The following is a 72,089-nucleotide window of genomic DNA, read 5'->3' on the forward strand; positions in this document are numbered from 1 at the left end:
CGAATATATTTTCTCCATATCAGCTGCGTAGCAGAGGTCCTAGGTGCTGGGCTGGCCCTAACAGTTCTGGAAGTAGCGTCTTTTAGGGTTTCTTTTCCCTAATAGTAACTCTAGGAAGAGATCGCCCTCGAACCATTGTGGGAACACCCTTAGGACTTTTCCCAGACTAGCTGGCCTTCATCATTTTCTCTTTCCCTTTGGTGAGGGAGGGGACGCAGGATGTTTGCGGCACTCCTCTACGATCACCTCCTCTCTTTGAGAAATCTTTTGAGGGCTGGGTTCAGGGGGTGCATTGATAGGAGCCTCATCCTCTCATATTGCCAACTAATCAGTTTCCCTTCTCACTTCCTGGATAATCTCATCTAATATTTTCAGTTCAGAGTCCAGGGGAATCTTGGCCACAGGGTTGGGAAGTTCGGCAGGTGGAGTGAACGGACCGGCCTCAGTACCCTTGGATTTTTCACGCTCTATCCTGGCTGCGGTTTGCGCCATCATGTAATGCTGGAGGCAAGCTTCTCTATTTAGGGACATATTGGGAACCGCAAAGGACAAAAACTCTTCAGTACAAAAAGACAAAGATACTGATTCTCTAATAAAGTTCGGGAAAGGAAGGAGGACTAGGGGGCTCACCAGTCATAACTTCCCAGAGCAATAAGGAAGCTTCAAAGTCCATCTCTTGGCCATGAACTAGGCCCCCCCTTCCCTTGGCAAAAAGGTTATAACAATGCTTCTCCCTTTTATTCAACGAAGGTTTGACATTCAGCTTTTTGATTTCACTTTTAGAAATGAAAGGCTAGGCTGAAAGACCACACTCTGGAGGAATTCTCAGGCAATATACCTGTCTTTCCATCTTTTATAACTGTTGGGAAGGGTCTCATCCTCTTGAAGCATAAGCCTGAGAGTGGAGATACCACGCTTTCTAAAGCTGTACCAGCCCACTCTCCCTAAAGCTCTAAGGGAGGAAACCCATCTAAAAACATTCAGGTTGTATTCTACACCAAGGCACTGACAACATCCCATGAAACCTATGAGATATCTCCATCCATTCGGGGCTAGCATCCCAGGGTTAAGACCATAATAATCAACAAACTCACTAGCAACTCTAACTTCCTCAAGTCTCTTCCTTTCTTTGATCTTGCTTCCAGGCGAAGCATTTTCCACTAAGGCATGGACTTGCATTAAGGCGGTCAAGGTCTTCTTGCTAAATCTTCTTTTCTCTCCTTGAAACTTGAAAACTGAATTCTCTTCTACATGAAACTGGATCTTCTTCGAGGAGCATAAGATCACGGCATTGTAGAAGGTCAACCAGTAGATTCCCAAGATTACATCAAAATCTCTCATGTCAAAAAATACAAGATTTGCCTTCAGATTCCTTCCACAAATTAAAACAGAACAATCTTCTAACACTTTATCTAGTTTAACAGCAGACCCAACAGGGGTACTAATAGACAAATAACTATATAAACATCGAGGTGTCAATTTAGTCTTCAAAGCAAAAGTGGATGATATGAATGAGTGAGATGCACCCGTATCAAATAATACAAATGCGGGAAAAGAAGCAACTAACAGAGTACCTGTGACAACATCGTGGCAAGGATCCTGCTCGGCACCAGATATGCTAAATACTCTGCCAGAGGGAGGGGCAGAGGTAGGAGCAGGAGTACTCTTCACGACAGGAGCATGAGGTTGGATTGCTTTCTTTGGGCAGAAATGAGCATAATGGCCTGCTTGCTTGCAGAGGAAGCAAGTGGAATCTTTCGGTCCAATAGGAGCTGCAGTAGGGGGAGGTCTCTAATATGCTAGCCTAGGATTCATCATCCCAGGTCTAGGAGGATATGTAGCTCCCGGAGGTCTGACTCCGCTGGACTGACCATGATGGCTCACAGGAAGAGAATTAGGATTCTGGCCAAAATTCCTCGGCTGAAAGGCGGGAGCAAGGTAAGGAGTAGGTCTAGCAAAACGCCGATTAGTGCGGTCTACAATGCCAGGGGGCCTAGATTGCCAGGGTCTTTGAACTCGAGCATTTTCCTTCTCATTTTCTTCAAGCTTCTTCTAGTTTTGGACCACCTGAGCATATCCTTCAAGAGGCAAGATAGTGAGGTATACCTTGATAGAAGGCCGCAAACCCTTGAAAAACTTTTTCGCTTTGGCTTCATCAGACTTAAAGGATTCGGGGGCAAAGAAGAAGAGTTCTTCAAATTTTTGCTGATACTCAAGCACAGACAAGGTACCCGTACTAAGGCCATCAACTCGGCCTCCTTGGCATCTTTTATGGCTTCCGGAAAGTAGTTCTTGCAAAAGGCTTCTTTAAACTTCTCCCAGGTGACAACACCAGCATTCAAGGTCTCAAGGATAGGCCTAATGGAAGCCCACCATGCATCAGCTTCTTGCTGAAGCTTCTGCTCGGCAAACAATACTTTCTGAGCATTAGAACATTGCAAATGTCTGAAGGCCTTCTCCAGCTCTCGAATCCACTTGTTTGGAAAGAGGGTGTCCTTTGTTACTCCAAGAAAAGAAGGTACTTGTAACTTTAAGAAACTCTCCATCAAACGGGTGTGGGGTGTCCCGATGAATCTTTCCACAAGAGGGGCTGCGGCATTCGAAGTTCCAACTCCGGCACGGTTCTCATTGCGAAGGGTAGCAAAACCAGTCATCATCTGGTTAAATTGGGCAGCCTGCTGTTGCATCATGTTGGTCATGACGCTGGCGATATCTCTAAAGCTTCTGATATCAGGGGCACCAGGGATGTCATTCGTGGTGTGGCTATCATCCTGTGTCTGCTGATCAGAGCCCCCAGCAGGGGTTTCCTCGTTTCCATTGCTGCCGGATCCGACGAAACGATTTCTAAGCAAGACCATTCTACAAGAATCAAAGATAAGGATGCCAAAATTTCAAATCTGATAAAGACAACTTGATCAACGAATAGGATATTCAAATCATGGTTAGAATTATCAATATAGCCATCAAATAAATCAACAAGGGTCAAAATTCCAAGGAATAAATTCAAAAATCAAAAATTCCCAAAAACAGCCCAATGCAGCAAAATGACCAACTTTGGTCGATGCTTCTTGGTCGATGGCATCGACCAAAGAGGATCGACCAAAAATTTTATGCGCAAAAAATCAGATTTAAAGGGCCCACTTCTCATTTCATTTTCATTTCTCACTCAACCATTTCGAGTTTGGCTCTGGGGAAAGCGATTTTCTAGGGTTCTTAAAGGTTCTAGGACTTGATTCTAGGCCTCAACCACTTGCAAGTCTCTCTTGATCATCAACACAAGTAGGTTCTCTTTCTTTTTCTCTTTTCTTGAAAACTTCATTTACCATTGATGTGTTCTTCATTAAAACTGAACAATGCTTGTTGCTAATGGTTAGAATCATGCATGTAGGTGATTAGAAACATGTTTCCATAATTTTTCAAGTAAGACTAAGCTTCAAACACAAGATTACACTCATTTTGGTTACCAAATCACTATTCATTTCACAAAAACCCAACTTTACAAAAACTTGTCTCATTTTCAAACCAAAATGAATTTTTACATGAAATAAATTTCTACAATACTGATTCACTATAGGGGAGGTGTTCCCACTCTCCATTCGGTCAAACTCCAATTTTTCAAAAATCACAAATGCAAGCCAAAAGAGGGATTTTCTCTCTCCTACTTGCTGAATTTTCATTTTGAAGATGTCAAAAAGATGAATTTTCAATAAACAAAGTATTCTAGCATGTTTGTACAGGTCTTATGCACATGCTAGAGTAATCAAATCAAAATTTTATCAAGATCGAAATTTTCCGAAAATTTACGAAAATGCCCTTCATCTAACAATTACACACTGGGACTAATCCAAATGAGTTTCTTTCTTTGTTTCAACAGCTTCACTATGCCTAGAGGAGAGAGACGAGTGGATAGAGGTCGAGGACATGTTCCCCGATCAGAGGTTACAGACGAGGAGCATTTCACTACTCCTATGGCTGAGTTTCTACATGAGTACTACTTTCACGATTATGCAAAGTGCCATCTCGAAACCCCAATCCCCCTTGTTCTTTAGAGGTGCAAAGCCTTGCCCATGAGATCCAATGAGCTTTACTACCTCCTGCTTCTGTACCCCAATAGAAATCTGCTGCCATTGTAGAATTGTTACGATGAAAAGACTCAGGTAGCTTGAAGTGGCTAGCTGCATAGTTCGAAATAGAAAGAGCTGAACTTTTTAGCAAGATTTCCTTACCAGCTGGTGACAGAAGTTTCTGAGTCCAGCCTTGTAACCGTTTCTCTACTCTATCATTGATCTCATGAAATATCTGAACCTTGGACGTGCCAACAATGGAAGGTAGACCGAGGTACTTTGTAGGCCCATCACCATATTGGATCTTGAACATATGAGATATCCACCGCTTGCACTTGGGATGAGTGTTATAGCTAAAACAGAGGCTTGATTTGGAGCAATTAATCTATTGACCACTTGCTTTGCAATATGTATTTAGAATGTTCTTTACCTGATGTAAGGCCTGAAGTTGTAATTCTGAAGACACTAAATAATCATCAGCGAAGAGCATATGTGAAAGTCTCAGCCCCCTGTTTTTGATTTGGATACCTTGAATTAGCCCTTGCTCTTCTTGCTGCCGCATCAATGCTGAAAACCCCTGGGTACATAGCACAAAGATGGATGGGGATAAAGGATCGCCTTGTCGCAACCCCCGGGAAGGTTTTATATCGCATCGGATGGCCCCATTGATTAACAAAGAGTAGTCAACTGAAGTGATACACACCATAATCAGATGTACAAAATCAGTAGGAAAACCAATTTGTATTAATACCTGCTTAATGTAATCCCATTCCATCCTATCATAAGCTCGACGCATATCCAACTTCATAATGACCATCTTCTGCTTTCCTTTCTTCTTCTTTTTCACATAGTTGAAGAGTTCATGGGCTACCATGACATTATCTGAGATTGCACGACCTTCTACAAAAGCTGATTGTGTTGGATCAATTATCTCAGGTAGGAACTGCTTCAATCTATCAGCCAGTATCTTGGTCAATACTTTCATATAAGTGTTCACAAGACTGATAGGCCGGAAGTGATCTACTTCCTCAGGACATGGGCGTTTCGGGATGAGGCTGATTAAGGTAGAATTAGCCTTCGAGGGAAGTATACCTGTTGCAAAAAAAAGTGTTAGGAAAAGCATAATTTATGGTTTGACGAGCTCCCAATATTTCTGCAAAAAGAGTGCCGGAAAGCCATCTACACCAGGGTCCTTAAGAGGCTGCATCTTGAATAAAACATTCTTGACTTCCTCCTCCGATGGTGGGGTGCAGAGATTTTGACATTGTTGTACTGAAACACTCGGCTTCATAGCAGTAATAATATCCTTGATGGCTGCTCGATCACATCCTTCAGCAGAAAATAATGTCTGATAATATTCTTTGAAAATTTTATAAATGTACTTTTCTGATTCAGTCCATCCCCCTGCTGGAGTTTTCAGTTTCATAACTCTGTTATACTGTCTTCGTTGATTGGTAACTGCATGAAAGTAACCCGTATTCCTATCACCCGAAGAGAGCCAATCAACTCTTGATTTTTGGGCCCAAAAATCCTCCTCTTGAAGTAATAACTCCTCCATTCTTTTGAGAAGACAAGACTCTTGCTCATAATCAGCCTCTTCAATGGGTTTCCGTTGCAAATCTGCCAACTGTTGCATGGTGATTTGGATTTTTTTTTGCACCTTTCCAAATACCTTTTGATTCCAATCTGAAAAATATGTTGTACATCTACTCAGTTTCTCTTCTATATAGTCCCCTGGCTCTCCTTGAACTGATTTTCTTCCATGCTAGATTGACCACATTATTAAAGTCCATATGCCTCAACCACATTGCTTGGAATCTGAAAGGTCTAGGTACCCCTTGGGGTTTACCTTCAGTATTAATCAATGATGGATTGTGATCGGAGCCCACTGCAGCCTTGGTAAAGACAAGGGCTTCGGGGAATGTGCTACGCCAATCTATATTTGCCATGGCTCTGTTAAGTCTGATGCGTATGCCGTCCTTCCCTCTTCGTTTGTTGCTCCAAGTGTAAGATGGCCCTTGTGACTGTATATCCATGAGTTCGCATTTATCCACCATGTTCCGAAAGTGTGAGATATCAGCACACCCTTTACTAGATTCCCCAGATTTTTCCTGCCACCTTAGAAAGGAATTAAAATCTCCAGCCATAAGCCATCGTTTGTGTCTTAGCTCTCCAATTATACCAAGTGTATGCCATAACTCCTTACGATCAGATCTCACTGGACAACCATACACCCCAGTAAAATAAAAGCCAACAGATTGTTGTGGTTGAATGTATGAATCTATAAAATTTTGAGAGCTGCTTAGGATATCCACAGCATAGTCCTTCTTCCATAGCAAGCACATACCCCCTGCCAGTCCAATAGGATCCACTGTCATCATCCCATCCATGTTGAGTTTCCGCTGTAGTTGTTCCATTTTCTTCCTTTGTCCTTAATGTTCCTTAAAAGTGATCTTTATCCCTTTCTCATAGAAGGACTTGGCCCTCCCCCTCTATTGTATCCCCAAAGTAATTTGGAATTTGGAGAGACATGTCTGAAATACTCTTCCTTCCTATCAAAGACCAGTTGATAATAAATAAAGAGAGATTCCGATGGCTCGTGTCAGTAGTTTATGTTGGGTTGGGGTTGAGAGCTGAGGTTGCATGTGTTTTAAACATTCATTCTCTCTCAAAATCAATTAGCCATGTATTAAATTAAATTTCATCAGGGTGAATCTCCCAGCGGGGATTTTTTGCATCCACAAGGTTTTGATACCGTGACCTTGGTTAAGCGAACCAAGCTGCTTACCACTTGGACCAACCCCCGTTGGTTATATCTTTACAGGTTTTACAAATCCATTAATATATGTCTTTCTTCTTTCCTTTACGGTTTCTCATGATTACATTTGATTTTCCCAAATCATCTTCACCCCAAAAAGGTGCTAAACAAGCACGAGAAGCTTTGATGCACGGGGATATTTTGGATTTTTCTTTAAAAAATGATAAAAATTAAGTAAAACCCATAGAAGAATCTTGATGCCGGCCTCTGCACTCTTTGTTCTTTGCGCATGATCGTGCAATTGACTTTTTTGCTAATTTACCGATCTTCTCTACTAACTCCTGCTACAGTTCTTCCCTGGTTTCTTCTTTTTTTCTTTACGAAAATCGAAACCTAAATCGGTTGTGATCTCCTCAGAATTCCACCCTGCTTTTTCTGAGCAAATCTGAAAATTGGTTTGCCTTGAGAAGCAAAGCATCTAACACTGCTTGACTATCTAACAAAATCATATCCTCTTCGGAAAAACCAGAGGCTGATACCTGAACAATTTATTCCACCTCAGTTTCATTCCACCCAACTTCCTTTAAAATTGTTCCGATCTATTCCAGATGCCCTTCCACCCACTTGGGAAGTTTCCCATGAGAAATCTGCCAAGAAATGTCGAAGTAACGATCCAACGATGAAGACGACAAAGAAGAGGATGAATTTCTTCGTCTTCTATCATTTGTTGGGTCCGGCCCATGGCCCATTAAAGCCATGTGGGGCCCAGCTTTAAGTGAAGCAATAGGGTTTCAAAAGAAACCCTATTCCCTCCTCACTCTCCTATATATATATATATATGGTTGCCGCACAAGAAAGAAACAAAAAAAGAAAAAGAGAGAAAATAGGAGAGAGAAAAAAGTTGTGAAATAGAGGGAGAGAGAGCTGGAGCGGGAGAAGAAAAGGAAGAAGGGATTTTCTGGTTTCTCCGACGGTGATACGTTGCCGGAATGAAGTGAGATTTGAAGGGAATGGTCGTGGCATCTAGCTCTTCATATCGAACGGTCAGAATATCATTCTACTATAGTTCTCAGGAAGCCTCTCTGGTGACTTTTCTCCATTCTATTTGATTTCCATTTATTTGATGATGTGCTTGTGATTTTGAGTTCTTCTTGTGTTATCTAGAGATGGGATATTGATTCTGTACCATTGTTATTATCATTTAGTAATAGTGGAAGTTTGGGTGGACTCCGATAACGGTCCCGTGGTTTTTTCCCTTGCGGGTTTTTCCACGTTAAAAATTCTTGTGTCTATTGTGGCTTGTGTGTTGAATGCTTGATCCATTACAGCTATGTTTGTTTCTTTAATTTACACAAGCATATTGTTTAGCCCCATCAAAGTGTTATCAGAGCTTGGTTGATAGCTGTGTAAATTAAAATGGAAAGTACCTCAAGTACTATGATTAAGCTTAATGAATCAAATTGGTTGATTTGGAAGCCTATGATGGAAGATCTATTATTTTGTAGAGATTTATATGAACCTGTTGAAGGTGATATTAATCGACCATCAGAGATGTCTGAAGCTAAGTGGACAAAATTAAATAAGAACTATTGGCATGATCCGACAGTGATTGGACATTAGTGTTTTCCATCATGTTGCAAATGAGACATCGGCGGAAGAACTTTGGAAAAAGTTAGCTAGTCTCTGTAAAAGGAAAACAGCTGGGAATAAAGCTTTTCTGATGAGAAAGCTTGTTAACATGAAGTTGAAGGAAAATACTTCAGTTATTGAACACTTGAATGAATATCAAAGCATAGTGAATCAGTTGAAAACAATGAGGTTGAAGCTTGAAGATGAGTTACAAGCTTTATTATTATTGAGTTCCTTACCAGATTCTTGGGAGACTTTGGTTGTATCAGTTAGCACTTTTGCTCCAAAGGGTAAACTATCACTGAGCATGGTTACCAGTGCATTGTTGAATGAAGAGACAAGAAGGAAGTCCATGTGTCACATCCACCCAGCCGGTACCCCATTTGGAATACCCAGGAATGTGATCCACAGTCCAAGGATCAAGATTCGTAGGTCCATGCCTCCCACATTCACAATGACATAATCATGAACCATAATAATCAAGGTAAAAACCACTAATACTAAGTATCATGAATAAGGTAAGATTAAATAAATCGAGTGCGGAAAACCAGATAATATCAAAATGGGAACATAATCATAAAGGTGAGAGAAGGTATGATAATCACTCTCTCAGAGCAGCGGAAAAGAAGTGTGATAAAGTTAGTTACATGTCCAAGTATAGGATGTTTCCAATGATGCCCTTTGACGCTTTCCCGAATTATTGATTGTCATACCTAGGGCTGTCTAGCAGTGTTTGGCTAGGATGTCCCCGTTATATCAGACCCGATTCGGAAGCGTATTGAGACCGAACGACCCATGGTAGCAATGGGGATTTGTGGGCACTCAAGACTAGTAATCAATCCGTGAGAGGACATGAATCACATTGTGGATACTCATGAGAGGCCATTTATTGGTAGGGTTGCAAATAGTAGACTTGGGCTCATGGGCGCTCAAGACCGGTAACCAATCCGTGAGGGGACATGAGAGCTTCCCGTCTGTTATTTGTGGATGACCAATAGGGTTGATGAGTCCGTTGTCAGGGACTATGCTGACTCTAGTGTGAAGGATATCGGAAAGGATCACCAGGGGCGAGGAATGGACGTATTTGGAGCTAAGTTGATATGACTAAGTAAATGACTTGCATTGGGCTAGGTTTTTACCTTGACATGCGCCAATACTTAGACCAAATGGTGGTGTGAGAGAGCGGTGACTTATACTCCAGCCATGGATTGTCCTAAGGAATGAAGGACCCTTTGCCAACCGATGATGAGTGAGATGAGACTTTTCCCAAAGAAGTATGGTGCTATGACTTAAAGCATGTCTATCTATAGAGACCAGCATACATAGAGTTAGATTCATACATACATTGTTTGTTTCCATCGCATTGCATCATGCTATGTTCTGCAATCATGTTATTTATGTTGTTGTGGATTAACTTGCCTTGCTAAGTTCTTTCGAACTCACTCCTTTTTGTGCAATCTCTTTTGTTAGATTACTCTACAGGTATTGAATACTATGAAGGGCAATATGAAGAAACACAAGCTGAAGAAGTGTACTACACGCAAGGTGTTGGCAACAATGAAGATTACATTGTTGATTTTTCGTGTGATCATGACACGTACTATGATTAGCCCTAATGTGGAGTAGGAACGACCGAGTTTGATTGATGAAGTCTACATCAATGAAGACGTTCTTTATAAAGTAGAAGACTCTTAGTTTAGTTTGACTTTCTTTTCTTTACTTTCCTTTAAGAACAATTGTATTTCTTTCTAAACTTACGTACTACATTCCGCTGTAATTGTGGAGTGAGATTCCACCTCACTCTACTCCTTTTTGATCTGGTATCATTTTTCGCACTCTGATTATACTGTCATTTATTTCCTTAATTGGATCTCTTGTTTATATCATTATTGTGAAATCTGGCCCAAACCTAGCTAGGACACCCTATTTGTTTTTGGGTGAAAAAGACTTGCTTAATGTTAGACCTTGATGTTGGACCTTGTTTTCAGTGTTACTATCCTTGAAAGCCTTAGGAAGCCATATCAGACCTTTCTGTAAAATCCAGCCCTATCCTAACCCTGACCCTAACCTGGATCCATTTTTTTTTTTAGGTCCGAAGACTCGAAGCGGTGGTAGAAGAGACTTGTGGACACTTTTGATTGATAATTATGAGTTGAAAACTGAGCCCATGGACATTGACGATGATACCCCTTACTTGAGTACATTGTCGGTGTTTAGTGAAAATCTACGCATCGGAAAAGAGTGATTTAGTGGAATGATCTAATGGACTCCCATGCACAATCCGAAGGTATTCCCCAAAACTAGACTTCTTGATTGAATTGTAGAAGAAAACCCCATTCAAGTTGACCCTGTATAGCCCTCCAAGTCCCTGTCCGAAGTTGCTGAACAAAATCTGATTTTCTGTTGAATTCCAGTTTGGTCGATCCTCTTTGGTCGATGCCGTCGACCAAGGACCATCGACCAAAGTTTCCCAGGCAGACAAGTTAATGATTCTTTGGAATATTCCCTATTCTATTTATACTAGCCTCGTGTTTTGAGCCCTATTCCAATCATTATCACTCCTGAGAACGTGGGGAGAGCTTCCCAAAGCACCTCCTAGGCATTTGTGAAGAAGATCCCACCAAAACTCATTGTTAATCATTGTTCCTTGTCTCCATCAACAACTACAAGGTATGATTCATCACTCCCACTCTCTATTCTATTCTTTTCTATCATTTTCAATCCCTCTTTTGCTGTTGAGACCTTGGAGATGGTGCTGCAACCTTGCAACCATCACTCCAAGTGTCCACTCTTGCTTAACCTATGATCCTCTCACTTGTCTATTGATGCTATGCCCTCATTTCAAGCCTTGCATATATATTCTTTGATTTTCTTCTTAACATCATGTCGTCTTGTACAAAACTGAGGTATATAGTGTGCTATGTACATGTTTATCACTAGCATATGATCCTAATTAAATTCCTATAAGTTCCCTTAGCTAATGCATGCCTTTTCAATGTCAATGCAATCAATTTCAATCCATGCTATGATGCTTGTCTCTTGAACTTAGTAGCTCAAATTGGGGCTTTCTATTTAGACCATTGGATTATGTTAATCCCTTGATTTGTAGTGTTCTCATACTGTTCTTAAGCATCCCTCCAAGTTCAGGATCGATCAGAGCCCCGGAAGACCAATTTCGGACCAAAATCCCCAAAACCCAACTATTCAGCCCCGAAGAAAATTTTGGTCGATCCTCTTTGGTCGATGCCATCGACCAAGGACCATCGACCAAACTTGTTGCTAATAGCAACCTCAGCCAGTTTTGACCCGTTCGACATCCGATCTTCCTGATTTCTTCTCTAACCTCTTATTTATGTTTGTTTAGGGTCTTAACACTACTTTTGGATCATTCCTTGGTAATTCTTGATTCATCGTCAACTCAACCTAAGGTAAGGATGGTTACTTCCATAAACACATAGGCTATGAACTTATGTTTTGGTGCTTATACTTAGTGAACTTAGACTCTTAATTGCTTTTGAATACTATAGGACTGCTATACATGTTTTAGAACTGCAGTAGTGTGATTTCATACTCTCTTGTCATAATGATTTATTATTCTTGTTACTTGTATTCATGATGGATCATTTCGATATTATGACTTAACTTTTATCATGACGATGTATCGAATGTATGAGATATGATGGACTTGAATATGTGATTGCCTATGTATAACTTGGGATTGGGGAGTGTCCTATTGACGCTTCTGTCCTTGGGCATCGGAGGGAATAGTATGGGATGTTCTCCGAAGGTGCCTATCGACACTTTCCCGAGTTGTTGGATGACATACATAGGATTGTCTAGTTGTGTGGCTAGGATTATCCTTGTCGTGTCAGACCCGAATCTGAAGGGCATTGAGACCAAACGACCCGTGGTAGTGTATGGTTTGATGGGCGCTCAAGACTAGTAATCAACCCCGGAGAGGACATAAACCATGCTATGGATACCCGAAAGGGGCCATTTATTGGTAGGGTTGCAAATAGCTAGACTTGGGCTCACGGGCGCTCGAAGATCGGTGAGTCATATCCGTGAGAGGACGTGAGAGCTTCCCGTCTACTATTTGTGGATGACCAATAGGGTTGGTCAATCTGTGACTCTAGTGTGAAGGATACCGGAAAGGATCCCGTGATGGGAGGAATGGAAGTATCCGGATCTGACTTGATATGACTGAGTAGATGACTTGCATTGGGCTAGGCTTTACCTTGACATGCGCCAATACTTAGACCAAATGGTGATGTGAGAGAGCGGTGACCAAAACCCCAACCATGGATTTGTCCGAGAGGGATGCAGGACCCAATTCCCCCGGTCGCTGAGTGATTGAGACTTACCTAAAGAAGTATGGTGCTATGGCTTAAAGCATGTCTACCATAAAAACTAGCATTCATAGAGTTAGAATCATACTCGCATCATATGTTTCATATCACATTGCATTATGTTATTATTTGTGCTTATATGATTTTAAATTATGGAATAACTGCCTTGCTGAGTTCTTTTGAACTCATTCCTTTTATGCAAATGTTGTTAGATTTTCCCGCAGGTATTGAAGACTCTGATGGCACACTCTACGAGACGGACTTTGATTCCTCATACTACCCTCTAGGTGGTAGCTATGGTGAAGATCAGAGTTATGGTGCCGAAGAGGATTAGTCTACGTACCAGGGTTAGCCCCACTATGGTGAGGGAGCGGCCATGCTAGGCTTTCTTCGTCCACACCTATGAGGAGACAATCATTAGGATAGAAGAAACTCATGCTTAGTGCCCCATTTCCCTGGATTATTGTTAAACATTTGGGATATGTAATTAACTTTCTTGAGTTACTCTTTAAACATGGGATTGTAACTTAACTTGATTTTTACTACTTTTCCGCTGCCTTGAGAGAGTGACTTTTACTCATTTTCTCATTCTCATGATTACACTTATACACTTGTATTATTTATTTCCGCACTCTGATTAGTTGATCTTATCTTATTCATGATATCTATTACTTATTGCTTTTACCTTGATTATTATTGTTCATGATTGTGTTATCGCGTAAGTGGGAGGCATGGTCCCTCGATGCTTGATCCTTGGACTATGGATCACATTCCCGAGTATGCCAAATAGGGTACCGGCTGGGTGAATGTGACACTTTCCCTTAGGGTAGATCCATGTCCCGAAGTGAAGGAAGAGGTCTCTATGGCCCCTCTCTATAGAAGACATGGTATTTGACCCAAAACCCATGGATATTGTTGATGGTGCTCCATACTTGGAAGCATTGTCAATGATTGTTTAGAATCTACAGCCTAAAGAAGATGAGCTTAGTTGGTGGACCTAATGAACTCCTGTGCTCAATCCAAAGGTATTTCTGGAAACTAGACTTCTTGATTGACTTGTAGGAGAAAACCCCACTCAATTTGACCCCGTATAGCCCTCTGAATCCCTGTCCGAAGTTGCTGAACTGTGCTTGGTCGACTACTTGGTCGACTGGGCCAGTCAACCAGCCAGTCGACCAAAGGAATTATAAGCCCGAGAAATTTTGGGTTTTTGGTCATTTTGGGTTCCATTTTAAGGAGACTTCGTGGTTTTCACCCCATTCTATTGCTGGGATTCTCTTGGAACATGGGAAGGCTCCTCTTAGGCTCCTCCTTGGCTTGGGTGATGATCTTCTACAATAATCATTGTCTCTTCTCTAATCTCTTCTACAAGGTATATAATCTCTCACTCTCTCTCTAATCTACTTCTACCTCACCTTATTCTTGCTGTTGGGACTATAAAGAAGGTGTTGCAACCTTGCAACCACCTCTTCTATTGTCTCTTTTGATTTCTATAAACCCCATTCATTCTATCAATGCTATGCATCTCATATCGATTCTTAACCTTGTCTTTCTTATGAAATTCCTTCATAGCAACATGATTTCATCTCCTAAATTGATTCCTATAGTATGCTAGGTCTGATTATATGTTAGTAATCATTCCTAGTCTAATGTTTATCATTCTCTTAATTGAATCCCAGATTTCCCTTACAATTGCATTTGATTTCATTATGAAACTTGATGTTTAGCATATAAAACCTAGGGTTTCAATTTAGGGGTTTTATTGGGCCATTGGATCATGCTAATTCTTATTGTGTAGTGTTATTATACTATTACAATCAATCCCTCCAAGTTTCGAATCGATAAGAGCCCCGGAAGATCGGTTTCAGGCCAAATTCACTATTCAGCTCGTTACTGTTCATCTTGGTCGACTGAGTCAGTGGACCAGTCAGTTGACCAGATGAGGACAGCAACTCTATACTTGCTCATTTTGCTCCATTTGATCTCCGATTTGATTGTTTCCTTCTCTAATGTTGCATATAGTAAGGACAGTTATTACCATAATTACATGGATTATGTGAATGTTACTTTTATGATGTAAACTTAGTATATTCACCTTCTTTATCATATTTCTTACAATGTATGACTGTTGTAAGTACTTCAAGTACAGTAATGCTATGTTTATCTATTCTTTTGTTATCATGAATGTTCATTATTGTTAATTACATATGCAATTGATCATGTTTTATCGAATATCTTCTATATGATGAAATATCACTTGTATATGATGTGATGGAATTGGGAATGTGATTGAATAGGTATATTTGGGATTGGGGAATGTCCTTTTGACATTTCTGTCCTTGGACATCGGAGGGAATAGTATGGGATGTTCTCCGAAGATCCCCATCGACCCTTTCCCGGATTATTGGATGACATACATAGGACTTGTTTAGATGTATGGCTAGGATGTCCCTGTCGTATCAAACCCGAATCAGAATGGCATTGAGACCGAACGACCCGTGGTAGTAGTGTGGATTCGTGGGCGCTCAAGACCGGTAACCATCCTGTGAGATGACATAAATCGCATTGCGGATACCCGAAAGGGGTCATTCATTCGTAGGGTTGCAAATAGCTAGACTTGGGCTCACAGGTGCTCGAAGATCGATGAGTCATATCCGTGAGAGGACGTGAGAGCTTCCCGTCTACTATTTGTGGATGACCAATAGGGTTGATGAGTCCGGTGAGTAATATCTGTGACTCTAGTGTGAAGGATACCGGAAAGGATCACCCGGGGCGAGGAATGGACGTATCTGGATCTAACATGATATGACTAAGTAGATGACTTGTATTGGGCTAGGCTTTACCGTGACATGCGCCAATACTTATACCAATGGTTATGTGAGAGAGCGGTGACTTAAACCCCAGCCATGGATTGTCCGAGAGGGTTGCAGGACCCAATTACCACCGGAGAACCCAAGATACTGAGATGGTTGAGGGAAAAGTGATTTGAGACCTACTTAAAGAAGTATGGTGCTATGACTTAAAGCATGTCTGCCTATAGAGATCAGCATACATAGAGTTAGTTTCATACATGCATTGTCTGTCTCATATCGTATTACATCTGCTATGTTTTGTATCATGTATCTATGTTATTATGGAATAATTGCCTTACTGAGTTTTTTTGAACTCACTCCTTTTTGCCACATCTTTTGTTAGACTTATCTGCAGGTACTACTACTGTTGACTATAATGGTCAACACTTTGAAGACCAAGTTAGTGACTCATACAATACTAGTTATGGCGTCTACGTCGGTGAAGACTATCAGTTCGAGACTGATATTTGTCAAGAGCAGATTCGGCCTTGTCAAGTTTCTTATGATTATCTTATTGAGGAAACATTATATAAGTTAGAAGAAACTGTAACTTAATTGCTTACCTTTTTCTTTCCCTTCTTTTGAGAACTGGTTGTAACCTTTACTTTTATTCGATCTACCTTCCGCTGTTATCGTAGAATGGGTTTCCCCTTTTATTTCGTACTTTGACTATTTATTATATTGGTATCATTTTCCGCACTCTGATGTTCTTTATGATTCTTTTGAGATCCTTTCTTGACTTTTATTATTAAACTACTTGAAAACTATGATTTGTTCTTGCTTTTGATTAAGTTATTGTGCTAAGTGGATATGATCATTCCTAAACTTGATCTTTTGGGCTGTGGATCACTCCCCCCGAGTAATCCAGATAGGGTACCCCCTGGGTGGATTTTGAGAATTATACAATGATTATATTCTGTTCATGATTATGTTATTGCATATGTGGGATGATGATTTCCTCGATACTTGATCTTCGGTGTCACGCCCTCCCAGCCGGTACCCTATCTGGCATACCCGAGAGTGTGATCCACAGCCCGAAGATCAGGTATCGAGTGATCAACCTCCCACATAAACAATAACATAATCATGAACAATCATAATAAAAGTGCGGAAGATAAATCATAGATCCAATAAAGAAAGAATGAATCATAAATGAATCAGAATAATAGATATAATCAGAGTATCAAACAGATAAGTAAAGTGAAGCAAAAATTCCACTTTACATCCAGCGGAAAAGTAGCTCTAAAGAGAATAAACTAAATAAAATCTAATCCCAGTAGCTAGTACATCGGGTAACTAAATTGTTCTCCACTTTATAGACAACATCCTTGTAAGTGTAAATCTCATAAATGGCACAAGGACGCTTCCACTCAATGGTCGGACTAAGCATCGTACGGAGCATAACCACTCGTGGGATCTTCGAGTAATTGTGGTAACCGCAATCACCTTCCCCTGGAGATATGCCTCTTCGCCTTGCGCTTCTTCATAGGGACCGTCATAGTACTCAAGACTGCAGGATAGTCTAACAACATTGTACAATAAAGGAATGAGTTTCAAAGAAACTCAAGTAAGGCGATTAAAAATCCATAATAACATAAATGGTAGGATTCCGGAACAAACATAAATGCAATATGATATGAGACAAACAATGAATGAATGAATCTAACTCTATGTATGCTGGTCTCTATTGGCAGACATGCTTTAAGTCATAGCACCGTACCTCTTTAGGAAAGTCCACTCACATCCTCAACCATTTAAGATATCTTGGATTCTCTCACGGATCATTTCACCGGTCTTGAGCAGCCGATTGGTAATGGGTCCTTCATCCCTCGGGACAAACCATGGCAGGGGGTTAAGTCAACACACTCTCTCACAACCATTTGGTATAAATACTTGGCGCATGTCGGGGTAAAACCTAGCCAAATGCAAGTCTTCTACTTAGTTACATCAAGTCGGATCCAGATACTTACATTCCTCGTCCCTGACGATCCTTTCCGGTATCCTTCACACTAGAGTCAGCGTATCCTATGGCACCGACCAACTCGGACTACGGACTCATCAACCCTATTGGTTATCCACATATGGTAAACGGGAAGCTCTCACGTCCTCTCACGGGTTGGTTACCGGTCTTAAGCGCCCGTGAGCCCAAGTCTAACCATATGCAACCCTACCAATAAATGGCCCCCACAATGTGATTCCTGTCCTCTCACGGGTTGGTTACCGGTCTTGAGCGCCCATGAATCCCCATTGCTACCACGGGTCGTTCGGTCTCAATACCCCTTCGATTAGGGTTCGACATAACAGGACATCCTAGCCAAACACTACTAGACAATCCTAGATATGTCATCCAACAGTTTAGGAAGGTGTCCAGAGGGCATCTCCGGAAACATCCCATAATATTCCCGTAGTAGTCCAAGGACAGAAGTGTCAAAAGGACACCTCTCCTTTCCAAACCATACTTAAGCATACACATGCATCAAATCATATCATCACATATATGGTAACTTCATATATGGAAAGAAATCAATAATTACAATCACTTGTATAACATTGGTAAGTAAATCATACATGAATCAATTTAATATGAATAAGTAATGCTACTGTAATCAAAGTTATGCAACAGTAGTATATCATTGTAAGAATCTAATTTAGGAATCATATCTATGATATTCAAATATAGAAACTAGATTCATGCTATCTATGTAATTAAGGAAATAACCATCCTTACCTTTTATAACTCGCAAAGGAATCCTAAGAAATCAAGTAAGATCTCGGCAAACTTGAGAAGAAGGTCCTAAACAAGTATATACAACATATTAGGAAAGATCCCTAACAGAAAAGATACCAAAACATCCAACATAGACCAATTCTGGAGTTGCTGTACTCATTGGTCGAGTGGATTGGTCGAGTGGTCCAGTCGACCAATCAGTCAACCAATGCAGACAGTAGCCTAAAAAAAACAGAGTTTTAAGATATGAAATCCGAATTTGGTGGTTCAAAAGGGTACTAATCAAGGGGTAGACTACATCAGTAGTATTCTAACATATAGGGGACCTCAAAACACTAATCAAATCAAGATATCAAGATCCAAATTAGGAAACAAAAAGTTACCATAATTAAATCAACCATGGATCTTGATGAATTTGAAATAGAAAACAAAGACAAGAACAATAGGAGGATGGATCATTGCTTCAGGTAAAGGTTTCATGAAAACATACATAGATCTTCATGGAATATGGCTTAGAAGCATAAATCTAAATAAGGAAATAAAACCTACCATATATGTAACTACCATGCATCATGAAGAACACATAGTATGGTAGAAGAGAACAACTAGAAATCTATAGATTATGGATCATGGAAAGAAAACACAGTAATTAACTACTAACATGATCAACAAAGAAGATCCAAAGAGATCAGAATTCAGATTAGAAGTTTAATCAAAGATTAGATCATGGTTTGATCATGATTCCTTCAAAAGCTTGCAATGATCATGGTTAAGATCATTGTTCTAGCCTCAAATCCTTAGGATGATCATGAGAACATGTTCAGAGATGTTTGCAACAGAGGAAGGCAGCACCCCTCCACCGACCAACAAAAAAAAGGAAAGAAAAAAAAAGAGGGGGGGGGGGGAGAAAAGAGAGTAGACATACCTTTTGATGCAAAAAGAAGAGTTTCGACGAAGATCCGTCAAGAAAACACCAAGGATGCAAGAGAGATGACTTGCAGAGGTCTTTGGTCCGTTCCGGAGGGTTTGGAGGCAGCAAATACGAAGTGGACTCGAGATTGGACTTAAATAGAGCAAGAAAAACCTAATTGCCAAAGACAAGACTCATTGGTCGAGTGGATTGGTCGACTGGCCCGCCGACCAATCGGCCGACCAATGCCGACAAAGAAGACCAAAACAGGGAATTGAAGGTCCAGATCAAATCCAATCCTAAAGGGGTTTTGCACACAAGTCAAGTGACTTACCTAATAGGTAGAAATGCCTTCAAACCAAGATAGAGAGCACCCCAAGTCCATCAACTAATCAGATCTTCATCAGGATTCAGTTTCCATAAATAGAACCTCATCATCAACTTTCATGGATTCAAAGCCAGACACCAAGTCCTCTACTGGGATGGCCCAAAGCTGACTTCTTACTTTACTTCGGGTCATCGGACCTACAAATAACAAGGTTTCCGGGTCAAAGTTAGGGCTGGGTTTTACATTCGGGGTTGTGGATCACACACTCGGGTATGCCAGATAGGGTACCGGCTTGGTGGATGTGACACTAAGTCTAATTTCTTGCAAGCATTTGATTGTAATCTATTGCTTAACACTTTCCCTAGCTGATTACCTAATTCCCCTTGCAATTTCATTTGAAAACTATGATTCTAGTATATAGAATTTAGGGTTTCAATTTGGGGATTCCTAATTAGACCATTAGATTATGCTAATTACTTGCTAGATAGTGTTCTTATACTGTTACTAACAATCCCTCCAAATTTCGGATTGATCCGAGCTTCGGAAGATAGGTTTCGGATCAAAATTCACTATTCAGCCGCGTTACCATTCACTTGGTCACTGAGTCAGTCGACCAAGTCAGTCAACCAATTGGTTGTTGAATTGTGTAATTCCCCGATTTGATCCGTTCGACCTCCGATTTTCCCGATTTCTTCTCTAATCTCTCATCTATGTTTGTCTAGGGTCTAAATACTATCTTTGGATCATTCTCTTGTGATTATTGGATTAGTTTCACCTCGACTCAAGGTAAGGATGGTTATCACCATAAATGCATAGACTATGTGATTCTTACATTGATGTTGACAATTTAGTAGACTTAGCTTCTTTGTTGTATTTGAACATCATATGACTGTTGTACATACCTTAGGACAGTAGTACCATGTTTATATACTCTTGCTTATCATGACTATTCATTTTTTTCAATTACATATATGATTGATCATGTGATGTTATGACTTATCTTTCAATATGATGAAGTATCATTCATGTATGATATGATGAAACTGAGAATGTGATTGGATAAGTATGATTTGGGATTGGGGAATGTCCTTCCGACATTTCTGTCCTTGGAAATTGAAGGGAATAGTATGAGATGTTTCCGAAGATGCCCATCGACGCTTTCCCGGATTATTGGATGTCATATATAGGACTTGTTTAGAAGTGTTGGCTAGGACATCCTTGTTGTATCAAGACCCGAATCGAAGTGTGAAACCCAGCCCTATCCTAACCCTGACCCTGACCCCGATCCTTTATTGTTGTAGGTTCGAAGACCCGGAGTGGTGGAAGAAGAGACTTGTGGGCCCTCATAGTTGAAGACTTGTTGTATGATTCAGAGCCCATGGATATTGACAGTGAAGCCCCTTACTTGGATACACTGTCAGTGTTCAGTGAGAAACTACACCTAGAAGAGGGGATGCTTAGTTAAAATGCTTGATGCGCTTCCGGTCTTGTTTCGAAGGTACTTCTCTACTCTAGACTTGTTTATTGACTTGTAGGAGAAAACCCAACTAAATTCGGACCTGTATAGCCTTTCATTTCCCTGACTCAAGCTTGTTGTACATGCTTGGTCGACTGATTCGACCAATGGTTGTACAAATCCGAGAGAAAGATGCTTTTTGGATACTTGATCCTTGGGGTTGTGGATCACATACCCAAGTATGCCAAGTAGGGTACCGGCTGGGTGGATGTGACAATCACTCTCTCACATCACCATTGGTCTGAATATTGGCACGTGTTCAGGGTTAAACTTAGCCCAATGCAAGTCATTTGAGTCACATCTACTTAGGGTTAGATATGTCCATTCCTTGCTTCCCGCGATCCTTTCCGGTATCCTTACCCCTAGAGTCACCGTCTCCTTCCCGGCTACGTAGACTCTTAAACCTATTGGTCATCCACAAATAGTAAACGGAAAGCTCTCATGTCCTCTCACGGGTTGATTACCGGTCTTGAGCGCCCATGAGCCCAATTCTACTACTGCAACCCTATCAATGAATGGCCCCCACAATGTGATTCATGTCCCCTCACAGGTTGATTACCGTTCTTGAGCGTCCACAAATCCCCATTGCTGGCACGGGTCACTCGGTCTCAATTCCCCTTCCGATAAGGTCAGATATGACAAGGGTTTCCCAAGGAAAACACTACTAGACCAATCCTAGGTATGTCAACCAGTAGTCAGGGAAATTGCATTCCCCATTCCACAACTACACCCTAGGCATTCATATCATATCATGATTCCATACATCACACAATCAAGTCAAATTCACATTCACATCATTCATGATCCATTCCAATATGTAAATCATAATATGAGTATACCAGTATAATTACAGAAGTAATATAATGTAAAGAAAGTAAAATAACAGTAACTAAATCATGCATTCAAGTCATATCACAACAAAGCATGTAAATATGTATATTATGAGTGAAGTACTCACCTCGAATTCCGAATCTATAACCCTTAAGTGAGAGATCAGAGAACAAATCCAAAATCACTTAAACAAGCTTAAACGAACATGTATGGACTGTAAGAAACAAATCCAAAAGATTAGAGTCAAAACGGAGACAAAATAGGGAATTTTGCTATCAGCAACTTGCTTGGTTGATGGTCCTTGGTTGATAGTATCGACCAAGAGGATCAACCAAGCAAACAGTGTACGGACAGAATCTCCAATTTTTTTATCGGAAACTCGCCGAAACACATCGGAACACTCCGAAATTAATAGGAAAAATCTATAACAACATACTAAGACTATCTATGAAGGTCTAAACGTCTAACAAGGTCAATGGAAAAGAATTCTAATAAAACATCTATTAGGTTAAAACCGTGGATCATCATGGAAAGGCTAGAATGAAAGGGGATTCATTCAAAAGGATAGAAAACAATAGATCATGCATAGAAAACAAGTAAGAAAAATGTCTAACATAGATTAGAATAGAAAACTACAGTAAGGTTAGATCATGTTATCAATTCTAGATCAAATACATGGAGAAACACCATATGGCTTCAAGGGAGAACATAGAGTGAATGGGGGTTCACTCTAAGACAAAGGAGATTAGAGGTTGGGTCATTATAGTAGTGTAATACCTTCCCCACAATCAAAATAATTAGAAGAAACAGTAGAGAGAGTAGATCTAGAGAGAAAGAGATTGAACACTAACCTTGAAGAAGAGTAATCAAGGAGGGAATCCTTGGTTGAATGCTTGGGGATCTTCCTTGGCTTGAGGAGGAGGCTCTAGGGTTCTTCCCATGTTCTCCAACAGTTAAGAAGCAAATATTTAGGTTTAGACCGAGGTTGCAATATATAGAGGATCCAAATATCCAAAATTAAACAAATCTGTTTTTCGGAGTTGCTTTGGTCAATGGTGCTTGGTCGATGGTATCGACCAAAGGGTCCCCCTTTTCCAGCTTGCTGAATTTTGGATCTCCAAGGTCAAAACCAACACTTAGGCCTTTAACCAACTTAGGGAAAGGTCTGACCTAACTTCCTAGGACCTTCCAAACCTATCAACACTGAACTCAAGGTCAAACTTCCAGGTCAAACATCAATCACTTCACTTCTTCAATCAAAACAAACAGGGTGTCCAGGTTAGGGTTAAATGGGATTTCACAGATTTTACTGTCCAAACCATTAAAGTAAGTTTGTTGAGTCAAGAAAGGAAATTTTTCTTGAGAATGACATGACTAGTGGCAGTGATCGCCTCAGAGACTTGGGCTCTAATAGAAGTGATATTGCGATTGAAGCTCTTTCGTCAAGTGAAATGCTGGTTGTCTACCCAAATTGGATGAACATTGAGAGATCCGTGACTCGAGAGCCACAATTTTCTGAGATTGCAATGAAAAATCAATCCACTCTGCAACAAGCTCAACAAGAAGTTGGTGATATGACAATTGAAGTAGCCTTAGAAAATCATGATGAAAATCCTCCACAGGAAAAGCATCTTGCTAAGGAGCAACTAATTGTTTAGCAACCTCAACAAGTGGCTATTGAAACAACATCAAGGAGATCTACTAGGGTGAGAAGGTCAACAAATTGATGTGAAAACGACATTTTTCGATGGAGATTTGCATAAGGTGTACATAAAACAACTTGATGGATTTGTTTTGAGTAATGGCAACAATTGGTTTGCAAGCTTAAGATATTCATTTATGGACTACAGCAAGCATCCTAAAAGTGGTACTCGAGGTTTCATTTGCTTTCAAAGCGAATGTTATGGATCAGTGTATATATCACAAGATTAGTGGGAACAAAACCATCTTTCTTGTGTTATATGTGGATGATATTTTGCTTGCAACCAACGACTTAGGGTTGTTACATGAGGTGAAAAAGTTTCTATTTCAAAACTTTGATATGAGGCATCTTATGCCATTGGGTATTGGGATTATCCAAATACATAGAACCCTTCCTAAAGCAAAACCCCATACAACCTAGTGATATTTCTATGCCAAACATTTGTTTAATATATGGATTTCATTCTCAAAACTTAGTTGATTTGTTGCAAGAATGTCACTGGAATCTGACATATTCATCTTTTTAAAGCAACAATCTAACCTACTAGTAGGACTAGTTTGAAAACAGTCCCAAATCCACCTTTTCCAATACAATAATCGTGGAAATCATCAATAGCTTTCATAATATCATTGAATGAGAATTTTCCTTCTCTCACCCATATTAGCGACTGATCGCCCGCTTCACCTTTGATACTTTCAATATTATCAGTCGGTTGTCCTGATTTCCTGTTAACAATCATAAGTGCAGAACGATGGATCCTACAAGGAGAGTGCCAACTATTGAGACACTGACAGCTATAAGGACTTTCAAATGGTTGTTGGATCCTTTTCCTGCAGGACTGGGATTACAAGGTTGGAATCCTTTTGCATTTCTACATAGGCCTGCATTTCCAATGAAGGCCTCAGCTAGTAGCTAATTTGAGGCCGGCAGGAACGCTTCATACTCTGCTTAATTATTAGAAGCTATAAATTTGAAGCGGAGTGCATATCTTATCTCAAAACCTCCTGGGCTTTGTAGAAGTAATCCTACTCCACTTCCTTATGCATTGTTGGAACCGTCAACAGATAGAACCCATCTCTTTATTTGTTCAGGAATAGGTTCATCTTCTACCTGCTCATCCACGGGATGTTGGTTCTCGACAATAAAGTCCGCCAAGGCTTGACCATCAATGGTCTGCTGGGGTTAGAACTCAATCTAATGCTCGCTAAGCTTGATAGCCCAAGTAACAAGTCGATCTGCCAAGTCTAGCCGGTGAAGTATCTTCTTTAAAGGGAAGTTGGTCAGCACGACAATAGAGTGTGACTGAAAGTATGGTCAAAGTTTTCATACAGTTATTACTAAAGTTAACGCCTATTTGTCCACTTTTGGGTACCTAGTTTCAGCATCAATTAATATATGGCTTATATAATCAATTGGATTTTGAATGGTACCTTCCTCCTGGACGAACACGACACTAAACTGCAATGGATGATGTGACTAAGTACAAAGTAACTCCTTCTTAGGAGTTGGACAAACGAGCAGAGGAGGATGTGACAACTTTTCCTTCAATTCATCAAAGGCCTTTTGACACTCTTCATTCCAAATTTTTGTCTTTTGGTTGGATTCATTCATTAGAGCTTTGAAGAATGGCAAGCATTTTTCTCCCGACCAAGCAATGAATGTGTTCAATGCTGCTACCTGACCAATGAGACATTGAACTTCTTTGATATTTCTTGGTGGCTTTATGTCTTGAATTGCCTTGATCTTCCCTAGGTTAGCTTCAATTCCCCTCTGAGACACCATGAAACCTAGAAATTTTCCAAATGACACTCTGAAAGCACATTTTTCTAGATTGAGCTTCATTTTGAATGTCTAGAGCACATCAAACACTTCAGCAAGGTCAGCTAAGTGGTCGGCTTTTGAGATGCTCTTCACCAGCATATCATCTACATAATCTTGTTTACTGCTCTCTGATAGGTTGCTCCTACATTTTTAAACCGAACGACATCACCTTATAATAGTAGCTATCTTTGTCATTCATGAACGTCGTGTGTTTCTCATCATCCGAGTGCATCAAGATTTGGTTATACCCATAGTAGGCATCCATGAAACTAAGCATCTTATGTCCAGCTGTTGCATCTATAAGGAGGTCAATCCTTGGAAGCGGGTAACAGTCTTTGGGACATGCTTTGTTGAGGTTGGTGTAGTCCGTGCACATTCTCCATTTGCAATTTTCTTTCTTGACCATCACCACATTAGCCAACTAGGTTGGGTGGTCGATGGTTCTAATGAACCTTGACTATTTCAACTTTTCAACCTTCGTTCGGATTGCCTCATGTTTCTCAACAAGAAGTTTCTTCTTTTTTGGACAACCGGAATCACTTAAGGATCAATACATAATATGTGCTCAACTACACGTCTGTCTATGCTGGGCATATCATCTGTCGACCAAGCAAAGACATCCTAGTTTTTTCTTCTAGGAATTGAGTCAATCTGGCTTTGAAATCTGCCTCTTGCTCAATACCGATCATTGTTCCCTGATTTGACTCTTTGGGATTGAGGCAAATTCTTTCTAGCTTCTCAACTGATTGGCTCTTTGCATTGCTTCTTCGTCCCGGTCATCTCTAACTTCAACAACCATGGTCGAACAAGTTTTAGCTCTTCTCTTCATATAGTTGATGTAACTCTACCGACTAGACTTCTAGTCAGCACTACACTCACCAATACCATTATTGGTCGAGAATTTCATCTTCATGTGTAGCGTGGACACTACTATTTCTAGAGCACAAAGGGTTGGTCAACCTAAGATGACATTGTACGCCGACAACACCTGAACAACTAATAAAATTGATTGAATGACCTTGTCACATGGGTGCTCGCCAACTCGATGGTCTAATATGATTGTTCCCTCTGCTTGGGTAGAGGATCCTGAGAACCATATAGTTGAGCTCCGCATGGAATAGGCATCTTTTCACTTAGTTTTAGCCTTTGAAAGCATCCAGAGATAATGTCTACCGACGAACCAATATCTATTAGGACCCTGTGGACTTCAGTTCCAGCTAGAATGACTTTAATCACCAGAGCATTATCGTGGGGAGTCTTTATATCCTGTATATCCTTTGAGGAAAAAGTGATAGGTTCTGACACTACTTTTACTTCTGACCTTTCAACTTCAGCATCACCTATGTATCGAGCTTTTCTTTTTGTCTGCCAAATCAACTCCTTTGTCGAACCATTGAGCATTGTGCATATCGGGGATCATCTTCTTTGGTTGTCATCTCCATTCCTTGGTCAACCTCTGTTGGGGCTTCTATCCCTTTCTCTGTTGGTCGATCTAGCTCTTTTCCTATCTCCAGCTACTGGTTGAGGAGCTTCTTGCTTTGTTTGAACATACTTCTTCAATTGGCCTTACAAGATTAATTTCTTAATCTCTGCATTTAACTTCCTGCAATTGTTAATCCAATGACCATGATCTTTATGAAATTCACCGTACTTACTTTTGTCACGCTGCTCTGGTCGGGATTGAAGTGTGCTCGGCCATTTGAGTAAACCCTAGCCTTTGATTTGCATTAAGATCTCTAATCGGCTAGCATTCAAAGAAGTGTATGTTCCCTTCGACTGTCTTTTGGACTTTCGCAGACAACCTTTGCTTGGAATTGTGCTCGGATTCCTATTTTGCTAGAGTTTATCTTTATTTGCTTTTGTTTCTATGGTCCGTTCTTTCTTCCTGGATTCGATGGTTTCTGATATCTCGGCCTACTTATGACATCGTTCGAGTAAGTTTGCGTATGTCTTAGGCATGTCTAGCAAGAGACGTTCAAGTAGTCCTTCATGGCTGAGTACTTGATAAAGTGCATGGAAGGCTATCTTCTCATCCAAATTTTTTATTTAAATGGTTAAGTTATTGAACCTCCGAAGGTAGCTCCTGACTTACTCCGTACACCCTTGTTTGATTGAGAACAAAGTGTCCTCTCTTTTCTTTGTACTTACTCCGCTCTGAAAGCGGGGAAAAAAAACTCAACCAAGCTGGTCAAAATTCTCAATTGACCCATTCTTGAGTCCTAAAAACCATTCAAATGCGGCTCCAGTCAGCGAAGCAGGAAAGATTCTGCACATGGCTACTTCATTATGCCTATATGAGGACATAACCAATTTATAGTGCATCATGTGGTGCCTTGGGCACTTTGTCCCATCGAACATAGTGAAGGTCGGGCACTTGAAATTCTTAGGCATCTCGACTTCTAGGCTAGCTCGGACAAAAGAGTCTTTTTTCATAACTGAATTAGGGCATCCTTGCCCCAAGCTTTTAGTTTTTTCAGTTTCTCTCAAGTTCCTTTAATCACTTGTTTACTTAATAAGCGTCTTTGGCCGGAACTTCATTGTTATCCCCTCCTTGTAGGTTGTTGAATGAGAACTACTCTATTGATCTTCATAATCATTGCCTGGAGGAGGGTCCATGGACGCTACTTTGTGTGATGGTCGAGATTTCTCACCGACCTTATCTTTTCCTTTTTCTCGGTTTCTTTGAGATGGTCATGATGAGTGGTCGAGTGAAGGTGGTCGTACATCTCTTTACTCTGATGTTCGACCATCTCTATTTCCGTCAAGGTTAATGGGAATAACCTGTTGGCCGATTCCCGGCATAGCTACTTGTTGACAAATGTTTGCCCTAATTAGTTCGTTCAGGTCTATGATTTGCTTCTGCAACTCGTTAAATTGACTAATTATTACGAATTGATTGGATAGATCTCCTAGGGCATCATCATGAGGAATTTTTTCCATTCCTTAGGATGCATCCTCTTTATTAATTTCCTGTCTACTTTCACTTGAGTCATCCCCAACTAACCTTCCTGATCTAGTATGCATGATGGCTTTTTTATTAGTTTCCCACAGACGGCGCCAATTGTTGCTACAAAAATCCTGCTTGACCGCACAAACAAGTGAACCGGCAAAAATGTGCTCAACTGTATTGGCTGAGTAACGCCTTCGACGATCAAGTTACCAAGATGCAAAGTGTAAGAAGAAGAAAGTTTTAGATGGCTCTCAATGCTAGGGAAGATAACTCCAAAATACCTACCTCTCTGTCATGATCATCTCAATATTTATAGAGTAGGAGACATTACCTTGACCACTCAATATCGAAGTCTGAATGGAACTCAAGTATGGGCTCTTTGTCTTTTGGGAGTACATTACTCGTATCACAGTTATGAAGTCGGATACGGATTCTACAAGTGGCTTGGACATGATTCTCTTATCTCTAATTTTAAGGAGTTTGGATCGAGTATGTTATCTTTGTGAATATCTGTCGCTTCGCTTATGGTTTGACCGTACACTTGGTCGACCCAATTCATCTTTGTTCGGACCAACCAATTTATTATGAATTGACCACATCAAGTAGACTGACAAAGCTTAAGATCCTCTATCTCTACGTTAATCAGCTCTCTGTGTCGATTCCCTGAAAATTAGGAACCTCAAATATTTGGGAGAGCTAGACCTTTTAGAGGACATGATCACGGGTACCATTCCTGCAACGTTAGGGAATCTAACAAAGCTCCAATTCTTATCTCTAGTCAGCGACAGTCTAGCTGGTACAATCCCACCAGAAAGTGGAAATCTGACCTCTTTAAAAACACTTGATTTTAGCACCAACCGCTTGCAAGGAGAGTTACCAGACACATTTTCTCACCTTGAAAATATACAGGAACTCTCTTTGTTTGGCAACAATTTCTCCAGTACCCTTCCACAAGATTTTGGACACAATAGTTTCTCATTGTCCGATGTAGACTTTTCGTACAACAACTTTTCTAGTGAGTTGCCTCCAAGGTTATGCAACGGATTCAGCCTGGAAAGATTGACAGCAAATGGTAACCATTTTACTGGGTTGCTGCCAGAGTGCTTGAGGAATTGTTTAAGGTTGTTCAAAGTCCAACTAGAAGGAAACCAATACTCTGGGGACACATCTAAGGTATTTGGAGTGCACCCAAATCTTGTTTACATAGATCTCAGCAGCAAATCAGTTGACTGGAAAGCTCTCGCTAGATTGGGAAAAATGTTTCAGGCTTACTTATTTTCACATTGATGGAAATAAAATTCTAAGTGAACTTACAAAAATTGATCCAATTACAAGACTTAAGCTTGTCTTCGGATGAGCTGACGGGAGAAATTCCAACAGCGTTAGGAGATCTAAGCAAGTTCTTCAAGGTTAACTTGAGTTACAATCACTTAACTCGAATGATCCCCCAGAACATTGGAAGTTTACAAAAGCTCAAGCATCTAGACTTTGCAGGAAATGAACTAGCCGGCAATATAGTTGAAGTACTTGGAAATTGCATTAAATTGGACTTGAACATACGTAACAACAGATTATCAGGTGACATACCATCCGAGTTGGGCAACTTGGTTTTATTGGGAACATTTCTATACCTGAGGAGAAACTCAGTCTCAAGAGAAATCCCTTCTAATCTAGGGAAGGTGAGCTCCTTGGAGAACCTCAATTTCTCCCGGAACAACCTCTCAGGCAGAATTTCAACATCTTTGTCCAACTAGAATAGTTGCAAACGATTGATCTCTCTTACAATAAGTTGACTAGTGGGGTACCAAATGGTAATATTTTCCAAAACAACCAGCTGAGGCCTTCATTGGAATGTAGGCCTATGAGGAAATGCAGGTGTTACACGTAATTCGAGTGAGCCCATGAACTGGGGTTAACCGTTTAGTACAATTGATTTGATATTGATCCCATCGATAAGACAAGAATGAACCGTTCAGGAAAGCCATATTTCGAGGAGACCAGCTCTACTCAAAGCGTCACATAGGCATTGCCACTTTATGGAGTAGAAGTACACAAGACTACAATTGGAATGTCACTTCTCAGAGAAGAGCTGGATGTGTCAGAGCATTAAATGTATCATTTAATGCGCAGTTCTCAGATCTTGAAAACTTAACGTCAGTTGCCAATACATCAATCCACATTAATTGCATGTCAAATCAAGGGATAAGGTAAACGGATATTTTGGATAATATTTAAAGCCAACTATATTACCCTCACAGCTTCTTAAGGAAGATTCAGGGCCTTGGCTTCTCCAGCAAGCCAAGCGTTATTTTCAATCTAGACTCTTCATTGAGCATATGTTAATCTAAGGGAGCAGGGGATTCTTCTCCATGAGAACATCATGGGCTCTCAGTATAAAGGTAACAGATGAAAGATAGAACGCAAGCCAGGTGAGAAAAACTACAGCATTACTCTCCTGCAATAACTCTTAGCATTGAATGCTCTTTGAATTCTAAATCCCTTACAACGAGGTTTTGTGTTATCCTGAATCCAACTTAATCATTTGAGGTGACTTCCCATCCACAGAGGTAGTCCACTCACAGTTCATTCCTTGTACAATTATCTGGTTTAAAATCAGTTTAGTCCATCTTTGAACCAACTCAAGACCAGTGCAGATTAGTGAGCAACAACATGATTGTCACCTTGTAATTCTAGTCCTGCAGACAAGAGGATCCAAAAACTAAGATAAAGTCCATATATCCATCACTGTCCCAATAATCAGCATTATCCTTTAGGAGCTGTCACTTGGGGACTTGTCAACATGAAAATGAAATCAGGACAACAGGATAAAAATGTTGGAACAACCAAATATGATGAAAGCCATCAAACACTTATATGGAGAAGGGGAGGAAATTTCAGATTCAGCTACACTGTAAAAGATACTGATGATTTCCATGAGAATTGTTTCATTGGAAAGGGAGAATGTGGGAGCGTTTATAAAGCAGTACTGGCAACATGTCAGATTCAAGGGATATTCTTGCAATAAACCGACAAAGTTTTGAGAATGAGATTTGTATGTTAACAAATGGCAGGCACCGGAATATCATTGAATTGTATGGATTTTATTCTTGGGAAGGGTAATATATATTTGGTGTATGAATATGTTGAGAAGGGTAGTCTGAGAAATGCTCTCTACGGGGAGGAAGGGGGAGGACAGCTGGACTAGATGACAAGGGTGAAGATCATCCAATGGTTAGTCCATGCCTTTGCTTATCTACACCACGCCTGCAATCCCGTAAGTGTCCACCGTGATTAGGGGTGTAAATGGATAACCGAAATTCGCTTCCGAATTCGCATCCGCATTCGTTTAGGAGTATTTGAATCTCTCTGATTACTAATAGGACGTGGATATGGTATATCCCTTTTTTCTTATTATTATCTATCGGATAAAATTATACGATTAAGTTACTTAGTTAGATTTATTTTTCTTATTTTTATAAATCTTGACATTTGTATTTTTCTAGATTTTCTACTAAAATAGCTATCAAAGGTGCTAAATTCTTAAATTTCAAACCTAGCCTTCACAAATAAAATGGTAAAGATGTAAATAGGTAGTCGAAAACTTATATTCAATATGTATTCATGCCCATTTAGAAGAATCTACTTAAGAAAATAACTATCCAATTATCATCCGAATCCGATTAAATCCGTACGAAAACCGATAGGATATTATCTGAATTCGTCCGAATATAATACGATGTGGATATGTATTACCACTATCCGATCCGAATCTGGTCCGTTTACACCCCTAACTGTGATGTAACCATGAATAATATTTTGCTAGAAACAGGGTTGGAGCCTCGGCTTGCAGACTTTGAAACAACAAGCTTGACTGTTGAACCCAGGTTCATCTAACTGGAGCAGTGGCTGGATCTTATGATATTGTGTTGATAGATGAGACTCAAAAGGGACTAATACCAAGTTAAAATCATGGAGAGTAGCTTTGGAATAAGAATTTAAATTAAGTAGAACAACGACATAATATCTAGTTTGTAACTTTAATCATGATCGGGTAGACAATGAGGTGGTGAAACTTGACGATAAAGAGATTCCTCAAAGTGATTGTTGTAGGTACATACCTTCTTCTTTTTTTTTTTTAAAGCCAACTAAGTACCTAAGTTCAATCATTAATAAAAGAAGTGATATAGATGATGATGTGAAATCCCCCGGATTTCTAACTCGTTAACCTATGGTTTCAGGACCGCGAACCCGGGCCTCGAGTCTGCAACAACTGTAGACCATTCAAGTCGAGCCTGAAGGTTCGGAAGATGACCACATGATCGTGGATGAAGCCAGTGATGATTTGATAACTCTCATGAAGTTTAAAAAAAGAGAAAAGATTAATCACGATGGTGTCAAAAGGCAATTTTGGCACATTTGTAGATCAGCGATTGAGAATACGATTTACACAAATAAGGTATCAAATCGAAGATCATCGAAAGACCTTTCCAAAGAGCCAAAAATCACTGAATTCGGAGTCTGTTTGGGGGTCCAACCATGGACCGAAAGTTGGGTCAGTTGGGTGAACCAACCCCACCCAATTTTCTATTTGGGGGCAAAAACAGGTTTTGGGGTTTTTAAGCCCTATTTTATGTTTTAACTCATCCGTAACCGCATTTCTTTTTGAAAGATTGAGTTTGAGGCTGCGGGAAGAGGAGAAACGAAAGATAGGAGCGATTTCCATTTTTCCAGAGGCGTTCTGTGATTCGAATCTTCACGAAAACTTTAAGAAATATTAGTTTTTTTTTAATCCTTCTCTTACTCACAATTTTGCGAGTATTTTCTCTCCTTTCCTTTTGAGGAATCTTGAAAAGGAAGCATGTTAGGTTCATTGCTTACTCCTTAATCCTTATTTTAATGTCCATTTCTAGTATATGAATTATTGGTGCAATCCCATGATAAGGTTGACTCATTTTGACTCTCCGGGTTAACCCACAGGTGATTTAGGAGAGCCAATTTGGGGCATTTTGATTTAGGTCAAATTGAATACACCCTTATGATCTCTTTATTGCCAATTAACTTTCCCCATAATTTCATTTCGTTTCAACTTCAAACTAAGGGCGAAATTATAACTTTTAGCCGATTTAGGTTAAAAGGGAGAGTTAGAACCTAGTTTTCTATTTGGGGTTTTTACGGGAATATTTTGAGATATTTTTATAAACCCAAATTAACTCCTATTTTTATTTTGTAATCTTCTTGCATGATTAGGGTAAATTACCCTTTAGTTATTTCCTTGAGGGAAGAAAGTATTGATCTGCAGAGAAAGGATCAAAATAAAATGTGAGGAATAACTAACCGCATTATATTTAATTAATAGTTATTATTTTATATCCTTTGTTAAATATGAATTGCTGTAGTTCTTGTTTATCTTACTATAATTGAGTGTGCTCTTGCCCATAAATCTATTATTGTTGTTATGAAATGGAATGTAAATGTATGTGAAGGGATAGGGGGAATATTATTACTCTCCCTACCTTATATTTCCACTAGGGTTGTGAGTTCGCCCATTACCCTAGTAACCTTCGTGGTGCCATTCATTCCCATTGCATATTTGATAGGTGTATAGAAATGTTGGGCTAGGTGACCTCTTGAGTACTACTACCCTTCCGACAGGGGTATTGAAGCCGATTAACCCGTGATGGTAGTGGTTGGGTCCTGTATCGAGTAAGCCCACTATCATCAGAGAGGTAGGTTTGCATATAATAGATAAGGGCTCATGAACGCTCAAGACCGGTGAAATGACCCGTGAGAAGACATGGAGATCATCCTGTCTATTATATGTGGATGACCATTGGGTTAAGGATTGGGATCCAACAGATGCCTCCCGTTAAGGATTTCATTCATAGGTGGGAAGGTATTGAACCAACAGAGCACTAGGCGTGAGGGGAGATATCCGGACCATTGTAGTACGAGACTGTATGACCCTGCACTAGGCTTAGGTTTGTCCCTAACACACGCCAGATCTTATACCATTGATGTGAGAGAGTGGTGACTTAATCTCCAATTATAGCTCGATGAGACTTTACCCAACAGCCGCGGAGAACCCAACAGACGTGCTTGAGTGCCGTGAGGGAAAAGTGATGAGACCGCCCAAAGAAGACTAATGTATGACTTAATGCATGTCTACTTTAGAGACTACATTATTCATATCATCACTTTGCATTTTTATTTTTTTTGGCCAAATTTAACTTCTTTTTACATTTTTTTTATGAGGTTCATCGGGGCCAGCTTGCGCACACCACGATTACATTCTCAAATTAATGCCGCCGAATGGGTGCGAACCCAAGACCACCCCGTGGGAGGTATAGAGTCTTTAACTGCTTTACTAACCCATCATTGGCATTGCATTTGTTTATTTATGTTATTAAATACATGTTTGTCTTATGAATGATGACATGGAAATTGTATGAAGATATGATGTGATTGTGTTATCTCACTAAGTTCTATGAACTCATTCATTTACTTTGTTGTTTCTTTAGACTATCCTATTATAAGGGGTTACGAGGACCCCTCCTGCACTGAGGATCCTTTATCAGGTGGTTATCAAGACGGTGAGATTGGAGAGGAAGTGGAGGCACATGATGCTTCTTATTCGTGCCAGGACTACTCTTACGGAGATTCATTTCCTTAGTGTTTCTTTAGATTATTTCCGCTGCAACATTATACATTCTCTATTTTCTTAGAACTCTGATGTTAGTTTTTGAAAGAAAGTTTTGGATATTGTAATCATTTCTTTTCATTCCTGATTATTAAATATTTGAACTGGTTTATTACATGTCCATTTAATTCTACTTTATCATGTATTGTATGGAATTGTCCTTGAACCTAGATCTTGCGATGTATCACCCCCACGGGTATTCAGGTATGACCAGATTCGGCTGGGTAGGGTGTGAGAGATGATGTTTTCCAAATAATTAAAATAGGGTGGATGAAGTGGAGAGGTGAATCCAAGGTCTTATGTGATCGACATATTTCATTAAAACTTAAAGAAAAATTCTATAGAACTGTCGTTTGACCAGCTATGATGTACGGTGCAGAGTGTTGGACTATTAAAAAAAATCATATAGATAAACTCAATGTAGTAGAAATGAAGATGCTAATATAGATGAGTGGTAAAACTAGGATAAGATAAGGAATGATCATATTAGAGTTTATCTAGGAATTGCTCCGATAAGTGATAAGCTTCGGGAAAGTCATTTGAGATGGCACAACCGTATTCTACGAGACCTATAAATGCCCTTGCATGGAGAAGTGATATAATTCAAATTGAATGAACTAGAAGAACTAGGGATAGATTTAAAATAACCTTAAGAGAAATGGTGAGAAAAAACATGCATAGCTTGGCCTTGTATCTAGCACGACCATAGGGAAGGGGGGGGGGGGGGGGAATGCTGTGGGGGGGCCCCCTTTTTGGGGGGGCTGTTTTTTGTTGTTGTTTTTTTTTTTTTTTGTGGGGGGGGGGTAATCTTGTATTTGTTAGTGTTGAACCGAACCGGTTTTGGTTCGTATGGTTCATGCCTTATTATATTAGGGCTGGGGTTTGGCTCGCACGAGTTATGCAACTCATTTTTTTCTGATTTCTGGTTTGCTCTCTGCTACGGGTTCTTGAAGCTTCTTGAGGTTTCGTTCATGGCGTTCGTCTTCGGTCACCTGTATCTATGGTTCTAGTTGGTTGTTGGTGATGGAAAGAGAGGGCTTCTGATCACAAGAGCAAGGCGATCCTTCGATGATCTATTGAGAACCAGAGACTGTGTATATCAGGTTATATGTTCCTTGCTGTTCTTCTTCTTTAGTCTGTAATCACCCATACCTATAGTGGATTGGATTCATACTCGAGTCCCGGAGAGTAGGCTATGCCGAACTCCGTTATCATGCGCTTGTCTTCTCTGTTATTCCAATTTACCCTTGTATGATTGGTCCGAAGCAATTAAGGCATGAGGAATTTTGATTTCACGATCACAGATTGGCATCAGAGCCATCTCAGTCATGGTCCCTGCTTCGTTTAGGTATTGTGAAAACAATTAAATCCTAAATGTGAAGATTGTCTATACGGTTAAGGTTGTCTCAGGTTATTCCTAATTTCTTTATTTTCTTTCGCTGCTGATATCTCTGTTATATGAATGATGATGTTGTTTTTATATTTTCCATTCAATTTCTGTCATAAGTATTAATCGTATGAAACTGATTTTCATCTCATATGATATGTATGTGATATGACTATGATTCGGGTCCTATAAATCTCTGTTAGATTTTGTCATATAACTGTGGTATGCTCTGTTAAGCTGATTATAACCTGTTGGGTGACAATCTGAGTATAGGTAGATGATTCTGATATGATTATGGTTTTAATTAATCTCATTTAATCTTGAATTTCTCATTATACTATATGCTGTCTAATTTTCTGTGTTAGTATTGATCTAATACTTGGTATGTATTGATCTGTGGTGTTAACATCTGATTATTAGGTTGCTGTTTTTATAACTTGTATAAACTGAGATTATTCTTTTTTTTGTGATTAATTAATATTGATTATTTAACACTTTGTTAGAATAATCTTCATTTTTCAGAATTGATTAATCAGTATTGTGAATTGGATTCTTATATACTGATTAGTGTTTTGGACCGGGTTCAAAGTGGAGCCAAGAAAGGGTTTAAGTCTACCAGGGGAGGATACACCTCCCAGTGTGGTTAGTGTTATAACCACAGGCTCTAGTAGAGCTGTAGGACTAGGGAGGGACCCTAGTTACCTAAGTTTGGATACTCCTATGGGGGGTTCCAGGGTAGACATTGAGAAGTTCGATGGCACTTGGGGACTTTGGGATTTGGAAGAGGAAGGTTCGAGCCTTAATGGCTCAACGAAGCTCCTAAGATCAATTGATGACCCGGATGCTTTCTTTGAAAGTATTGATCCAGTCTTGAGGACTGAAGTGATGGAGAATGCAATTGGTTGCATGCTCGGAACATCACGAGATGGGGTCATCGGTGTCTTGATGATGAAGACAACACCCCTATAAAAGTTTGGAACAAGCTTGAGCAGATATACCAGAAGAAGAATCTAGGTAACAAAATTTATTTGAAGGAGAGGTTGTATGGGTTTAAGATGGACCCTACAACTACCCTTGACAAGAACCTAGATATATTTAAGAAGCTTATTCAAGACTTAGCCAATACAGGTGAAAAGACTAAATTGGAAAATCGGGACTTGTCTATTATCCTATTGAATTCATTACATAATGATTACCTTGTTGTGAAGAACTCAATCAAATATGCATGTCAAAACATTTCCCTAGAACAATTGATTGATGCCTTAAAGAATAGGGAGTCCGAACTATTGGCTTCTGGTAAGACTAAGGACAGTGGGGAAAACCTGTTTGTAAAGGGCAAGGGCTCTTACAAACAAGGGAGACCAAAAGGAAAGGGAAAAGTAATTGAAAGCCATGAGTCTAACAATAAGAATAATAATGGGAACAACAAGTCGATACAAACCTCAAGAGATGCTTCTTTTGCAAGAGAGTAGGACATTTTAAGAAAAACTGTTTTGCTTATAAGAGAAAAATGAAGGAATTGGAGAATACCCATTCGATATGCCTGGACCCAAGAATGGTCAAGCCAATGTCTATGAAGACATCAGTGAGGTGCTTATCATTTACGAGGTTAGTAGGCAAGAAGGATGGATTTTAGATTCAGGTTGTACATATCACATGTGTCCACACTTACACTGGTTTACACACTTGTCTGAGTTGAATAATGCCAAAGTTATGATGGGTAATGATGATTTATGTGATGTAGTTGGTATTGGTTCTGTTGAATTGTTAAATCACAATAAATCTGTTTTTACCTTACATGATGTTAGATACATACCTGACTTAAAGAGAAACTTGATTTCAATTAGTAGCCTTGATAGTGCTGGGTTTGTAACTTGTATCTCTGGGGTAGTCTTTATGTATCTAAGGGATCTCATGTATGTTTAAAGGGCATTTCTCAGTCTGGTTTGTATGTTTTTGATGGTAGTACATTCCTTAATAATATCTCCAATACTTGTTGTCTGTCAAGTGAATCAAATATCACTAGTGTGTGGCATGCTAGGCTAGGACACATAAGCAATAAAGGAATGCAAGCTCTAAGTAAACAAGGCCTGTTTGGCAAGGATGTCATTGATAACTTAGAGTTTTGTGAGTCATGTGTCTTAGGTAAGCAGCACCGGTTAAGCTTTGGAGCTGGGTCTCACTTATCTGGGGATATATTAGAATATGTACATGCTGATTTGTGGGGACCTGCTTCAGTCTTGTCTTATGGTAGAAACTCTTATTTCTTATCCCTTGTTGATGACTACTCTAGGAAAGTGTGGATCTTCTTATTGAAGACCAAGGATGAAACTTTTGAAAAGTTCAAGTATTGGGTTGCTTTGGTAGAAAACTTGAGTGAAAGGAAAGTCAAAACATTAAGGACTGACAATGGATTAGAATTTGTTAATGAAATGTTTAATGGATTTTGTAATGATAAAGGGATTCAAAGGCATAGGACTATTAAATACACCCCTCAGCAAAATGGTATTGCTGAAAGAATGAATAGGACAATTTTAAACAAGACTAGATGTATGCTCATCAGTTCAGGGGTACCTAAGGGTTTCGGGGTGAAGGCTGTTACAGCAATTTGTTCACCTAATCAATAGGAGTCCCTCTTGTTACCTTAGGGTTTAAAACCCCCGAGGAAATGTGGTGGGGTAAACCTCCCGAGTCTTAGTTACCTCGGGGTATTTGGGTGTGAATCCTTTGCTCATCGAGTATTGGAAAATTAGAACCCGGGGAGTAAAAAGAGCATCTTTCTAGGTTATCCTGAGGGGGTGAAAGGATACAAGCTATGGGATAGGACTGTGCCTGGTGTTAAGACCTTTATTAGTAGGGATGTTCTCTTTAGGGAGAGTGTGTTCCCTTGTCTTTCCATTGACAATACCAACTTGAATCCACTTGATCAAAGAATGACAGACTTTACTCAATTTGATTTAGGGCAGGCTGATGTTTTCTTAAGTCCTGCTCAGACTCTTGATTCTAGTATACCAAAAGTGCCCTTGACTTCCCTTCAACCTAGCTCTGGTAATAAAGAGTCTGAGGTTGTAGTTTCTGAGATTGAGAGTGGGCCATTGCCCTCTCCCCGAGTCTTCTCTTGGTGAGGTGGAAGAAGTTCCTGATCCGAGTAGTTACCAATTGGCCGGGGATAGAGTTAGGAGAATGATTAGGCCACCTAGAAGGTTTGTAGCCAACTTTGCACATGAGACTGATATTTTTGTCTCTGATATTGGGTTAGAAGAACCTAGTTCCTATGAAGAAGCTTTGGGTTCCAAAGATAAAGATTTATGGGTTCAAGCCATTAATGATGAATTAGATTCATTAAATAAGAACCAGGTTTGGGAATTAGTTCAGAAGCCCAAGGATCAAAGGTTATTACCTTGTAAGTGGATATTTAAAATCAAAGATGATGGAATTGATAATTCCAAAAGATATAAGGCAGGACTTGTTGCAAAAGGTTTTGTTCAAAGAGAAGGGGTGGATTATGATGAAATTTTCTCTCCGGTTGCCAAGTATAAGACTATAAGGTTGTTGTTGTCCCTTGTTGCTCAGAACAAAATGACAATAGAGCAATTGGACGTGAAAACTGCCTTTCTTCATGGCAATTTAGAAGAAAGGATATATATGCAACTACCTTTAGGCATCTCGGCAGCTGGAGATGAATCACAAGCTTGCTTGTGGAAGAAATCTCTCTATGGACTTAAACAGGCTCCTAGGCAATGGAATAAACGTTTTGATTCATTTGTGTTGAGTGTAGGGTTTAAGAAAAGTGTTTATGATGAGTTGCCTATATTTTCTCCATTTCAGATTCTGTTGTGTTATATCTTATACTTTATGTTGATGATATATTGATTGCTTGTGTTGATTCTAGTCTTATTCAAGATGTTAAGAACAAGCTGAAATCTGAATTTGAGATGAAGGAACTTGGGACAGCCAAGAAAATTTAGGGATTGAGATTCATAGGGATAAGGGGGAGGATACTATGTTCATTGGTCAGAGGTTATATTTATTGAAAGTGCTTGAGAAGTTTAACATGCTTGATTGTAAACATGTAAATGTTCCTTTAGCTTCACATTTTAAACTCTCAAATGATCATTGTCCTAAGAATAATTTTGAAAAAGATGAAATGTCAAAGATCCCTTATTCTAGTCTTTTAGGTTCTCTTATGTATCTTATGATATGTACTAGACCCGATATTGCTCATGCTTGTTAGTGTATTGAGTAGGTTTATGTCTAACCCTGGTAAAGAACATTGGCTTGCTCTTAAGTGGCTTTTAAGGTATTTGAAAGGTACTTGTTCATAAAGGTTTAGTGTTCAAGTCCACACTGGTGATCTTATTCTTGAAGGATATCTTGACTCAGATTATGCTAGTAATGTAGATAACAGAAATCATTATCTTCTTATTTCTTTACGTTATCGGTAATTGCATCAGTTGGAAGGTGCAACAACAGCCTATAGTTGCTCTGTCCACTACAAAGGTTGAGCTTGTTGCTGCATCTGAATGTGTTAAAGAAAGTATATGGTTGAATGGTTTGTTATGTGAACTTGGTATTTTGAAGATTAAACCTGTTGTCTTTGTTGATAACCAGAGTGCTATCTTCTTATGTAAGAATCCTGTTTATCATGATAGAACCAAACATATAGACATTAAATACTTCTTTCTCAGGGATAAAATAAGCTGATGGTTCACTTTTAGTTGAAAAGGTAAGTACTGAGCATAATCCTGCAGACTGTGGTACTAAGTCATTGCCTCTTTCTAAATTTTTACATTGTCTTGATTTGTTGAGAATTGGTGATGTTGCTTTTTAGTACATATGTTCTGTAAGTTTTTGAGTTGTATATTACTTGTTTTAGATTGTGGTGTGTGTCTTGTGGTTATTTGTTTGTTTATCAGGTTTTGCATTTGTTGCAGTTTTAGGGGAGATGCTGCCCAAATTTTTATAACTCTTATTCTGTTTATCTCAGTTTTGGGATATATGCCTGGTGTGTGCATGTGTGCTCTTCATTGTTGTATGAGTGAGTTATGAGTTATGAGTTATGTTTAGGGTTTTCTCTACCTAGTGCAGTCTGTTGCATGGTATATCTGCATGGAGTCATTAGTGTTGCATGGTTAGTGTGTCTAGGTATTTTGCATATTTTATTTGTTTTGTACTATGTTTTTTCTTTTGTCTTGTGTGTGCAGGTATACGTGGATGATGACGGTCGCATCCAATTCACTATAGTTAGTTCTTTGGGGATACAGATTAAGGGGGAGAATGTTGGGGTAATCTGGTAATCTTGTATTTGTTAGTGTTGAACCGAACCGGTTTTGGTTCGTATGGTTCATGCCTTATTATATTAGGGCTGGGGTTTGGCTCGCACGAGTTATGCAACTCATTTTTTTCTGATTTCTGGTTTGCTCTCTGCTACGGGTTCTTGAAGCTTCTTGAGGTTTCGTTCATGGCGTTCGTCTTCGGTCACCTGTAACTATGGTTCTAGTTGGTTGTTGGTGATGGAAAGAGAGGGCTTCTGATCACAAGAGCAAGGCGATCCTTCGATGATCTATTGAGAACCAGAGACTGTGTATATCAGGTTATATGTTCCTTGATGTTCTTCTTCTTTAGTCTGTAATCACCCATACCTATAGTGGATTGGATTCATACTCGAGTCCCGGAGAGTAGGCTATGCCGAACTCCGTTATCATGTGCTTGTCTTCTCTGTTATTCCAATTTACCCTTGTATGATCGGTCCGAAGCAATTAGGGCATGAGGAATTTTGATTTCACGATCACAGTATTTAATTTCTGATTTTTTTTTTTTTTTTTTTTTTTTTTGTATACTTTATTGATTGGTAAATCCTAAACTTGGTGTTCTCTTGACACAGAGCTTGCATTTATAATGAGAATCACATAAAAGTGTGATGTTTATAGCTTTCACGTTGTAGCAATGGAAGCGATGATAGGAAGGCACCAGGAGATCTCATGTCTTCTCTATCTTTTTCATCCCCTAGTGATCATGCCTTGCTGCTGAAGGATGCATTGGACCAAAGGCTCGCACCTCCAACAGGTCAATAGGCAAGAGTTGTAGTTCTTGCATTTGCAATGGCCTTGGCGTGCACAAGTACTGATCCAGAATCACGACCATCCATGTGTATTATTATTGCTCAGGAGCAGTCAGCTCACAATGGGGCATATCCATTTGAAGTGTTTACCACAGTCACCATGAAAAAACTGATAGTCTTAAAAAAAAAAACTAGCTTAAATTAGGTGAATTCAGGTTTCCAGCTTGCAAGCGTTGAATTGATAACTTGAGAGTAATATCATTTGTATTCTTCCTAAATAATTGGGACATGAAGGCATGTTTACACAAAAGTGAATCCCTTTCTAAAACAGTATTTCCCTAGTTAACTAACAAAGGCAACACTTACACACAGATATCCATCTTTCAAAAAGATCAAACTCTAAGCTCAGTGCAAGCCGAAAGCATAAACTATACTTGTTGAAGACTATAGTGAACAGACAAGCTATACCATCTGAGTCATTGTCATCATTTGTTTATCTTGAGTTCAAGACAACCACCAAAACAATTAAATTTTTTTCGTTTTTAAACAAATTTAAAATTCACATTCCTCCTCCACATAGACAGCCACCTGAATTCATGTTGCTCCTCCACACAGACGTGCTCACTCAACAGGTTGCATCCCCAAGCATGTATTAGCTCTTCCAGTAAAACTGGCAATTATCCATCTGTGATCTAAACAATTTATTCCTTACGCCTAAATTTAGAATATTTATTCAGAATCACTATTTTTTTTTTCCACGGAAAATAAAATTCAGCATCGGAATTTCAATTGAAAACAAACCCTGCTTTTCACTGTTCTAGAAAGCTAGTGTATAAAAGGCCTCGGTATGTGTTGTTTACCAGTATGAAACATTTAATATTTATGCAACCACAATAATTTCAATTTCTTAATCAAATTCTATCTACTTATTGATTATTCCATAAAATCAATCCAAAAATGAAATTTTAAAAAAAAATAACCATACCAGATCCAGCTTCGGTTTTTGCTCAAAAATGCTACGATCTTTTCCACAATCTGAGCCATTCCTCGGCCTGCAAGTCAAAGAGAAACTTTATCAGCTCAGAAGATAAAGACAGAAACAAGTCAATTTTATCAGCACAGAAGATACAGACAAAAACAAGTCAACGTTGAGGCCTCGTTGTTGCTGTAAGCGTGTCACCCATAGAAAAGAGTCAACTTGGGAAAACCAATCTATTTGCTTCTGGAAATTTAACGTATAAAATAAAGAACTCTGCTGCAAGCCACTTCAGTTGACTCTGTTCACAGTTTCGCAGCACTCTTGGCTGTCACACGGTTTGACTCTGAATTATATCGTAATATAGATCCTGAAGAAAACCAGCGACTAGGGAAGCACTAACGATCTGTAAATCATCAGCAATATGTCACCCATTGGAAGACTTCTTGTTCTGCTCCATCTTCTGCTTTTTTCCTTTCCTGTTTTGAGGGTAACAGCATCATCAACAGAAGAAGCACAAGCTCTAGTAAAATGGAAGAACAGCTTATCTTCTCCTCCTCTCGATTCATGGTTCCTTACCAATATCAAGAACCTATGCAACTGGACAGGAATTGTCTGCCACAATACCGGAAAAGTTGCAGAGATAAACCTTCCTGAATTGGGTCTCAATGGAACACTCGACCACTTTAACTTCACAGCACTGCTAGGTCTCACTCGATTGGATCTTAGTTTCAACAATCTCATGGGACCAATTCCTTCAAGCATTGGAAACCTCTCCAAGATCACCTTTTTGGACCTGGGCAGCAATTTCTTTGATGAATTCATCCCTCCTGAGATTGGACAACTCACAGAGCTTGGCATACTTAACCTCAGTAATAACAATCTAGTGGGTCCAATTCCTTATCAGATTAGCAAACTTCAAGAGGTATGGAGCCTGAACCTCGGTATAAACTACCTTTTATCACCTGATTCATCCAAATTCTCGGGCATGCCGCGACTGAGATACCTGAATCTGTGTCTCAATTCACTTGAGTCGGAGTTCCCACCTTTCATTTTCAACTGCCCAAATCTGACTTACCTCGACCTCTCGCTGAACAATCTTACAGGTCCCATACCAGATTTAATGGTGACAAGCCTACAGATGATTGAGTACGTCAATCTTACCAACAATTTCTTTCAAGGCCCATTGCCTGGAAACCTTTCAAACCTTGCTGAACTCAGAGATTTACGTTTGGGGTTGAACTTATTTGAAGGTGGAATACCCAGTGAGATTGGTTCCATTTCCAATCTTCTTACTCTGGAACTCTATGAAAATCCATTAGGAGGAGAGATACCTTCTTCTCTTGGTCAACTCAAGATGCTTCAGAGACTCGATCTCCATGCAGCTGGAGTGAACTCTACGATTCCTCATGAACTCGGCTATTGTACCAACCTCAGCTTCATAGACCTTTCACTGAATTCACTAAATGGAACCTTACCTCCATCTCTTTCATATCTCACTAAAATAAGTGAGTTGGGTATGTCCGGGAACTCGCTTTCTGGAGAGATTTTACCCCATTTCATAACTAGCTGGGTACAATTAATCTCATTGCAACTTCAGAACAATTCCTTCACAGGAAAGATTCCACAAGAGATTGGCAGATTGACAAAACTCAAGATTCTCTATCTCTACTCTAATCAGCTCTCTGGAACAATCCCCCTCGAAATTGGGAACCTCAGAGATTTGGTGGAGCTAGACCTCTCAAAGAACACGATTACAGGTCCCATTCCAGTCACTTTGGGGAACCTAACACAACTCGAAGTCCTATATCTATTTGAAAACAATCTAACTGGTACAATCCCACCAGTCATTGGAAACCTGAAATCTCTGGTAAGGCTTGACGTCAATGCCAACTGGTTGAATGGGGAGTTACCAGACACCATTTCTCACCTTGAGAATCTTCAGACACTCTCTTTGTTTAGCAACAATTTCTCTGGTATCATTCCACAGGATTTCGGACAGAGTAGTCACTCTCTATTTTATGTAAGCTTTTCTAATAACAGCTTTTCTGGTGAGCTGCCTCCAGGGTTATGCAACGGATTTGCACTGCAAGAGCTGACAGCAAATAGTAACAATTTTACTGGGTCATTGCCAGAGTGCTTGAGGAATTGTTCAGGGTTGAAAAGAATCAGACTAGAAGAAAACAGTTTCTCTGGGGACATATCGAAGATTTTTGGAGTATACCCAAATCTTGTTTACATAGATCTCACTGGCAATCAGCTGACTGGAGAGCTCTCACCAGATTGGGGAAAATGTTTCAATCTTACTTATTTTCATATTGATGGAAATAGAATTTCTGGCAACATTCCAGGTGAGCTTGCAAATTTGTCCCAATTACATGACCTAAGCCTGTCTTCAAATGAACTGGTAGGAGGAATCCCAACTGAACTTGGAGAATTAAGCATGCTATTCAAGCTCAACTTGAGTAATAATCACTTAACAGGAGTAATCCCTCAGAAAATTGGAAATTTACAAAAGCTCCAACTTCTCGACTTTGCAGGAAATGAACTAACCGGCAGTATACCTGAAGTGCTCGGGAATTGCATTAATTTACTGATGCTGAACTTAAGTAACAACAGGTTATCGGGAGAAATACCACGTGAGTTGGGCAATTTGATCTCATTGCAGTCTTTTCTAGATCTAAGCAGAAACTCACTCTCGGGCCAAATCCCTCCTAGTCTGGGAAAATTGAGGTCATTGGAGAACCTCAATCTCTCCCATAACAACCTCTCAGGCAGAATACCAACACAATTGTCCAGCATGAATAGTCTGCAAGCAATTGATCTCTCCTGCAATGAGTTGAGTGGTCAGATTCCAAATGGTAAAATTTTCCAAAGACAACCAGCTGACGCCTTCGTTGGAAATGCAGGTCTATGTGGAAATCCAAAAGGATTGCAACCTTGTAATCCCAGTCCTGCGGGCAGAGGATCCAACAACTGTGATAAAGTCCTTGTAGCTGTCAGTGTGTCAGTAGCTGGCACTCTCCTTGTAGGATCCATCATTCTGGCATTAGTGATTTTGAACAGGAAATCAGGACAACCAGCTGTAAATATTGATATTATAAAAGATGAGAGCTATCAGTCGCTGATATGGGTGAAAGAAGGAAAATTCACATTCGATGATATTGTGAAAGCTACTGATGATTTCCATGAGAATCATTGCATTGGAAAAGGTGGATTTGGGACCGTTTTCAAAGCAGTCCTACCAGCAGGTCAGATTGTTGCTGTTAAAAAGCTGAACATGTCAGATTCCAGTGACATTCTTGCAACAAATCGACTAAGTTTTGAGAATGAAATCCATATGTTAACAAATGTCCGGCACAGAAATATCATTAAGTTGTATGGGTTTTGTTCTAGGAAGGGTTCTATGTATTTGGTGTATGAGTATGTAGAGAGGGGCAGTCTGAGAAATGTTCTCTATGGGGAGAAAGGGAGAGGGGAGCTGGACTGGGTGATGAGAGTGAAGATCATCCAAGGGGTAGCCCATGCCCTTGCCTATCTGCACCATGACTGCAACCCTGTAATTGTGCACCGGGATGTAAGCTTGAATAACATTTTACTGGAAACAGGTCTCGAACCTCGGCTTGCAGATTTTGGAACAGCAAGGCTGTTAAGCCCTGATTCATCCAACTGGACAGTCATGGCTGGATCTTATGGCTACATGGCTCCAGGTAAGCTAAACCTCCATGCATTTTTGTGACTTATCTCTGCTCAAGCTTGACTACAGGCACTGCTTTCCGAGTCATGAGATTATAACATCTCTAAATTATCAGAAGAGAAAGAAGGTTACAGCAAAGACAATTTTATTCTAGAACAATTATCTATTTGCACTAGTTTCCGGGGGATGGTTCAACACCTCTAACATCAATCAAAGCACATCATAGCATGAAACATTCGAACTCTTGAAACGATTACACAGGTTTGTTAGATCTGCACATGGGTGAAGAGTGGTTACAGATTGCAATCCCTGGGACAATGACTGATGGGTTATATCAATTATTGACTCACAGTAATGTTTACCTTGTTTTTTGGTACTTTATAGGTTAGTGACTATAATATACAGTACCTTTGAATCACTAGAATTGTGTCAATTAAAAATCTAAACAAATGTGTCAAGAATGCAGTTTGATTATAACCCTATGATTGTCCATATCCTCGTATTTATAAGTTAAATGCTTTCAGTAAAGATTCCTAATGACTTTATTTGAGTTAGATTGTTTCTCTTAATTTTTCGCCTTTAAAACATCGTGTTTAGAACTTCAGGTGTGTAATTAATTTGGTATTGCAGATGTCTTTTTGATTGGGAAGTTCATAACGTCTTGTATTTTCTTGTACAGAGCTTGCATTTACAATGAGAATCACAGAAAAGTGTGATGTTTATAGCTTTGGGGTGGTAGCGTTGGAAGTGATGATGGGAAGGCACCCAGGGGAGTTCATCTCATCTCTATCTTTGTTATCATCTAATTATCATGACTTGCTGTTAAAGGATGCATTGGACCAAAAACTCCCATCTCCAAGAGGGCAATTGGCCGAGGTTGTGGTTTTCATAGTTGAAACGGCCCTGGCATGCACTAGTACTGATCCAGAGTCACGACCCTCCATGCGTTTAATTGCAAAAGAGCTGTCAGCAGCTCACAATGAGGCATATGTCTGAACCATTTAGCACAATCACCATGAATAAGTTAACAAGCTTACAGAAACAGCTTAAGTTAGATCCAGTTCTTAAATGATATGATTTGTGGTAATATCAATGGGCAACATTAAATTCTGGTTTTCTTTTGTTTTCTTGTTTTTATAATTTGACCTGAGAACATCTTTACTGGAACTATAATTTTATGAACTATTGCATCTCACCGTAAAGTCAAATTCCTTACAGTTAAGGACAAGGAAATACTAGAACACAAATATCAATCCTTATACTGCTGTGGCACCAAAATCAAAGATTCATTCCTGTATGAACCTAGTACATAAGCATTAACTGTCCCAATCTAAGAGTAATCTACCACACAGTACAAGCTAGAACATTTTGAGTTGCTGTCACCATGTGTCTTTCTTTACTACCACCACAACATTTGTTTCACCTTTGAATCCATGTGTTCCTCCACCATATACACAAGCAAATTGAGAAAGGGACTCCAAAACCAAATCTATTCCCATTTGTCAATGGATCCATCCCCAAGCATCTATTAGCTCTTCTACTGAAACTGACAATTTCCATCTTAATCCAAAAGAGTTATGCCATATACTTCTGGCATGTAGACGAGAAAAGGATGTCATTTCTTCCTCTGTGTTGCACATCACATATGAAATTGACACATTTATTCCCTGTCATAAGACTATAATTGTCAGGAAGTTTTTCATTGCTCAAATCACTTTGAGCTATAAGCTTTGGATGGTAACATCAAGTTTAAAATTGCAATTCCAGCAGGCACACCTTTGCAGGATTGATAACCAAAAAATCCTTGCTAAAGACTGAGCGTGGCTTTAGTTAGATATGCACCAGACATCTCTACATTCTTTTCTAGTTCATACCCAGTCACCTTCATTAAAGTCCCCTAATTATGCAAGGATACCATATTCATCCAGTTCATTGGGACTCCATATTTTCATTTGCTGTCACTGTCCTTAAGAAAATTATTTTGGTCGTAGCATGTGGTTATTTTGTAGCATATTTAGCTAAAAGTCTGCTATATGCTTGAACCTATTAGCTTCCACTCCATGCGAAAGAACCTCCTAAGAGTTCTACTTTAAGAAAAGACGGAAATAGAAGTGGTAAACAGAGAAACCAAACAGTAGAATCACTTCTCTTTACATTCTAATACCTCATGATCATCATTGACAAATTGAGTTTTACTTGAAAAATCTTTAATTTATTATACTCAAATAGGACCGGACGCAGACTTTAGAAGTCAATACCCTACAATCTGCAAGGTATTCAAAAATGAAATCCTTGGTGGATTCTAAAAACAAGTTTGTCAGTTGCAGTAGCTAAATAAGTCAATATTACTAGGTATTCCAAACCTCCATGGTCTTTGAGCCCTTGCAAACATTCTCAGAAAAAGAAAAAAAAAAACTTGACTATTTGTTTAAAAAGAAAACAATAAAATGATGCCACACATTAACAAGCATAATATCATAGAACCAAAATCTTTTCTGTGTTTAGCATCCAGAAGGTATCAGTTATCAGTTGGATCCTCCTTCCGTTGACTTCCTCAAACTTAATTTTTCACAAAAGTTTTGTGGGCAACCTGCAATGTTTCAGTATTGGCACTGGCTGTAGGAATCAAACAGAAGGATTATCCTTTTCCATTTACAAAGCCATTGATAATGTGAATTTGATAGTAGCAGAGTATAAATCAGTATATTTGGGTTCCTGCACAAACCTAAAAGTGGACAGTGACTCTGTGCTTAGTCATCGATGGTTGATCTAAGTTCTGCAACTCTCACAACTGATTTGGCAAGTTAAATCTCTCATCTGATCCAGGAACATCTAATTTTTTGGGAAGTCTCGATATGGAAAAAACACTAGTAGGTGCTCTTGCTAGAGAGGGACCATCTAGGAGGCAGATATTCATGATGCAATATCCAATCATGTAATCCAGAATTTTATACTTCTATTTTATCTATACAATTATTTTTCCCACTTTTAGTGTTGTAAATGTAATCGGCTCTCTTGCTGGCATATCAATATAACTTGTTATTTATCTCCTCCCCCCCCCCCCCCCCCCAAAAAAAAAAAAAAAACCTATTGGTTAAAAAAGTAACCAACCACCCCCAAGAAAAGATCATCTTATTTTATGTAAATATTAAAGGCTGTGAAATAATCTTTAGTTTCAGATTTTTCTCTATTTTTTACATCAACTATTTTTGCTTTCTCGATTTTGAACTCATTTCAGGTAACCCAAATTTAACTATGGACTTGTCATCTAGTTCTATTAATTGATCTGCAACATTGTGGATTCAGAACTCACTGGAAGGGATGGTTCACAACTCGAATTCTCTTGGGAGTTTGGTTGCAACAATAATTTTATTCAACAAGATTGATTTTTCAATAATCTGAATTATTTCCTTCTAATCTTCTATATTCACTGATAAAATAAATAGATAGAATTCAGCACTGCTTAAATTTTTGAAACTCCATTCCCAAGGACTCAAGACAGTCTGAGGAAAAGACCAACATTTATAGTATACGAATGTAAAGAATCAGGCAGCTCATAAATTCAACCCACAAAAGATTAAAGATTAAAAAAATAAATAAATTTTTACAGGCAGTTTTATGGGGATGAGCCAGTCCAATATACAGTTGTTCTAAGCTAATAGGAAATTCAGCCCATTTCACCCAAAAAATAGATGGAAGGAAAAGTCTAAGTAACTTGAAGATGCATACCAAGTGCATGATGCAGAGATAACAAGACTACTGTAAGTGAAGCAAATGATCACACGATAAGGAGCCTAAGATATAAACCATAATGTATAATTCTCCCACATATCTCCATTTAAGATGTAGTATAACAATTAAAAAAGACATATACAGGGGGATGGAAATACTAAGAGGAAGATCAGGGCATATCTATGACATAAAAGCAAAAATTGCTTGCGATTTCTGCATCATGTTGTGTCATCAAGCAAAATTTACTTGCCAACTAGTTTTATCTGGCGGGTGGAAATACTAAGAGGAAGATAAGGGCATATCTATGACATAAATAAAATTTGCTTGGGATTTCTGCATCATGTTGTGTCATCAAGCAAACTTTACTTGCTAACCAGTTTCATTACTTAGACCCTAGACCTGAGGGTCCTAATTACCCATTCATGTAAGCCCTGATTCTCTGATCTGCTCCAGTCTTTCCAGGACTAATCATTTTAATCCATGACTGGAAACCCTGACTCTGGTTGAAATGATAAATAGCTAAGAATAGCCAATACCCAATTGATTTGAACAAAATCCTAAAACAGTCAACTAATGTCGGATCCATTGATAGAGTTTAGTAGGGGCAAAAATGAGCATATATTTGGAAAAGATGTAGAAGCACAAATTTATAGAGTGATAAAATTATTGAATCGGGTTACTAGTCTCAATGTTAAGAATTTGTTGTCCATACATTAAAACTCAGGGTACATATTGGTACCTTTGTATTTCTAATTGCCCCGTACCTGACTTTGAATGACCAAATGACCAGAGGATAGTTTGAATATGCTCCGATATCTTCTCCAGTTCCATCTTCTCTAACTCATCAACCAATTCAAGTTTCTTGGAACCCCAGGTTTGATTAAAGTTAAAGACTCATAGTAGAATGCGATGGATAACAGCAAAATGGTTTCAGAGTATGCATGACTCAAAACAATTTGAACAGTTTGCACTGTGCAGCACCAAGCAATTTTTAATCGCTCCCCAATAATAATCCCACTAATAGGAACATCATCAAAGAAACCAAATAAAATCAATGCTAAAGAAACGTCAACAAGCAATATATCCATCAACATGGAAGTCTTAACTGAACAGTGATAGTAACTAACATTTCTTTCTGAGACCTATAATCTTTCACATAAACAATGCACAACCATGACCGGCAAGAGTAGAAAAAAGGGGGGGAAATCCACACTTGAGCATACTCACACTTTTCGTGGTTCCTCTCTCATGTTTAAGCTTATCCGTGACCTGATTTCCGAAGCAGACGAAGAACAAAAGATAAATCTCTCTACCCGGTGAATGACCAAATCTATTTTTCCGTCCAAGGAAAAGGAAAGAAAGAAATGGCGAGTAATTGTGTTTGAATATTTAAAGGGCGTGGAAAGGGCGGGCGGGGACAATTTTACTAAATTGTGCAGCCAATTGAAATAAATAACTGAATTATGCATTTCGGTACAGAATTACTAATCATAATATGTGGGTTTTACAAATAGAAAATTTTACATTGGAGTCCCTTAATCTGTGAAGAAACTCAGGTTGGGTCGCTATTATTGCAAATTTTACGACTGGTCCTGTTCCATCAAAGGCTGTTCGAGACCTTTACTACAATTTAAATTAAATTCGTAGTATGACCATATTATCCCTCTTGTATTAAAATGACTCGAATGTCCCTCAATTTTAACCCTATTTTCAAAGTTAACCCGAAATCTAAGTTACAATTTTACCCCATGCCCTATTCTCAAATAATAATATAATAGGTGAAGGAATTCTCCCTTCACCCCATAATCACCCACCACTGGTTCCATCGTTGGAAACCACCCACCACTCAAAAAGAAAAGAACAAAAACAGCTACCATGGCCCCTCCTTCACCCAACCGAAAACACCCACCATCGTCCCCTTTTCACCTCTGCTAACAGATACTAGGTTTACTAGTTACAATTTTGACATCTAGGTTTTCTCCTCTAGAATACTTTTCAATCTAAAACCCTAAATAATGGCTCAACTTCTTCCTTCCTTTCCTCATTCACCCATCTCCTCAATTCACAAAATGGACATGGCTGCCAGAAAATAAAGAGTGAAAACAAATCAAAACTCTAAAAAATCTTATGTAGGAAATTTCGGATATTAAGAGCTTTCTTTTGTTTAATACTTATCTTGGGGGTTTTACTCTATAAATGATCTTTCTTAAGTTTATAATTGGATGAATATTGGTATACATGGCACATATAAATACTCTCCATAATATTCTACCACAATAAAATGGATTTTTCCATAAGAAAAGTGACCAACGAAGATTATAGTAAAAGATCTTCCTAAAATAGAAGATTACAATAAGTAAGAAATCTGTCTAGAATTGAAGGCTACAACAAAATATTACAATACAAACTACCTAAAATGCAAAATATGTATAGATCTACCCAAATTACAATAAGTAACTTCATAATATTGAAGATATGCAAAATAACATTGGAAGACTTCCTACTATTGAAAATGAAAATATACAAAAATAATATTAAATAACACCCCTCCTTAAGGTGGAGCATGAAGGTTTTGAATGTCCAGTTTGGACCGTAGATGTTGGAATGATGTAAAAACAAGGGACTACGTAAATAAGTTTGCAAGCTACTAAGATGAGGCAATTTTAGGTAGACATATTAATCCCTATTGCAATTTTTTCATGAACAACATGGCAATCAATTTCAATATTTTAGTGCACTAGGAAAAAATCAAGTTGGCAGCAACATGAAGTGTAGTCTAATTTTCACAAGTAGAAATGGCCATTGCATGATATTCATCTTCTATAGAAGATTGAAAAGTAGTGGTTTGCTTCTTTGTCTTCCGAGAAATAGGAATGGAACCTAGAATGATGCAATAGCCAGTAGTGGTTTGCTTCTTTGTCTTCCGAGAAATAGAAGTGGAACCTATAATGATGCAATAGTCAGTAGTGGAACGATGAGTCATAAGGCAACTAGCCCCAATCAGAATCACAATAGGTAGCCAACGTGGGTGTATTTACTGCAGGTATAAGAATGCCTTGGCTAAGGGACAGGGGCGCCCTTTAGATATCGAAGAAGGCGATGGGCAGCATCTAGGTACGGTTGCCCAGGTTGATGCATGAATTGACTTAATATATTGACTGAATGCACAATGTCAGGCCTGGTCACAGTAAGGTAAATCAAACAACCAATAACTCGTCGATATAGAGCTAGATTAGAAAGAACTATGCCATATGATTCATCAAGTTTCCTAATATCCACGATAATGGAAGCCACCTCCATGGGAATAGTGCTAATTTGGGAATTTAGGAACTCGAAAAATTGGGGATTATAGGATTCCACCATTACCTTATTGATATCTAAGAGGGGCTAATTTGTAATTGCCCTCTTTCAATATTTTAACTTTTAATCTCCATCATTAGCTTTTATTCAGGTCATCAGTTTGATCCTACTTGAACCAACACCATACCCATTCAGGTTGGATTTTCCCTTCCTTTTCTGGGCTGGGGGTGGAGTATGCGTGGGTGTTGAGAATAAGGATGTCTAAGGTACGATATTTGATGCATTCAAAAACTTAATACATAAAATCGAAACCATATCTATATTTAGAAACTGTTACTATTCCATGAAGGTATAGTGTAGTTTAAGTACGAAAATAATATGTATATGATATTTGTTGTAACGTGAGGGATTGTTCCTCTAAAAGTATATTATTCACAAGACCCCAATAGGGTATTTATAGTTACAACCTAGTTAAGTTCTATACTAAGTAGGAAAAGGAAATATAGAAATAAAACTCTAGACTTATGAGGAAACATAATCCTATTATAATTAGGAAACCTCAGTCCATGTTTTCAACACTCCCCCTCAAGTTAGGCATGAGTAGATATTTATCATGCCTAACTTGCTCATAATGTAATTGAATATCTTCATGCTCAAGCTCTTTGTGAACACATCAACCCGTTGCTCCTTTGAAGTAACAAAGGTGATATAGATCAACCCTGCCTCAAGCTTCTCTTTGATGAAATGTCTGTCAATCTCCACATGCTTAGTCCTATCATGCTATACTGGGTTATGAGCTATGTTGATTGCTGACTTACTATCTGAGTATAATTGTATAGGAACTTCCAAATCTGTCCTAACCTCTTGAAGCAGCCCTTTAAGTCATAGTACCTCACAAATGTCTTGAGCAATCGCCCTAAACTTGGCCTCAGCACTGGAGCGTGCAACTATAGCCTGTTTCTTGCTTCTCCAAGTCACAAGGTTACCTCCCACATATACACAATACCCAGAGGTGGACCTCCTATCATCTGGACATCCTGCCCAATCTACATCCATATATGCCTCAATCTTCAAATGTCCATGAGCTGAAATTAAAATTCCTTTTCCTGGAGTAGTCTTCAAGTATCTTAAGATCCGATATACTGCATTCAAATGTGAGGAATAGGGATCATGCATATACTAGCTAACAAGAATAACTGCAAATGTGATGTTAGGTCTAATGTGAGATAGATATATACTTTCCCACTAATTTTTTATACCTTATCTTGTCAACTGGTTCTCCTTCCTTTGCCTTCAAGTGTAGGTTAGACTCAATAGGAGTCTCAGGAGGCTTACATCCTAGCATTCCAGTTTCCTCAAGAAGATCCAATGTATACTTCCTCTGGGATAGGGATACACCACTAGTAGAATATGCCAACTCTAAACCTAGGAAATATCTTAGTTTTCCCATATTTTTTATCTCAAATTCAGTTCCCAAAAAAGTCTTTAATGCTGAAATCTCATCCTCACTACTGTCTGTGATCACAATATCATCCACATATACTAAAAGTATAGTAGTGTGGCAACCATCTCTTTTAATAAACAAAGTGTGGTATGCATTGCTCTGCTTATAGCCATTAGATATCATTGAACCTTCCAAACCACACTCTTGGAGATTGCTTCAGCCCATATAAAGCCCTCTTTAACTTGCACACTTTCCTATAAGCCTCTATAGTAGAATACCCGAGTGGTATATCCATATATACCTCTTCTTGGAGTTCTCCATGCAAAAATGCATTCTTCACATCTAATTGTTGTAAACTCCACCCTTTATTAATTGTACATGAAATAATAGTACGAACTGTGTTCATCTTGGCAACAGGGGCAAATGTCTCCTGGTAGTCAATGCCATAAGTCTGAGTGAAACCTTTGCCACCAATCTTGCCTTGTACCTTTCAACAGTCCCATCTACCTTGTACTTGATCACAAACACCCATTTGCACCCAACAGTCTGCTTTCCTATGGGCAAAGTCACAAAGTCCCACGTTTTGTGTTTTTTCCAGAGCTTGATTTTCCTCATCCATAGCTTCTTTCCAGTTTAAGTGAAATAATGCCTCTTGCCAAGTGTTAGGAATAGAAGTAGAGGACAAAGAGGAAATAAAACTTGGAAATTCTGGAGATAGAGACTGATATGAAACATAATTGGAAATAGGATGTTTGGTGTAAGTTCGAGGCTGCTTTCTTAATGCAATTGGTAAGTCTAAAGTAGGATTAGAAGAAGGGTCAAAGATAGACTCACCTGGTGGAACGGATTGTTCAGGGCCAGGAACCAAAGCTTTTGACTAGCTTGGTTCAGAAGGGGTCACTTGTTGCTTTTTTTGATAGGTCTTCAGAGGTCTAGTCTCCCCCTGTATATCATCCACCAGCTGTTCTTGTCCGGTCATTCCATCTTCCAAAGGAGGATCATCTGTAGGAATCTCAGGAGAAATATTGAAAGGAGGAATCAACATTGGAACCTCTTCACTAAAACTCTCCCCTTGGAGAGGTGTAGGGGAAAAAAAGGAATTTGTTCATAGAACACAACATCCATAGAGACGAAAAAACGACGAGAACTAGGATGATAACACTTATACCCCTTCTGTGTAGGAGTATAACCCAAAAAAATGCACTTTAACCCACGAGGATCTAACTCTCTATGAACATGGTGGTTCCGGACAAAGGCAACACATCCAAAAACCTTTGATGAGACTGTAAAGATTGTTGTACCTAAAAGAACCTCAAGGGGACAGCGTTGGTCTAAGACTTGGGAAGGCATTCAGATAATTAGATATGCCGCAGTAAGAATAGCTTCACCCCAAAACCGAAGAAACACATGCATAGAAAACATGAGGGAACGTGCTACCTCAAGTAGATGTCTATTCTTGTGTTCGGCAACCCCATTTTGAGGTTGAGTGTGAAACTCAGCCCTAACCTTGACCCAGAAACCCTGTTGTTTGTAGGTCCGACAACCCGAAGTAAAGTAAGAAGTCAACTATGGGCCATTCCAGTGGAAGACTTGGTGGCTGGCTTAGAATCCATGAGTGATGATGTCAGTGTTCCATTTATGGAAACTGCACCCTGATGAAGATGGAATTAGTTGATGGACTTGGAGTGCTCTCTGTCATGGTTCAAAGGCATTTCTACGTACTAGGTAAGTCACATGGGGTGTGTGCAAAACCCCTCTATGTTTGGATTTGATCTGAGCCTTCAATTCCCTATTTTGGATTTGCTGTTCTGATTGGTTGACTCATTGGTCGACTGGGCCAGTCGACCAATCCAATCGACCAATGGGATCTGATTTTGCTAATTAGGTCTTTGCTTGCTCTATTTAAGTCCAATCTTGAGTCTACATCGTATTTTTTGCCTCCAAACTCTTTGGAAGGTACCAGAGCCCTCTGCAAGCCATTTACCTTGCATCCTTGGTGATTATCTTGACGGATCTTCGTCAAAACTCGTGCTTTTACACAAAAAGGTATGTGATCATCCTCTTATATGTTTCATCTTTGATTCTCCATTATTTTTCTTTCCTTTTTTGATTGAGGACAGTAGTAGTGATGTTGTATCTCTGTTGCAACTATCTCTTTACTCTTTCCCTCTCTTTTCCTAAGGATCTAAAGCTTGGTGGATGATCTTCATCAAGATCATCACTCGCTTTTGAAGGAAAGCTTGTATTCATTCTCTTTCCTTATTTAGATTGATGTTCTTCAGTCTTAGATCTATTTTTCTTGAAGATCTAAGCATGCTTTTCATGATTTCTTTATCACAATTAGTGATCCATCATCCTATTGTTCTTGTCCATGATTTTTACTATGAATTCTTCAAGAACCATGATTGATCTAATTATGGTAACTTTTTGTTTCCTAATTTATAACTTGAAGACTTGATTTGATTAGTGTTTTGGAGTCCTCTATATACTAGTATACTGCCATTGTAGTTTCCCCCTTGTTTAGTACCCTTTTGAACCACCAAATTCGGTTTCATATTCTAAAACTCTGATTTTTGAAGGCCACTGTCTCTGTTGGTCGACTCATTGGTCGACTGAGGCAGTAGACCAATCCAATCGACCAATGAGTACAGCAACCTCATATTTGGTCTGTTTTGGATGTTTTGATATCTTTCCTTTTTAGTATCTTTCCTAATATGTTATATACACTTGTTTAGGACTTTCTTCCCAAGTTTAGTCAAGGTCTTACTTGATTCCCTAAGATCCTTTGCGAGTTATATAAGGTAAGGATGGTTATTTCCTTAATTGCATAGATTGCATGAATCTAGTTTCTATATTTGAATCTTTGGTTTATTTCTTTAATTAGATTCTTATAATGATATACTACTGATGCAATTACCTTAATTACAGTAGCATTAATTGTATATGTTAAATTGATTCATGTATGATTTACTTACCAAGTATATGCAAGTTGGATGTTATTATTGATTTCTTTCCATATAAGAAGTTGCCATATATGTGATGTTATGGATTTATGTTTGTGAATGATTAAGTATGGTTTGGAAAGGAGAGGTGTCCTTTTGACACTTCTGTCCTTGGACAACTACGGGAATATTATGGGATGTTTCCGGAGATGCCCTTTGGACACCTTCCTAAACTGTTGGATGACATACTTAGGGTTGTCTAGTAGTGTTTGGCTAGGATGTCCTGTTATGTTAGACCCTAATCGGAGGGGTATTGAGACCGAACGACCCATGGTAGCAATGGGGATTCATGGGCGCTCAAGACCGGTAACCAATCCGTGAGAGGACAGGAATCACATTGTGGGGGCCATTTATCGGTAGGGTTGCATATGGATAGACTTGGGCTCACATGCCCTCAAGACCGGTAACCAACCCGTGAGTGGACGTGAGAGCTTCCCGTTTACCATATGTGGATGACCTATAGGGTTGATGAGTCCATAGTCAAGGACTATGAGGACTCTAGTGTGAAGGATACCGGAAAGGATCGCCAGGGGTGAGGAATGGACGTATCTGGATCGGACTTGATGTAACTGAGTAGGACACTTGCATTTGGCTAGGCTTTGACCTTGACATGTGCCAGTACTTAGACCTATGGTGATGTGAGAGAGTGGTGACTTAACCCCCAGCCATGGAATGTCTCGAGGGATGCCGGACCCACTACCAAAAGGAGTTGTGTGATGAGACCTTCCTAAAGAAGTACGGTGCTATGACTTAAAGCATGTCTGCCAATAGAGACCAGCATACATAGAGTTAGAATCATATTGCATAATGTGTTTCATAGCATATAGCATTTTACTTTGCTTTGAAATCCTACCATTTATGTTGTTATGGATTAAGCGCCTTATTTGGTTTCTTTGAAACTCATTCCTTTTGTGCAATGTATTGTTAGATTTCTCTACAGGTTCTGAGTATCATGACTGCTCGTATGAAGAAGCGCAAGGAGAAGAAGCATATCTCCAGGAAGGTGATTGCGGTTACGACAATTACACTGAAGATTCCACGGGTGGTTATGCTGCGTACAATGCTTAGTCCGACCATTGAGTGGAAGCGTCCTTGCGCCATTTTTAAGATTTATACTTATAGAGATGTTGTCTATAAGATTGAGAACAATTTAGTTACTTATTGTACCTGCTACTAGGATTAGTTTTCATTCCTTTTCCTTTTCTTTTTAGAACTACTTTTCCGCTTGTTGTAGAGTGAGATTCTGCCTCACTTTACTTTATTGATTTAGACATTCTGATTGTCTTTCGTACTCTGATGATATATGATTTATTCTTTCCTTATTTGGATCTTTTGGATTATACTTTGTACATTGATTATTTATGTTCATGATTATGTTATTGTCTATGTGGGAGGTTGATTACCTCGATACTTGATCTTCGGGGCTGTGGATCACACACTCGGGTATGCCAGGTAGGGTATCGGCTGGGTGGATGTGACATGGAGTGTCGACGCAACTAAACGATGTATGATGTCATGGTTTGCTAAGTAGGAAGGGAATACGCCACCCAAGTACTCAGTTCCGTTATCCGTATGAAGGATTTTGACTATCGCCCCAAACTGAGTCCTAATCATATTATGAAAATTTTGAAAGCATGAGAACACGTCACTTTTTTGGTGAAGTAAGTAAACCCATGTGGTCCTAGTACAACAGTCAATAAAGGTAACAAACCATCTATGACTAGATACAGACACAGTCTGAGAAGGACCCCACACATCAGAGTGAATGACTGAAAAAGGAATTTTACTACAATTATCTAAAATAGGGTAAACATGCTTGGTCTGTTTGGCCAAAATACATGCCTCACAATAAAAATCATTTAAATTGCACCTTGTAATCAGATCAGGAAATAATTTGGACAAAATAGGTAAAGGAACGTGGCCAAGACGACTATGCCACTATAATAAGGTAAAAAGTGCAGGCGAGGTGGAACTAGAGACCGTAGAAAGAGCTGATGGGGACCCATCCATTAAGTAGAGCCCCCCTTTCTGTCTACCACTGCCAATTGTAAGCCCTATTTCCAGGTCCTGAAACACACAATGAGAAGGAAAGAAAGTTATTTTGCAGTTCTTACCTTATCTAATGTCATGCATGTTCCTAAGTTTTCGGCTAATCTTTTATCTATTAGTACCTAGAGATAGGGGAGAGAGACCCATCAGCTGTTCGAACATCCTAAGCAATAGGAATAGATGAATATGTATAAAACAAAGTAGATGAGTCTGTCATATGGTCGATTGCCCCAGATTCGATTGGAGGGATAAGTCAAATTGACATTGTGACAACCAAAAAACCTATGGGGATTTGTGGATCAACAGAGGGATCAATGACAAAGGCTATACTCGTACTGGAAGTCTGTACTGGAGAAGAGGAGTCAAGTCTAGACATCAACTGGCGAAGGTGTTGGAGCTCATCTGAGGAAAGAGGTGTTGGAGTACTCAGGGTGTCAAAACTAGCTTGATTTGCAGATGTTTGATTGCTGCCCTTGATTCCATTTCTACCTCCTCCACGGGAATTTGTTGGACGTCCATGCAACTTCCAACACTTGTCCTTTGTATGACGCTCTTTTCCACAATACTCGCACTTTACTGGAGGGTAAAAATTGCCATAACTAGATTTATTATTGACATAACCAACCACCAATGCAGATCTAACAGATGTTTGAGTGTGTACCATAGCTGTCCTTCGACTGTCCTCGTTATCTACCATGGCATAGGCTTGAGCCAGAGAAGGAAAGTCTCTCTCGAAAGGATCTGTGCGCGAATTTGATCAAATTCTATATTCAATCCTGCCAAAAAATCATAAACTCTCTGTTTATCTTCCCATTGTTGATAGGCGATAACATCTTCAGCATTCTTTGATGTAAACTTCCCATAGGTAATATCCCTGAAGAGTGTTATAGTACTGAGAAAGAGGAAGGTCTTTCTGGTGTAACTGATTGATTTTTCGTCTAATTTCAAAGCACTGTGCATCATTGCCAACTCTGGAGTATGTGTCTTTAGTAACTTTCCAAATAGTTGCCGCATTAGGAAGGAGGAGATAACTCTTTACTATGCTAGATTCAATGGAGTTGATGAGAAAACCCATGACCAAGCATTCATCTGTATACCACTTGGAAAATTGCAGACCAGGTGTGGAAGGTTTTGTAGAAGTCCCATCAAGATGGCCAGTAAGACCATGAGCACCAACAGCTAGGGAAGTGAACGAGACCATCTAAGATAATTTGTCCTATTAAGTTTCACAGTGGTTATCTGAAGCAGAGAAAACTCACGATCCTTATGAATGGAAGACATGGGAGACTCTTCAGATGTACCAAATAAAGGAGATATGGGATCAACCATAATTGCAAGGAGAAATTAAAAAGTCCCTAAACTTTTTCAAAATTTACAAAAAAGTCCCCTAAAATTGTTGCAAATTACAAAAAAATCCCTCAACTTTTTTAGAATTACAAAAAAGTCCCTGAAATATTTTCAAAGTTACTCCCACTAATTCACGTGAAAAGCATCTCCTCAGGTTACCTCCAATTGATATATTGTTGAATTAAAGTACATCAGGAAAGACTAGAGGGACACAACTAATCCGCTTAAATACCAGACTCCTTAGACAAAATTTTCCTACACATGCACTTAATCACCCAATATACAGTTCCAGGATACTCGAAAAGAAAACAAACATGTGAATAACGACTTCAAAAAAATTTCTACAGCACCTCTGTAGGATGAAAACAAAACATTGCTCTAATACCATGTTATAATGTGACGAATTGCTCCTCTAAAAGTATATTATACACAAGACCCCAATAGGATATTTATAGTTACAACCTAGTTAAGTCCTATACTAAATAGGAAAAGGAAATATAGAAATAAAACTCTAGACTTATGAGGAAACATAATCCTATTCTAATTAGGAATCCTCAGTCCATGTTTTCAACAATATTAAACATTATGGTATGGTCTTAGTATAGAAATGGTATAAACCGTAAAAAAAATAGTATAAATAGTAATATGTGATCCATACAACTCTTTAAATCATTACTGTACCATACAACAATAGAAACCATTTTTCATACTCGTAATATTTGTTACAGTTTGGAATGGTACGTTTATAAGGGTAATTTCGGTTATGGTACCAAATTGACACCCTTAGTTGAGGATATTAAGCCTATTCATCCAAAAATGTTAGTCTCCAATAATTGAATGTCTTTTAGTTTCTTAGTTTAATGTACAATATGTACAAAGTATCCTTGAAACTTGTATACACATTCAACTATGCATAAAGCGTCGTATGTCCTCATTTGATTCTTGCTTGATTTAGAGCATTTCAAGATCTACTAATTCTGTTGTAGATTCCTTGGCAAAGGTTCCCGAGTCATTTGAGTTCCTGGCTGTTTGGAAGCATACCAATCCATGGCTCCTACAACTTTGTAGGTGTGAAGCTACTATTTGTAAAAGCTCCTTAATGCAATGATTTTTTTTACTTAAACCCTAAACCCTACCTTTCGTACAACAATAGCTTACACTTTACCAAGCCTAAAATCTAAGACAACTTCCAACCTAGGATTTTTTGCTTAATCTTCTAATGTGAAGCCATTGTTGCTACCTATATTTAGACAAAACTCTTTTAGGAAGAGGGAAAATTGATAGGATTATGGACCAATCTGACCTTACTCAAGCTGAAGAAGAAGAGTGGGGAGGTACTATATATTGATTTAATAGATCTAGTTGCTGCTAGCCGATGAACCATCTCTAGTGGGTAGGGGATTGCTATCTGCTAGAATGCAATTGGTGTGCTTCTTTCCATAAGTTTAACCTTGGCTGGGTTGGTCGCTAGAAAGAGAATGAAATATATCCCCATGACTGGCCCAAAACTCTTGATAGAATGCCTGAAAATGCCCTAAATAACTAAAAGAATATTCAGCAGGTGGGGCCAATGGTTAACCCGAGAGGGGAGCAACCCCTTCTGGAAAGATGGACATTGTATAAAGTATTTATGAAGCCTAACAAAAGAGGTGGGCCCTACTTGATTTGATTCCTTCTCGAAAGCATTGAAAGTATGGCGCTATAATTGTTTAAGCTTAAGCGAAGGCATCAAAAGCTGCATTAGCGGATGAAGGGGATTCATTCCCTGACTCAAAGGCTACAAGCCGTCAACTTGAAGTGCACTCCAAAACATATGTTGAAACAAGAAAAATAAAGCATCGGGTCCTAAAAGAAAACTGCACGGCACAACAAACTGCTAAACCATGTGCATGATTGCTTGTGATTGTATTACAAACAAGGTACCTCGTGTCGACGATATATCGCCGACACGGGACGATATTTCGAGGTGTCGCTGGGGGGCGACACGACACCCCCCAGCGACACCGACTTTATTTTTTTTCGGCGCGGTCGAAATGTCGCTCAATCAACAGGAACCAAAGGTGGTGTCTTCTGCAAATTTCCGGTATACTGCCGTTTGAAATGTATCCTTCTTTCTCTAGAACCGAATAAATTTGAAAATCGAAGCAATAATCTGATTAAAAAGGGAAGAACCAGCGAGTGATTTCATTTCAAGTTTTGGGAAGAAAGTTTAGAATTTATCCAGGAAGAAGAAGTGAAGAACCAGAGAGGCATTGCGGGCTGTAGAAAGAAAATCCAAGTGAGTATTTGGCCGGCGAATTCCATCTTCAGTCACCTGTGTTCGCTCCTCTACCATTTTCTTCAAATCCTTTTCGGTGCTCACTTCTTTTAGGGTTCTGCATTTTCTTCCTCTTTGAAAAAATCGATTACCACCTCAATCTTCTGTAACGGAAGAATCTGGTGTGGGGACTGGGGGAAAGGGAAACCCAGAACTTTGCTGGAGAAGAGCTTCGGCTCTGAGGGTTTGCAGCGATCCACCAAATAAAAACTAAAAAGTCGACATGGAGGCTGGAGCAAATCTTCGGCTCTGAGGATCACCGATTCACCATCGATTGCAGCGATCACTCAAGTCGCCCCAAATAAGAAGTCGCCCGGCTCTGAGAATCACCGATACACTATCGATTGCAGCGATCACTCAAGTCGCCCGGCATGTCGACTGTGTCGCCGGTTTCGCCGGTGTCGCCAGGCACCGACATGGCGACACCAGGCAACATGTCGAACATTGATTACAAAGAGCTTGACTTGCGCTCTAAGATGGTTTTGTCCGATCTAGCGAAGCTGGCTCAATGGCACGCTCATGCTTCTTTTGAGTGAGATATCCATCCCAGGCAACCATTTCTTACTTTACTTGTAAGGATGACCCATAAATATATTAGTCTTTCTTACATTCATAATTATAATTAATATACTTATGTGATAAATGATCATATCTGTAATGTTTTTTAAATTTTGCCGATGAAGCCTTTATCTTATAGAGGGTGAGTGGTTAACTAAGACTCCATCCAACAAGATCCCATTGGGCAATTTAAAGACTGTTGGAATATCTCACTTAATAGGGGTATATTTTTCCTTTCCCTTCTAGGTAGTTTACTAGTAGTTTCTTATGTTTTGAAGGGGCAATTCGGTCCTCTCTTTTCTATATATTTAAACCTCCTTTTCATACGAATGTAATCTCTCTCTCCTCTCTCTCTCTCTCTCTCTCTCTCTCTCTCTCTCTCTCTCTCTCTCTCTCTCTGAGGTGCAATTCTCCTCTGTCTCTCTTGTTCTCTGGTTTGATGCTTGATTTCCCTTTACGATTTGAAGGCGTTCTTGTCTTCGGTTGCACCTCATGCTGCTCGTGGATGTGTCTATGTTGTGCATTTTCAAGTGAGATCATTTTATGGTATTTGGTGTTGTGAAGCCCTGAGTTCTTGGTTGATCTCTTGAGGGTTCCTTCTCTGAGATGTTGTAATTCTTATTTGAAGTTCCTATGTACCCATCTTTACATTGATTTAGTCGTGCATATTATCTTGAGTCCTCTGGACTCATCCTTGGATGTAGATCATTTGGTCAAACCAAGTAAATTGGTGCCTCTTGTCTTTGATTTTATGCTTGATCTACTGCGCATATGACGGTTTATCCCTAACATTCTAGCATCAGAGCAATGGTTGTAAGTCATGGTTGTTGGCTGTTTGTAAGTTATGTGCACTTGTATCTCTTAAATGATTATTTCTTTGTTAATTTCTTGCTTATAATGTCTTTATTATGCTCTCCATATCTTGTTTAATTTTTGTTTCGAAAGAAAAACCCAATTCTTGGCTACCTAATTTGGTTAGGGATTGTTAAATTGATGTTGTGATTTATGTTTTGATTGTAAAACCTTGGTGAAAAGACTCCTACTGCTTATTAGTTGCATCAATTTCCCTTTTCTTGGTTTGAATCTGATCAAACCTGTTTGTTCTTGAGGTCTCTAATATACGGTTACCGGCTAAATCGTTCGAACTTCGGGACTTTTGATCTTACCTGTTTTTATTTATAAATTCAGGTGCTTGAAACTTGTTTTCATATGATTATGATATTGTATTTGTTTGTTGTTATATGAAATAGTACCATGTGTTTTACTAAAACTTCTAAACTATTATTCTATTTTTATTTCAATAATTTGGAATTAATATTCTTGCTCTGTTATTGTCTGTAATTGCATTCTCATTCCTCTTGTTTTATTTTTTTTCCATGGCTCCTACGCGATATGAGCTTGAGAAATTTAAAGGCAAAGGTAACTTTGTTGTCGGAAAAACAGAATGCATGCAATTCTTGTGCAAATCACTGTCATAAGACTCTAAAAAGTATTGAAAAGGCTCATAAAATGGAGTTTTGCCATAGTACCCTGATTTTGCTTTTGGAAAATAATGTTATGAAGATTGTACTGAAGCTAATAAAGTTTGGACTAAACTAGAAGAGTTGTATATGACCCCATCCCTACTTAGTATTACCTTGTTGAAAGAACAATTGTTTAGCTTTAAAATAGATGCTTCTAAATCTTTATTTGATAATGTAGAAGATTTTTATAAATTATCATGTGATTTAGCTGATCTTAATGAAAAGCTTACTGATAATACTCTTGTTGTCCTGTTATTGAATTCTTTGCCCGAATTTCATGCTAATAAAGAATGCTAATAAGTATGGTAGAGAATGTGTGACTTTTGATAATGTGATGGAAGCTCTTAAAATTAGGGATATAGAAGTGAAATCTGAAAAGAAGAATAAGGTTGTTGGTGATGGGCTTTATGGGAATTCTAAAAATAAGAATAACATGGAGAATAACAAGAAATTCATAAATAAGAAAAAGAAGAAATTTGTGGGGGAAGAATAACAACAATAATAACCAATTAATCATAATAATCAGACTCATAATGTTAATAATAACAATAAAGCTAAGGGTAAAGTGTGTTATTATTGTGAGAAGGAGGGGCATATTAGGAAGAACTATTGGGAAAGATTAAGATAAAAGGAAAATGATGGTGAGAGAATTGAAGCTACTAATGTGGTTGATGTTACTACTGATGCACTAGTAGTTTCCCTTATGGCTGACCTAGAAAATTGGATCATTGATTCAAGGTGTACTTTCTGTATGACTCCAAGAAGAGAGTGGGTTATGACCTTCAAGCCCATTAAGGGTGGCAACGTTTTTATGGGAAATGACCAAGCTTGTGAAGTCAAGGATATTGGTTCTATTAGACTAAGATTGGATGATGGGAAAGTGATGGACTTAGAACAAGTAAAACAAGTCCCTAGTTTGAGAAGAAATTTATTGTCTTTGAGTCCATTTGATTCAAAGGGGTTTCATTATTGTTCTAAGGATAGTTAATTTAGGGTTATGAGGGAGAATGATGTGATCTTGACTGCTGAATTGAGAAAAGGGTTTTATTTTCTTAATGGGAATGTGTTTCTTGATGCTTGCCTCTATTGCTAGTGAAGGGCTAAGTGATGTGGAGTTGTGGCATATAAGACTAGGTCATATAAGTAGCAAAGGACTAGGTTATTTGTGTAGAAATGATCACTTGAAACTGAATAAATTTGAAACTTTACAGTTTTGTAATATATGTGTGAAATCTAGCTCAAACCCTAATCTAGAAGTCTATTTTGTAGGTCCGAAGACCCGAAGTGAAGGTAGAAGGCATTTGTGAACCATCTCAATTGAACCCATGGAGTCGACCCCGAACCCATGGAGATTGATGATGGAGTTTCTTCTATGGAAACCCTATCTGACTTTGAGAAGAAGTTGCAGCTTGTTGGAAAAGAGCTTGGTTGATGGACTTGCATCCTAGCTTGGCATTCTTTGGAAGATCCTACAATGCTAGGTAAGACCCTTTATTAAGTTGGAAAAGGAACCAGTGGATTTTGTGGCTTTTGTAGATCAAAAACCTATTTTTGGCCTTACTGGACATCTTGTTCGATTGGGCCTTGGCAAGTCCAAGCGACCAACCTTGACTGATCAAAGGTGTTAGAGGCAGTTTTGGCACTTTTTGAGAATTTAGGTTCTTGAAGCCCTATTTATTATATTTTCGATATAATTCATCCCACAATGTCCTAAAGCCTCTGAAGAACGTGGGAAGCACCTCTTAACACTCTCTTTGAAGTTTTGGAAGATCCTCAAGCATTCGCCAAAGTTCTTCCGTCGAATCTTCTTCTTCAAGGTTAGTAATCACTCTCACTCTCTTGATCTACGCTCTTCTTAGTTTCTTCTTACCTCTGTGATTATGAGGAAGGTCTCATGCCATTGCGATGACCTTTCCTTAAATCCTTGTAGTTTTAGAATGAATCCCCATTCATTCTATTACTTTTGTGAACTACACAGGATGATTTCGAAGGGAAATCTAGTGTAACCTTCACGACTGTGTATCCATTCGAAGACTTTGACTTCTACTTCTTATTAGATCTGCTTTTATGATAGTTTTTTTTTTATCATGATCTATTGTTCTTTCTTTCCTAGAGTGAATTCTCATTCTCTCTAGTCTTTCCTTGAAATTCGCGGATTGATTTCGGTAAAAGCCTATTTTATGATTTGAATGGATTTCTATTCCATTGACCATCATTGATGCTTAGACCATGCTAGTTAATCTTCTTTTACCATTATAGAATTTCCCTTAAAATTTTGGAGTGTATCGAATCCTGAAAGATGATTTTTCGATCAAATTTTGGAGTTTCCATCCGTACAAAACCACCTTGTTCGATTGACCTTTTGTAGGTCCAACCGACCAAAGGTGGCAGTGACAACAACTTTTCCAGTTTTGGTCAGTTTTGATCTCCAATCTTTGGGGGTTTGTTCCTGATATGGAGAAAATATGATCGAACCGGGTTCATACTTGGTTTGATCCTCGACCCCGGTCGAGACAGAAGGAATCGACTCGCTCCCGAGCGAACCGGATCCGTAAGATGGCTTGCTGAGGAAGAAAACTTATTCAGCTACAAGCACACCCTAATCCAACTTATGGATTAGGTTAATTACCCTAATGATGGCAAACTCAAATTGACGGCTGTTGCTAATCATTATCGAAGGGATAATCTTCGCATAACCTGGAGGTTATCTCAAGAGTCCTCTACTAGTCCAAACTAGTAGAAGTCTATTGCTCAACGGATCTAACTGTTAAGATCCAACGACTACCCGAAGAAGGCTCAAGTGCATCCAACGAAGGAGATTCGAAGGTACACTCTATATAAACCTCACTGCCATACGAGGTGAGGGACTCAGATTCATATACAGACTGGTAGTGTCACATCCTCCCAGCCGGTACCCTAACTGGCATACCCGAGAGTGGGATCCACAGCCCAAAAGATCAAGTTTAGGAACGATCATATCCATTTAGCACAATAACATAATCAAAAGCAAGAACAAATCATAATGTTCAAGTAATTTATAATAAAAGTCAAGAAAGGATCTCAAAAGAATCACTAAGAATATCAGAGTGCGAAAACATGATACCAAATCAAAAGACAACTGTAGAGTATAGCGGAAATATACTCCACAAACATATGCGGAAGGTAGATTGAAATCTAAGTAAACCTCTAAGCTAATACATGTAAGGTAAAAGATAAGTCTAAAAGAAACAAGAGAAATCTAATCCACATCTTGATCGGCTCTTCTTCATCTTGGGTCTTCATCTTCTTCACCTTGCCCTTCCTTATATGGACCGTCATCATATTTCAAACCTGCAGAGAAGTCTAACAAAAGATATGGTACAAAAGGAGTGAGTTTCAAAAGAAACCCAGTAAGGCAGTTAATCCATAATAACATAAATGGCAGGATTTCAAAACAAACATAAATGCAATATGGTATGAGACAAACAATGAATGTATGAATCTAACTCTATGTATGCTTGGTCTCTATTGGAAGACATGCTTTAAGTCATAGCACCATACTTCTTTGGGAAGGTCTCATCACACAACGCCTTTTGGTAGTGGGTCCGGCATCCCTTGGGACATTCCATGGCTGGGGGTATAGGTCACCGCTCTCTCACATCACCATTGGTCTAAGTACTGGCGCATGTCAGGGTAAAGCCTAGCCAAATGCAAGTCTTCTACTTAGTTATATCAAGTCGGATCCAGATACGTCCATTCCGCCCCCGGCGATCCTTTCCGGTATCCTTCACACTAGAGTCCTCATAGTCCCCGACTACGGACTCATCAACCCTATTGGTTATCCACATATGGTAAACGGGAAGCTCTCACGTCCTCTCACGGGTTGGTTACCGGTCTTGAGCGCCCGTGAGCCCAAGTCAATCCATATGCAACCCTCCAATAAATGGCCCCCACAATGTGATTCCTGTCCTCTCACGGGTTGGTTACCGGTCTTGAGCGCCCATGAATCCCCATTGCTACCACGGGTCGTTCGGTCTCAATACCCCTCCGATTAGGGTCTCGACATAACGAGGTATTCCTAGCCAAACACTACTAGACAACCCTAGGTATGAAAACCAATAATTCAGGAAGGTGTCAATGGGCATCTTCGGAGAACATCCCATACTATTCCCTTCAATGTCCAAGGATAGAAGCGTCAAAAGGACACCTCTCCTTCCCGAACCATACTTAATCAATCACAATCACAAATCAATCATATCATGTACATTTATAGTATATAGAAAATATACCATAATAAGATCCATCTCTTATACAATTAACAAATAAAGACATTCATAAACTAAAGAAAGCAAGTAAATAATACAACTATAATTGAAGTAAATACAGCAGTAATATATTCATAAAAGAATCTAATTATGGTAACAAATCCAAAAGATTCTACTATAGAAACTAAAATCACACAATCTATGCTATTATAGAAGTAACCATCCTTACCTTATATAACTTGAAGAGAATCTCCAAGGATCAAGGAGAATCTTCTCAAACTTGGCAAGAAGGTCCTAAACAAGTATATATATCATATTAGGAAAGAAACCTAGAAGGAAAGATATCAAAACATCCAAAACAGACCAAATCTGGAGTTGCTGTACTCATTGGTCGATTGGATTGGTCTACTGTCTCAGTCGACCAATCAGTCGATCAACAGAGACAGTGGCCTACAAAATCAGAGTTTTAAGAATAAAGAACCGAATTTGGTGGTTCAAAAGGGTACCAAACAAGGGGGAAACTACTATGAAAGTATCCTAGTATATAGAGGACTTCAAAACACTAATCAAATCAAGTCTTCAAGTTACAAATTAGGAAACAAAAGTTACCATAATTAGATCAATCATGGTTCTTGAAGAATTCATAGTAAAAATCATGGACAAGATCGATAGGATGATGGATCATTGATTGTGATAAAGAAATCATGAAAAGCATGCATAGATCTTCAAGAAAAATAGATCTAAGACTGAAGAACATGAATCTAAATAAGGAAACAAAACTTACCATAAATGTATTAGTCATGGTTCTTGGAGAAAGCAAGGTATGATCAAGAAGAAAGAACTAGAGATTGATAGGTTACAACTCTTGTAAAGAAAACACAGCGATTGACTACTAATATGATCAATAAAACAGATCTAAGAAGATCAGAATTTGAATCAAAAGATGAACAAAGACAAGATCATGATTCCTTCAAAAGCTTGCAATGATCATGATTAAGAACATTGCATTAACCATTAATCCTTAGGAAGATCATGAGGGATGAGTAGAGAGATGTTTGCAACAGAGAATGCAACATCTTCTCTATTGTCTCAGCCCAAAAAGGAAAGAAAAACAGAGATGGAGAAGAAGAAGAGAGTGTAGACATACCTTTGATGCAAGACGAAGAAGATTACTTGAGTTCTTGCAAGGGATCAACCAAGGATGCAAGGAAATTGATTAGAATGGAGTTCTAACTCGTTCCAAAGGCTTAAGAGGCAGAGGAGACGAACTAATCCCAAGATTGGACTTAAATAGAGCAAGAAAGACCTAAATCTGGA

General features: G+C 39.1%; 3 protein-coding genes and 1 pseudogene across 3 annotated transcripts; 2 read left to right on the forward strand and 2 right to left on the reverse strand.

Moving 5' to 3' along the window:
- Positions 1-3,966: 3,966 nt before the first annotated feature.
- On the reverse strand, positions 3,967-5,700 carry LOC148998936 (uncharacterized). Its single transcript, XM_089141594.1, has 4 exons — positions 5,250-5,700; positions 4,816-5,156; positions 4,495-4,641; positions 3,967-4,398 (listed from the first exon to the last, which is right to left on the reverse strand). Exons 1-4 carry the CDS (start codon positions 5,698-5,700, stop codon positions 3,967-3,969), a joined length of 1,371 nt encoding a protein of 456 aa, XP_088997720.1.
- Positions 5,701-5,770: 70 nt separating this feature from the next.
- On the reverse strand, positions 5,771-6,481 carry LOC148998937 (uncharacterized). Its single transcript, XM_089141595.1, has one exon. The coding sequence runs from the start codon at positions 6,479-6,481 to the stop codon at positions 5,771-5,773; it is 711 nt and encodes a 236-aa protein (XP_088997721.1).
- Positions 6,482-24,418: 17,937 nt separating this feature from the next.
- Positions 24,419-42,788, forward strand: LOC148998938 (uncharacterized; annotated as a pseudogene).
- Positions 42,789-43,868: 1,080 nt separating this feature from the next.
- On the forward strand, positions 43,869-48,328 carry LOC148998939 (uncharacterized). Its single transcript, XM_089141597.1, is given in 3 exon segments — positions 43,869-47,269; positions 47,936-48,245; positions 48,247-48,328. Coding segments are annotated over 3 exon segments (3,678 nt in total). The 5' UTR covers positions 43,869-43,983.
- Positions 48,329-72,089: the final 23,761 nt, after the last annotated feature.

This window comes from Hakea prostrata, unplaced genomic scaffold (assembly GCF_041222555.1).
Source record: "Hakea prostrata isolate BN-2017 unplaced genomic scaffold, UWA_Hpros_2 contig_91, whole genome shotgun sequence".
NCBI classification, from domain to species: Eukaryota; Viridiplantae; Streptophyta; class Magnoliopsida; order Proteales; family Proteaceae; genus Hakea; species Hakea prostrata.

Bases quoted from the DNA above. Each gene is read 5' to 3' on its own strand.
- LOC148998936 (XM_089141594.1), bottom strand. From the start codon at position 5,700: ATGCAACAGTTGGCAGATTTGCAACGGAAACCCATTGAAGAGGCTGAT. The intron at 4,642-4,815 runs GTATTAATACAA...CTATGTACCCAG, and splicing joins AATGGGATTACATTAAGCAG to GGGTTTTCAGCATTGATGCG. The intron at 4,399-4,494 runs GTAAAGAACATT...ACTCATCCCAAG, and splicing joins AACTTCAGGCCTTACATCAG to TGCAAGCGGTGGATATCTCA.
- LOC148998937 (XM_089141595.1), bottom strand. From the start codon at position 6,481: ATGGAACAACTACAGCGGAAACTCAACATGGATGGGATGATGACAGTG.